The 72,089-nt window shown below is 38.3% G+C and overlaps 2 protein-coding genes and 2 long non-coding RNA genes across 5 annotated transcripts in view; 1 reads left to right on the top strand and 3 right to left on the bottom strand.

Moving 5' to 3' along the window:
- Nucleotides 1-18,192: 18,192 nt before the first annotated feature.
- On the bottom strand, nucleotides 18,193-21,664 carry LOC110886213 (organic cation/carnitine transporter 7-like). Its single transcript, XM_022133986.2, has 5 exons — nucleotides 21,396-21,664; nucleotides 19,879-20,116; nucleotides 19,234-19,690; nucleotides 18,610-18,812; nucleotides 18,193-18,509 (listed from the first exon to the last, which is right to left on the bottom strand). Exons 1-5 carry the CDS (start codon nucleotides 21,662-21,664, stop codon nucleotides 18,282-18,284), a joined length of 1,395 nt encoding a protein of 464 aa, XP_021989678.2. The 3' UTR covers nucleotides 18,193-18,281.
- A 13,613-nt stretch (nucleotides 21,665-35,277) lies between these two features.
- LOC110886210 (organic cation/carnitine transporter 7-like) lies at nucleotides 35,278-40,044 on the bottom strand. Of its 2 annotated transcripts, none has more exons than XM_022133984.2 (6): nucleotides 39,683-40,044; nucleotides 39,235-39,503; nucleotides 37,354-37,591; nucleotides 36,698-37,205; nucleotides 36,416-36,618; nucleotides 35,278-35,719 (listed from the first exon to the last, which is right to left on the bottom strand). In XM_022133984.2, exons 2-6 carry the CDS (start codon nucleotides 39,501-39,503, stop codon nucleotides 35,480-35,482), a joined length of 1,458 nt encoding a protein of 485 aa, XP_021989676.1. In that variant the 5' UTR covers nucleotides 39,683-40,044; the 3' UTR covers nucleotides 35,278-35,479. The 2 variants fall into 2 exon arrangements, with proteins under 2 accessions (XP_021989676.1, XP_021989677.1); XM_022133985.2 differs by having other exon boundaries at nucleotides 39,648-39,964.
- Nucleotides 40,045-65,991: 25,947 nt separating this feature from the next.
- Nucleotides 65,992-72,089, bottom strand: part of LOC110886207 — a 10,197-nt gene continuing 4,099 nt past the window's right edge. The window contains exon 4 of the long non-coding RNA XR_004869849.1: nucleotides 65,992-66,185. This is a non-coding gene — a long non-coding RNA (uncharacterized LOC110886207). The remainder of the gene's footprint in view (nucleotides 66,186-72,089) is intronic.
- Nucleotides 71,146-72,089, top strand: part of LOC118483193 — a 2,094-nt gene continuing 1,150 nt past the window's right edge. The window contains exons 1-2 of the long non-coding RNA XR_004869853.1: nucleotides 71,146-71,179; nucleotides 71,787-71,873. This is a non-coding gene — a long non-coding RNA (uncharacterized LOC118483193). The remainder of the gene's footprint in view (nucleotides 71,180-71,786; nucleotides 71,874-72,089) is intronic.

Here is a 72,089-nt window from a genome sequence, read left to right as displayed (position 1 = left end):
AATCACATCTTATTCACGGTTTTCGCCTTTCATGCGATTAAACCGTATTTATCCTTTGAAACTGACCGGTCTAAGCTTAGGTTAAATTAAAGACCCGTTAGGATTCTAATAGGTTATTATAAACCTTCGTTCCAGAATAGGAGACTAGTAAAAGATACTTGCATTTGCTTGTTGTGGTTATTACTTGCTCAGGTAAATACTTTTAACTTATTTCCCCTTATACGGGCTTGGGGTATGGTATATAAAATACCGCTTGGTCGGGCAATTGACCTTAACTCATTAGTAGTTGAGTATTATCAATGTGACCCGTTTAAAAATTTGGTTTTGTTTGTTTTATGCCTTTGGGAGTTTAATGACCATGTCCCGGATATCCTTGGCATCATTTTACGAAATGGCCACGACCTTGACACACGGGTGTAGGCGTACACCCGACAATGTGTCCATATTTATAAAAGTATAACCGTTGGTTTTCCCGCCGTGGTTTTGTACTATGTGGTGTGTCAATTAACCTTAAACCCGGCACGAACCGGGCGACTGAACGCATAACGAACATGTAATTCTTTTACAAGATTAGATTTGATTAATTCTCATGCATTCAAATTAATTTCATTAAACTCTTTTTTTAAAAGTGTCGGTTGAATGTATTTACCAGTGTAAACTGACGTATTTTCCCCAAAAAGATTAAATGCAGGTTCTACACGAAATAGGTTGGCCACTCCTTAGCATCGTTAGAGTCTCGCAAGCTTGGATGCCATTATCTGTTGAACAATATCTTCTTTTTATTTTGATCCACCCGTGGATCTATTTCAGCTACTATGTGATACTTGGATATTACATTTTGTTGGTTGAAATAAATCTATCTTTATGCTTCCGCTGTGTATTTAAATATTGTGTTGTTTGACTATATTGTTGCCAACTACGTCACGGTAATCCCCCACCGGGCCCACCGGTGAAACATGTGGAAATCGGGGTGTGACAGGTTGGTATCAGAGCCAACGTTGAGTGAATTAAACACTATCCCTATGTGTTTAATCTCAATGACACAATTGCACATACTCGAGTCTAGACAAGAACATAGGACGAATTCGAATTGTGGTTCTAGTTTGTCTTTTATTGTTTGTTGTTGATTTAAAATTTATTAAGCAGGAAATATGCCACTAGCAATCAGAAGAGGAGGAAGAGGCAAAGGGCCAATCACTACCCACAATGATCACGAGGCCGGACCTTCACTCATGCGAGCTCCTTCCAGCATAAGAAGTGACGAACCTCGGAGGAACAGGAGGAACCTCTTTGAGCCCGCTAGGCGGTCTACCTCACACAGTTCAACACCTTCATACCGCCACCAGTTCATCAAGCACCTCCGGATCCACAAGGCGTAGGAGAACAGGCGCACGGATGTCCACTCGCGGAGGAGATTTTCATTTTAGCACTCCTCGCCACTCGAGTGGAAGTCATTTTCCGCCACTGCCAGAAGACCCACAAATGGGTGGACCTTCGAGTCACCCTGCAGAGGTGAATTCTGCGCCAGTTGCACCACCTCCGCCACCATTTGGTTATGATAACCCGATACCTACGTACACCGGTTCCACAGCGTACAACCCATTTGAGCAGCCAGCTCACACTCACTACAACTATATGGTTGGCGACCCATACATAGAAGCGGCGGCAAACTACCACGCCCTTCACCCTGAAGTACCTTATGAAACACCTTGGGGAATGGGATACTCAACTCATGGGTATCCAATACCTGCTAGACCTCCGGCTCAGCATCTATCGCAGCAGCCACGTTTTTCCCCACCGGAGCAGGAAGAAATCCTCCACCGTTTGAACAGAGTGGAACGAGACTTTGAACAAGAACGCAAGAACAATCGTGGATTCCTCAAAGGCCTAGTAAACCTGTTAAAAAGGAAGAAGAAGCGAGATCATTAGTCTCTATATGTACTATTGTGTTTCCTATTTTAATCAAGTCCATGTGTGGACATTTATTTGTTCTAGTCCCTGCGTGGACATTTATTGTGTATTTAGTCCCTGCGTGGACTTGCCTTTCAGTCCCTGCGTGGACTTATCTTTCAGTCCCTGCGAGGACATCTATCCTAGTATTTGGTCCCTACGAGGACTTGTTTTCTGTATAACCTCTGCGTAGGTATTTCGTCTTTTAAAAGTCCCGTTTAGGGCAGTGTGTAACCTTTTATATGTATTGGAATGTTAAGTTTATAAAATTTCATCTCTGTCATTATATGCATAATTATATGAAATAAATAAATCAAAAATCATTCCTTTTAAATTAATCTGCCTACCAGTTATTAAATGAAGAATCTTAATGGGGTAACCTAGCCCGGTGTCATTATAAGACCCGGCCGAGATGGTAAGACCTGATTAAAAGATTCAGATTCTGGTTAACCTCTGTAAACATGTTAACCCTCCTGGCAGACGTGATTCATTAAAATCATATGTGTCATTTTACACAAGGATCCTTCTAAGGATTCCAAAACCTAAATTAATGATTTATAAATCATGGGTTTAAATCATCAAGTAAGATGATCACTTATCAAACATCCATTAGTGATGTAGTGCCTACGGGCTATACTCATTGTCATATAAGACAAAAGACAGTTGTAGTCTATGACTCCCTGTCAGAAAGGTAAGGAACTATGTTCAAACCTGCATGCCTTGATTCTCTGAAATCCTGGCTTATAAAATAAAATGTCCCTGTAACCAGGCTTTCATGCCACTATCAATATTGTTGTAATTAGGATAAGTTATATCAAAATCCTAAATAAAAGTGAGTAACAAATTAACCAGATATGGTCTATGTTTACCATGGTTGATGAATTACCCAATAAGGGCAATTCAATAATAAACTCCCGAATAAGACTTCTGTTATTATCTTTTGTAGCAGCTCAAGATTTCAATGGCTGACTCGGACGAAAATAACAGTCATCCAAAGGACAATGAGAATGATAACGCCCAAATTAATATAACGGGTGCTGAATTAAAAGCGTTAGTAGACAACGCTGTTAAAACTGCCTTAGAACGACAATATGAAGATTATAGCGGGTCTCGAAGTAGGACCCGATCTGCACCACACTCTAAACCAAGAACCCATTCTGAATCTCATAGCAAACCACCCTCTACCCAGCCTAAACCTGAGAAAGATGATGATCGACATTCATCAAATGAGAATAGTGTCCGCCCTAAGAAAATAGTGTTCGATGATGCACCTCGCGCCAAGGGTTGCACATATAAGTATTTTGTTTCCTGCAAGCCCCGAGATTTTACTGGGGAAAAAGGCGCTGTGGATTGCATGACCTGGCTAGACGAAATGGACACTGTTGTGGACATTAGTGGTTGTGCTGAGAGGGATGTGGTAAAGTTTGCATCCCAGTCATTTAAGGGTGAAGCCCTAGCGTGTTAGAGGTCATTGGTTCAAGCCTCTGGAAAGGTTGCTTTGTACAACATGTCATGGGAGCAATTTGTTGCTCTCATCAAAGAAAACTACTGCCCTCAACACGAGGTCGAGAAGATAGAATCTGATTTCCTATCACTGGTCATGAAGAACTTGGATTGCCAGGCATATCTTACAAGTTTCAACACCCTGTCCAGATTGGTTCCGTACCTTGTGACCCCGGAACCCAAAAGGATCGCGCGCTTCATTGGGGGTCTGGCCCTAGAAATCAAAGCTAGCGTGAAGGCCTCTCGGCCCGCTACATTTAGATCCGTAGCAGATATATCTCTGTCTCTCACACTGGATGCAGTAAGACAGAGATCATTGAGAAATGCTGACACTAAGAAAAGGAAACGTGAAGATGATAATTCACGTCGGTCAAGCAAGAAGCATCGGGGGAACCGTGACCACAAGAAGGGGTCTGAGACCAAGAAGGGTGATCAGCAGTCGGGCGATAGGCCCAAGTGCAAAGTTTGCAAGAAGCACCATTTCGGGAGGTGCAGGTATGAACAGAAATCCCAGCCGAAGGCGTGTGGGATTTGCAAGTCCTCTGAGCATAGGACCCTTGAATGTAAGAAACTAAAGGATGCAACTTGTTATAGTTGCAATGAAAAAGGGCATATCAAGACCAACTGCCCAAAGCTGGTGAAGAAGGCTGAAGAAGGGAAAAAGACCAATGCCAGGGTCTTTCAGATGAATGTTCAAGAGGCTATCCAGAACGACAACGTTATAACCGGTACGTTTCTCATTAATGATGTATTCGCAAGGGTATTATTTGATTCTGGAGCAGATAAATCCTTTGTAGACAATAAGTTTTGTGAATTGTTAAAATTACCTATTGAAGCCTTAAGGGCGAATTATGAGGTAGAGTTAGCTGATGGAACCATGGAAACCGTCTCGACTGTGTTAGATGGATGTGTCATATCCATTAGGAACCACTCATTTCCTGTATCCCTGTTACCCTTTAAGCTAGCTGGTTTCGACATAGTATTGGGTATGGATTCGTTATCGCATAACCAAGCTCAGATAGTGTGCAACAAGAAGCAAGTGGTGATCAAGACTCCGTCTGGTGAACCACTTACTATTCAAAGAGATACTCAGCATAGATTGCCTGAGCAAGTGTCTATGCTAAAGGAATCCAGATGTCTGAAGAAGGGATGTGTCATTTATATGGCACAGGTGACCATTGGTGAGGAAAGACCCAAGATTGAAGACATTCCAGTCATCTCTGATTACCCTGAAATTTTCCCGGGAGAACTACCTGGTTTGTCACCAGATAGACAAGTGGAGTTTAGAATCGAAATCATTCCAGGAGCTGCACCTGTTGCAAGGGCACCGTATAGATTGGCGCCAACAGAAATGAAAGAATTGAGAACGCAACTAGATGATCTGCTAGCCAAAGGTTTTATTAGACCTAGTTCGTCTCCATGGGGAGCACCGATCTTGTTCGTCAAAAAGAAGGATGGTTCGATGCGTCTATGCATCGATTACCGTGAGCTTAATAAGGTTACTATAAAGAATAGGTATCCCTTGCCCAGGATCAATGATCTGTTCGATCAATTGCAAGGAGCAAGCTACTTTTCCAAGATTGATTTAAGATCAGGCTACCATCAATTGAAGGTCAATGAGGAAGATGTGCACAAGACTGCATTTAGGACTCGTTATGGTCATTTCGAGTTCCTAGTGATGCCTTTTGGGCTCACTAATGCACCTGCCATATTCATGGATCTCATGAATCGCGTCTGCAAGCCGTATTTAGATAAATTTGTCATTGTCTTCATCGATGACATCCTCATATACTCAAAAAGTCAAGCTGACCACGAGAAGCATCTGCGATGTATTCTTAAACTACTTCATCAAGAAAAGCTTTACGCCAAATTCTCTAAATGTGAATTTTGGCTACGAGAAGTCCAATTCCTTGGACATGTAGTCAGTGAGCGTGGTATCCAAGTAGATCCCGCTAAGGTTGAAGCTGTCATGAATTGGCAGGAGCCCAGGACACCTACGGAGATTCGCAGTTTCCTAGGTCTGGCAGGATACTGCAGGCGCTTCATCGAAAATTTCTCAAGGATTGCAGCACCCCTAACTTCGCTGACTCGTAAGAATAGCAAGTTCAATTGGGGACCTAAGCAGCAAGAGTCATTCGATATTTTAAAGCAAAAGTTGAGTAACGCCCCAGTGTTGACATTACCTAAAGGAATTGATGAATTCGTAGTCTATTGTGATGCATCACACACAGGAATGGGTTGTGTGTTAATGCAAAAAGGCAAGGTCATTGCCTACGCTTCACGGCAACTAAAGGTGCACGAGAAGAACTACACCACCCATGACTTGGAGTTGGGTGCAGTTGTATTTGCATTAAAGCTATGGAGGCATTATTTATATGGAACTAAGTGTGTGATCTATTCTGATCACAAAAGCCTTCAGCATCTGTTCAATCAGAAAGATTTGAATATGAGGCAGCGACGTTGGATGGAAACTCTGAACGATTATGACTGTGAAATAAGATACCATCCAGGCAAGGCCAACGTAGTCGCAGATGCCTTGAGCAGAAAAGAAAAAGTGAAACCAATAAGGATTAATGCCAAGAGCATTGAAACCAAGAACAGTCTGAATGAACGATTGTTAGCTGCACAGAAGGAAGCTGTGTCAGAAGCTAACTATCCTAACGAAAAGCTAGGAGTAACTGAAGAACAGTTATCCTATGGCAAAGACAGAATTCTGAGATTAAATGGAAGGATATGGGTTCCTGTTTATGGAGGTCTTTGGGACGTTATCCTTCAGGAAGCCCACAGTTCCCGATATTCCGTTCATCCTGGAGCGGACAAGATGTACCAGGATTTGAAGGAAAACTTTTGGTGGATAGGCTTGAAGAAGTCTATAGCCACCTATGTAGCAAAGTGTTTGAATTGTGCGCAAGTAAAAGCTGAACATCAAAAGCCGTCAGGCTTGCTGCAACAGCCTGAACTTCCCGAGTGGAAGTGGGAAATGGTGACGATGGATTTCATCACCAAGTTGCCAAAGACAAGGAAGGGAAACAATACGATATGGGTAATAGTTGATAGACTGACTAAGTCAGCACATTTCCTACCCATTAAGGAGACTTATAGCTCCGATATGTTAGCCCAGTTGTTCGTAGATAAGAATGTATCCCTTCATGGCGTGCCTGTGTCTATTATCTCTGACAGAGATACCAGATACACGTCACACTTTTGGAAAAGTTTCCAACAATCTTTGGGCACGTGCTTAAACTTCAGTACGGCTTACCACCCTCAGACGGACAGACAGAGTGAGCGTACAATCCAAACGTTGGAAGACATGCTTCGTGCATGTGTGATTGATTTAGGTGGTAATTGGGATAACCACCTACCATTAGTCGAGTTCTCATATAACAACAGCTACCATACGAACATTAAAGCTGCTCCTTTCGAAGCCTTGTATGGTAGAAAGTGTAGAACACCCGTTTGTTGGGCAGAAGTTGGAGATGTCCAGATGACAGGACCTGATATAATTTTTGAAACGACGGACAAGGTTGTCCAGATTCGTGACCGTTTGAAAGCTGCCCGAGATAGGCAGAAAAGCTACGCAGATTTGAAGCGTAAACCTTTTAACTTCGAAGTAGGTGACAAGGTACTGCTTAAAGTATCACCCTGGAAGGGAGTGATGCGATTCGGAAAGAAAGGCAAATTGAGCCCGAGATACATTGGACCCTTCAAAGTAATCGAACGTGTCGGATCGTGTTGCCTATAAGTTAAGCTTACCGGAAAAGCTCAGTGGTATCCACAATGTGTTCCACATCTGCAATCTAAAGAAGTGTTTCGCTGATGAATCACTAGTTATACCGCATACAGATGTACACATCGATGAGAGCTTAAAATTTGTTGAAAAACCGGTGTCGATCGAGGATCGACAGGTTAAGAAGCTTCGAAGGAAGTATATACCGATTGTAAAGGAAAAATGGGATGCCCGTAGAGGTCCCGAGTACACGTGGGAGGTAGAGTCCACGATGAAAGAAAAGTACCCTCATTTGTTTCAATAAATCTCGAGGTCGAGATTTCTTTTAAGGGGGTGAGGATGTAACACCTAAAAAATTTGCGTCCTATAATGTATTGACACGTGTCATAAGCTTGGACGTGTTAAAGAATACTATAGAGGGACTAAAGTTGACAAACATAGAAAGTATCTGAATTCAAGGGTTCAAAACGTCAACAAGGGATAAATATACTTTACAGTAACCCTACATGATGCTCGTACCTTCAAACGAATGAATCATGGATCATACGGGACGAAATGTGGAAGAAAGTGAGAGATTACAAGCTACAGGGGATAAATGTGTCAACATGTTTAAGTTATACCTCTGAGTGACCCATTATCAAACCCGAGGCTTTGTAACGGTAAAATATGCTCACTAGAATGCACGATATAAATTTCATCACGTTTCGTTATAATATGAGAAGGTTATGACCAAATTCGTTTAAGAAGGGTTAAAAGCATCAAACATTGAAAGTTATGACTTTTCGGGTAGTAATAAACTAACCGAGGATTAATAAGTTGGGTAAAAGTCACGAGGCCCTTATACGTAAATAAGAAAGGCCCAAAATGCAAAGTTACCCCTCCGTAAATCCAAGAGCCAACTGCAATGATTGTAAAAGATTTGAAAAATATTACAGCAGGTCTCAGGCGGGCCGCGAAAAGGTTAGCAAGGGCTTTACGCGGGCCGCACTAGCAGTTGAAAGATATGGGTTCTGTCAGAAGGATTCAGACGGGCCGCGTAAAGGTTAGAGGACCCTTACGCGGGCCGCGTCAATGGCCCAGATACAGAAAATGCGGACAGAAGCACTGTTTGCTGTTTTAACCGACTTAGGAGCCATTATTATCAGCATGGGCGCCCCCTAAACGACCGCTAGGACTCAGGGACACTTGTTGGTGATCTAGGAACCATTGTAGACTTAGTTGTAATGATCCTAAGCATCCAAGTTCACTATAAAAGGCCATGAGATGCAACCATTGTAACCACACCTTCAATCTGCACTTCTGATCATTTCTGGAGCTCAAGTGTCTTCTCTAAGCATCTCTGGTTGATCATTAGACTTCAGTAAGTATGCTTAACCCTTCTTAGTTAAGTTTTTGCTTAGTTATAGCTTAGAAGTCAAACGGTCGTAATTAACGGTTGACTTAACGATTAGTCACTAATGGTCCAGTGATTAGTCGAATAAAAGGTAGTTATATCTTGGTAATTATGTGGGCATTAAACCCCTAAAAGGGCACCCTCTGATTCCCACTCTAACTAGTCCAAACGTCGGGTCAAAGTTGTTTAGAAAAAGTCAACAGAATGCTAATTTTCGATTTAATGCATAATTAACAATGTAGATGGCATGTAACCTGTTTTATCACTCATATAACTTGATAATAAGTATTATAACTGGTCTAAGCTTGTTTGATCCGACCATTTTCTGTTTTGACCCGGTTCGGAGCCGAAAGTCGCAAAACTTTGACCTTTGCTTTGACATCAGTTCTGACCCGATTTAGTATGTTTTAGATATGCCTTAGGACTCTCCTAGGACCAGGTTACATGATGGTTTAACCTCTGTGGCTGGTTCATTGTTTGTCCGAGTCATTTGCACATTTCCGTTGTATGCTTAAATGTTGACCATAATGCCCTCTTGATCTTAAAACAAGAATTTTGGATATGTGAAAGGATAGTAACCTGAGTTACTGATTTCTAAACATGTCCCTAAAATTTCATGTCAATCCGAGGTCCAGAATAGGAGTTATGCTAAATAGCGCAATTAAGAAAACTTTAATGATTAAACGGGGCAATTAGCATAAAGCCTATCTAAACCCAAATTTCGACACCAAACCAACTACGTCACGGTAATCCCCCACCGGGCCCACCGGTGAAACGTGTGGAAATCAGGGTGTGACACCCCAAATCATTAAAAACCTTATTTCCGTTAGACGTTTTACACGTGATAATTGGGTTTCTATAGAATTTGATCCGTTTGGTTTTTCTTTGAAGGACCTTCGCAATGGAAGAATTCTCTCCCGCCAAATAGCACTGGGAACTTATATCCATTCACCGCACCGCAACTGCCGCCTGCTGCCTGTTTCCTCACCACTACTTCCGCACCCTGGCATGACCGTCTCGGCCATCCATGAGCCCAAGTTTTAGATGTTTATTTTCCATGTAAAAAAGACCATAGGTCTAATTTTTGCAACTCTTGTCAACTTTCGAATAGCAAACGTTTGCCATTTTATGCTTCTAATACATACACTTTTGCACCATTTGACATTATCCACTGTGATTTGTGGACCTCACCAGTTCCGAGCAAAACTGGCTATAAATATTACATGGTTCTAATTGATAATTCTTCATACTTTGTTTGGGTTTATCCTTTAAATTTTAAATCTGAGACATTTCCCACATTTGTGAAATTTCACCCTCTTATCCACACACAATTTAACCGTCTTATCAAAACTTTTCAGTGTGATTTGGGAGGCGAATTCGATAACAATGCCTTTAAAACTTTTGCTCAACAACACGGTCTACTTTTTTGTTTCTCTTGTCCCCAAACCTCGTCCCAAAACGGTCGTGCAGAACGTATGATTCGTCGCTTAAACGACATCATACGTGCCCTCCTTATTCACGCCAACCTTCCTCCCTCCTTTTGGGTGGAAGCCCTTCACACTGCCACCTATCTCCAGAACATCCTACCTACAAAACGCTTAAACTTTTTTACCCCAACTTTTTCCCTTTACCTTCGCCACCCCACATATGACCACTTACGAGTGTTCGGGTGTGCATGCTACACAAACACGTCGACTACCCAACCCCACAAACTTCATACTCGGGCCATTCGTTACATCTTCCTTGGTTACCCACCGGACTTTCGTGGATACCGTTGCTTCGATCCCACCACGGGTAAGGTCCATATTTCTCGTCACGTTACATTCGACGAGTCTACCTTCCCATACACCATTCCCTCTTCAGCCACCTCTTACCACTTTCTAGACGACCAACTAACCCCGACCTTTACTTTTTCGCCCAACCCAATCATCCCCACCACACAACAGCCCGACCCCCACAACCACCTAAACCGACCCAGCCCATCACCTACTCTCGTCGACCCCGTCCGCAAACCCAGACCCCAACCTATGCGGCTGCCCATTCGCAGCCCATTCGTCCTTCGGCCCCACCCGGATTTCCGCCTTTACAGCCCACTTTATCCTCGGCCCAGCCAAATCCAGCCCAACCCATTGCCCCTCTATAACCAGCCCACACCGTCCCCTCATCCGTTCCCTCCCACCCACCTTCTCAGTCCACTAACGTCCACCCGATGACGACTCGGTCAAAAACCGGTTCGCTAAAACCCAAAACACCACTGAACCTTCACACGTCCACCATCTCACCTATACCCACTACCTATGCAAAAGCCTTCTCAGATCCTAATTGGACACACGCCATGCAGGCAGAGTTTAATGCATTGCAAGAAAATGAAACATGGGATTTGGTTCAACGTCCGACCGACAGACCCATCATTCGTCGTATGTGGCTTTTTCGCCAAAAGTATAAGTCGGACGGGTCCTTGGAACGATATAAGGCGCGTTTGGTGGTTAACGGTAAGTCTCAGACTGTTGGGATTGATTGTGAAGACACGTTTAGTCCGGTTGTCAAACCGGCTACTATACGTACGGTTTTATCCTTGGCCGTCTCGCGTTCTTGGCCAATCCATCAGGTGGATGTTAAGAATGCTTTTCTACATGGGAATTTGCAGGAGACGGTATTTATGCATCAGCCACCGGGTTTTGTGGACAGACGGTGTCCGAATTTTGTGTGTCGTCTGAAGAAGTCTTTATACGGCTTGAAACAGGCCCCTCGCGCTTGGTACACTCGTTTTGCTACTTACATTCTTTCACAGGGGTTTCGGAGCAGTGTATGCGATACTTCCTTGTTCATTTACAACAAGGGCCCTCACGTTGCGTATTTATTACTTTACGTGGACGACATTATTCTCACCGCATCCACGGATGCTCTTTTACAGGATATTATTACCTCACTCTCACGAGAGTTTGCCATGACTGACTTGGGACGGCTGCATCATTTTTTGGGCATTAAAGTAACACATCAAAACAACGGTTTGGTTCTCTCCCAGTCACAGTATGCAAAGGAAATTATTGACCGCGCTAACATGTCTTCGTATAAGCCCTGTGTTACCCCTGTGGACTTGTCGTGTAAGCTTAGCGCTACTGACGGGGCTCTTTTCCACGACCCAACTTTATATAGGAGCTTAGCCGGTGCTCTACAATATTTGACATTTACCAGGCCCGATATCTCATACGCAGTTCAACAATTATGTTTGTTCATGCATGAGCCGCGTGATCCGCATTTTAATTTTATGAAACGTATCATCCGTTACTTACAGGGCACGATTTCGTATGGGATTCGGATAATCAAATCGGCAGTACATTCTCTTGTAGCATACTCTGATGTAGATTGGGGTGGTTGTCCTGATTCACGCCGTTCCACCAGTGGTTATTGTGTCTTCTTGGGTGACAATCTTCTTTCGTGGTCTTCTAAACGTCAGCCCATTGTATATCGTTCGAGTGCTGAGGCTGAGTATCGCGGAGTAGCTAATGCGGTCGCTGAAGCTACATGGTTACATAACTTGCTTCTCGAGCTTCATGTTCCATTGCAGCGCGCATCGGTGGTCTATTGTGACAACGTCTCTGCCTTTTATCTCTCGAATAATCCCGTTCAACATCAACGCACGAAACATGTTGAGATTGATATACATTTTGTGCGTGAAAAGGTTCGTGTCGGGCATATACGGGTTCTTCATGTTCCGTCTTCATCTCAGTACGCCGACATCTTCACTAAAGGATTATCTTGAGAGTTGTTCCAGTCATTCCGCTCCAGCTTAACCGTCTGCTCCGCGCCCGATCAAACTGCGGGAGAATCTTAGCATTATAGTATATTTAGAATTGATTTGTATAGATTATGAGATAGAGTTTGTTTCCATACTTATCTTGTATTCATTCCCTATATAATGGGATTGTATTGAATTCTTAAGATCATCGATTAATAATACCATAGACCACTTTTACTTTGAAAACTCAACAACAAACAGAGGTGAGAGCCAGCACACCAAACTAAAAAGGCAATTGGAGACAACAAAATGTGATCTAGACAGATTCATACTTGTTATTGAAGACATTGTGAAATCACAAGAAACTGTTATCAAAGAAAATCTTGAAAGAAGTAGGATTATCCGCAAGATAAAATATAACAAACCAATATTTCAAGAATTGTGGGGTTTTGTTTCACACCAAGCCATGAAGATTGTCTTAGCTGAAGTTCATCAGTTGAGAGGCTTTGTGCTAACTCTGGCCAATTATGGTTGTCAGATGTGGTCATGTTTTGGGTTACCGTGTGCTTACGAACTTGCATTGTATGCCTGTGCAGGTACATATGTTCCACTATTTTCAGTTGATATTACATCATTTTAAATCTTTTAATATATTCTATATGCAATTTATTTGGATGTAAGGTAGGTTATTCCATTATATTGCATTGATCCTTTTTGGACAAGGCTTGATTTGTCCAAATAACCCGAAGACTCACCTGAAGCACGCCGTCAAGCGTCCTCGTATTATCATGATTCATGGAAAAGGGACCCACAAATGAAACATTAGCTATATGCTAATACAACTTCTTCTATTGATTTTCTTTAAAAACCATTTTATCTTCTAATACATGTTGATTTCTTCTAATATTGTATTATATAGATATAGATGTATTAGAGTATGTGAACACTATGGTAGCCAGCCTGCACCAAGCAGAGAAAAGTTAAGATTGAGTTTGACTTGACCCAAGGCTAAAGATTAACCGAGGTTTTAGGTTACAGTAGCGCCTCGACTTGTTATTTTCGTTTCATTAATACTCGATTCGAGAGAAATAGGTTCAGATCATACTAGAATGTAATTTGTTTCTGAATTTAGTAGAAGGGATATTTGTTACTTGTTATTTTTATAGTTTCTCCATAGTTTATACCATAATGCCCTCTTGATCTTAAAACAAGAATTTTGGATATGTGAAAGGATAGTAACCTGAGTTACTGATTTCTAAACATGTCCCTAAAATTTCATGTCAATCCGAGGTCCAGAATAGGAGTTATGCTAAATAGCGCAATTAAGAAAACTTTAATGATTAAACGGGGCAATTAGCATAAAGCCTATCTAAACCCAAATTTCGACACCAAACCAACTACGTCACGGTAATCCCCCACCGGGCCCACCGGTGAAACGTGTGGAAATCAGGGTGTGACACCCCAAATCATTAAAAACCTTATTTCCGTTAGACGTTTTACACGTGATAATTGGGTTTCTATAGAATTTGATCCGTTTGGTTTTTCTTTGAAGGACCTTCGCAATGGAAGAATTCTCTCCCGCCAAATAGCACTGGGAACTTATATCCATTCACCGCACCGCAACTGCCGCCTGCTGCCTGTTTCCTCACCACTACTTCCGCACCCTGGCATGACCGTCTCGGCCATCCATGAGCCCAAGTTTTAGATGTTTATTTTCCATGTAAAAAAGACCATAGGTCTAATTTTTGCAACTCTTGTCAACTTTCGAATAGCAAACGTTTGCCATTTTATGCTTCTAATACATACACTTTTGCACCATTTGACATTATCCACTGTGATTTGTGGACCTCACCAGTTCCGAGCAAAACTGGCTATAAATATTACATGGTTCTAATTGATAATTCTTCATACTTTGTTTGGGTTTATCCTTTAAATTTTAAATCTGAGACATTTCCCACATTTGTGAAATTTCACCCTCTTATCCACACACAATTTAACCGTCTTATCAAAACTTTTCAGTGTGATTTGGGAGGCGAATTCGATAACAATGCCTTTAAAACTTTTGCTCAACAACACGGTCTACTTTTTTGTTTCTCTTGTCCCCAAACCTCGTCCCAAAACGGTCGTGCAGAACGTATGATTCGTCGCTTAAACGACATCATACGTGCCCTCCTTATTCACGCCAACCTTCCTCCCTCCTTTTGGGTGGAAGCCCTTCACACTGCCACCTATCTCCAGAACATCCTACCTACAAAACGCTTAAACTTTTTTACCCCAACTTTTTCCCTTTACCTTCGCCACCCCACATATGACCACTTACGAGTGTTCGGGTGTGCATGCTACACAAACACGTCGACTACCCAACCCCACAAACTTCATACTCGGGCCATTCGTTACATCTTCCTTGGTTACCCACCGGACTTTCGTGGATACCGTTGCTTCGATCCCACCACGGGTAAGGTCCATATTTCTCGTCACGTTACATTCGACGAGTCTACCTTCCCATACACCATTCCCTCTTCAGCCACCTCTTACCACTTTCTAGACGACCAACTAACCCCGGCCTTTACTTTTTCGCCCAACCCAATCATCCCCACCACACAACAGCCCGACCCCCCACAACCACCTAAACCGACCCAGCCCATCACCTACTCTCGTCGACCCCGTCCGCAAACCCAGACCCCAACCTATGCGGCTGCCCATTCGCAGCCCATTCGTCCTTCGGCCCCACCCGGATTTCCGCCTTTACAGCCCACTTTATCCTCGGCCCAGCCAAATCCAGCCCAACCCATTGCCCCTCTATAACCAGCCCACACCGTCCCCTCATCCGTTCCCTCCCACCCACCTTCTCAGTCCACTAACGTCCACCCGATGACGACTCGGTCAAAAACCGGTTCGCTAAAACCCAAAACACCACTGAACCTTCACACGTCCACCATCTCACCTATACCCACTACCTATGCAAAAGCCTTCTCAGATCCTAATTGGACACACGCCATGCAGGCAGAGTTTAATGCATTGCAAGAAAATGAAACATGGGATTTGGTTCAACGTCCGACCGACAGACCCATCATTCGTCGTATGTGGCTTTTTCGCCAAAAGTATAAGTCGGACGGGTCCTTGGAACGATATAAGGCGCGTTTGGTGGTTAACGGTAAGTCTCAGACTGTTGGGATTGATTGTGAAGACACGTTTAGTCCGGTTGTCAAACCGGCTACTATACGTACGGTTTTATCCTTGGCCGTCTCGCGTTCTTGGCCAATCCATCAGGTGGATGTTAAGAATGCTTTTCTACATGGGAATTTGCAGGAGACGGTATTTATGCATCAGCCACCGGGTTTTGTGGACAGACGGTGTCCGAATTTTGTGTGTCGTCTGAAGAAGTCTTTATACGGCTTGAAACAGGCCCCTCGCGCTTGGTACACTCGTTTTGCTACTTACATTCTTTCACAGGGGTTTCGGAGCAGTGTATGCGATACTTCCTTGTTCATTTACAACAAGGGCCCTCACGTTGCGTATTTATTACTTTACGTGGACGACATTATTCTCACCGCATCCACGGATGCTCTTTTACAGGATATTATTACCTCACTCTCACGAGAGTTTGCCATGACTGACTTGGGACGGCTGCATCATTTTTTGGGCATTAAAGTAACACATCAAAACAACGGTTTGGTTCTCTCCCAGTCACAGTATGCAAAGGAAATTATTGACCGCGCTAACATGTCTTCGTATAAGCCCTGTGTTACCCCTGTGGACTTGTCGTGTAAGCTTAGCGCTACTGACGGGGCTCTTTTCCACGACCCAACTTTATATAGGAGCTTAGCCGGTGCTCTACAATATTTGACATTTACCAGGCCCGATATCTCATACGCAGTTCAACAATTATGTTTGTTCATGCATGAGCCGCGTGATCCGCATTTTAATTTTATGAAACGTATCATCCGTTACTTACAGGGCACGATTTCGTATGGGATTCGGATAATCAAATCGCCAGTACATTCTCTTGTAGCATACTCTGATGTAGATTGGGGTGGTTGTCCTGATTCACGCCGTTCCACCAGTGGTTATTGTGTCTTCTTGGGTGACAATCTTCTTTCGTGGTCTTCTAAACGTCAGCCCATTGTATATCGTTCGAGTGCTGAGGCTGAGTATCGCGGAGTAGCTAATGCGGTCGCTGAAGCTACATGGTTACATAACTTGCTTCTCGAGCTTCATGTTCCATTGCAGCGCGCATCGGTGGTCTATTGTGACAACGTCTCTGCCTTTTATCTCTCGAATAATCCCGTTCAACATCAACGCACGAAACATGTTGAGATTGATATACATTTTGTGCGTGAAAAGGTTCGTGTCGGGCATATACGGGTTCTTCATGTTCCGTCTTCATCTCAGTACGCCGACATCTTCACTAAAGGATTATCTTGAGAGTTGTTCCAGTCATTCCGCTCCAGCTTAACCGTCTGCTCCGCGCCCGATCAAACTGCGGGAGAATCTTAGCATTATAGTATATTTAGAATTGATTTGTATAGATTATGAGATAGAGTTTGTTTCCATACTTATCTTGTATTCATTCCCTATATAATGGGATTGTATTGTATTCTTAAGATCATCAATTAATAATACCATAGACCACTTTTACTTTGAAAACTCAACAACAAACAGAGGTGAGAGCCAGCACACCAAACTAAAAAGGCAATTGGAGACAACAAAATGTGATCTAGACAGATTCATACTTGTTATTGAAGACATTGTGAAATCACAAGAAACTGTTATCAAAGAAAATCTTGAAAGAAGTAGGATTATCCGCAAGATAAAATATAACAAACCAATATTTCAAGAATTGTGGGGTTTTGTTTCACACCAAGCCATGAAGATTGTCTTAGCTGAAGTTCATCAGTTGAGAGGCTTTGTGCTAACTCTGGCCAATTATGGTTGTCAGATGTGGTCATGTTTTGGGTTACCGTGTGCTTACGAACTTGCATTGTATGCCTGTGCAGGTACATATGTTCCACTATTTTCAGTTGATATTACATCATTTTAAATCTTTTAATATATTCTATATGCAATTTATTTGGATGTAAGGTAGGTTATTCCATTATATTGCATTGATCCTTTTTGGACAAGGCTTGATTTGTCCAAATAACCCGAAGACTCACCTGAAGCACGCCGTCAAGCGTCCTCGTATTATCATGATTCATGGAAAAGGGACCCACAAATGAAACATTAGCTATATGCTAATACAACTTCTTCTATTGATTTTCTTTAAAAACCATTTTATCTTCTAATACATGTTGATTTCTTCTAATATTGTATTATATAGATATAGATGTATTAGAGTATGTGAACACTATGGTAGCCAGCCTGCACCAAGCAGAGAAAAGTTAAGATTGAGTTTGACTTGACCCAAGGCTAAAGATTAACTGAGGTTTTAGGTTACAGTGGCGCCTCGACTTGTAATTTTCGTTTCATTAATACTCGATTCGAGAGAAATAGGTTCAGATCATACTAGAATGTAATTTGTTTCCGAATTTAGTAGAAGGGATATTTGTTACTTGTTATTTTTATAGTTTCTCCATAGTTTATACCATCAAATTAGTTATGAAAAACAATTCTTCTTGTAGATCATTTTAGCAATTTCGGTTTTCAAGTTTGATAAACAAACATGTGCTGAGTGTCTTTTCAACGCGGAACCGATTTTATTTTAAGAAGAAAACTACAGGAACCATTGTGCTTTAACTGTTACATAAGATAGTTATGTAACACTTATGTAACAATATAATCAACTTTCTTTGTCTCTCGCATTATCTAGATAGTACTATTAAGTACAAGTGTTTATGCGGTTCTAAAGCTAAAATTTATTTAATCAAAATTGGTTATTGCATGTAACGAGACATTTATTCTACTTGAACAAGTGTTTATTCGATTCTCAAGTTAATAATCAAAATTGGTTATCGCATGTAATGACACATTTATGCTACTTGAACAGTGTCTGATAATTCCTTCCCTTTGGTCTCAAATGGCAGAATCAAAACACTCACAGCTGACAAAAATATTGTAGCCTCAAACAGAATCACCGGAACCGTTTGGTGGCAACCGGCTTGCATCCCAACTGCTATCAGAGGGCACACCATACCTCCAGTTCTGCCTATAGCTGTTGCTATTCCAACTCCTCTTGTTCTTAAGTTTGTAGGATACACCTATCAAATGACAATGATCATAGGATATGTCAAACTGAACATTTTATGATTTTGATTGGATTAAGGAGGTATTAACATTAACATAGGACATAGGACATACCTCTGGGGCATAGATACAGACAATAATGAAGCTTGCCGAAATAAACATTCGAGCTCCAAACAAAGAGCCTGTGGTTATCACTTCATTCTGATGGACGACTATCGGCAGTAATAGAAGGAACCCTGATACGAGCATGATTTCCATGGAGATCTTACGACCTACTCGGTCCAATATATAAGCTGCTAAAGCAAGCCCCGGAAGCTCTGCAAAACACACCACATCATGTAATCAAAGTCGGTTAACGAATACCATAGTTATTAAAAGTCATCGCCTCTTGCGCCTAAGCCCATTCTCCAGGTGATGGTTCAGGCACAGATTCCTAGATTCCAGAGAGTTTCCTGCAAGATTCTAGCTAGATTTCTACTTTTATTTAACAAAAACTACTTTTCTACACTAATACACTAACATTTTTGAACTTTTGATACTACTTAAGTGATATTAAATGTTATATAATATATAGCTTTAGTTTATTTTATTTGAAGAATACTATTTCATTTCTAATACATAAAATATTTTTAATTATTTTTGTTAGAACTTTATTTGCACCTTGCGCCTAGGGCCCATGCGAGGCCTATGCGCCTTGACGAATACATTTACGTAAAATAAAATTTGGATCCAGGGTACCTGCCAAGCTAGTGATGAATACATTTACATACAGACTCGAATCGTTGATATCTGTTTCTGAGTGTGACTTGGCCGAGCCCGAGTCACAATCAAGTTTTGAGGTGCTTAATTGTGAAGTCAATAATATAATGCCATAATAAGCAAACGTGTTGGCAAAGTACAAGAACCATAAGAGAAGCGTTGTTCTGAGCAACTTGGATGATAAAAGCATGAATACAGACGACGAGCTTCTTTGAGAACTTCCGGTGTTATGATCAGAAATAAGTATACCAACTGGGAGTTCTTTTCGGTTGAGTGTAGCTCCTTTCTCTAGAATTTGCCGGGCCTCAGTTATCTTTCCTTGTGTACAAAGGTATCTTGTAGACTCGGGCACAAGAGCATATGTCACAAGTGATATGATAGATGGAATTGCGGATACACCAAGGAGCCACCTCCAACCATATCTAGGCATGATCCACTGCAATAGAATCATATTATAAACCATATGGTGAGCTTGAACTTATAAGATGATTCTTAGAGGTGACAAATGATTTCTTGTGTAAAGATGGGTCGAGTTGGCCCATTAGAGACAAAAGATAACCCACATTAGTTGAAAAAAATGAGACCTCTAAGAATCTACATGAACATATGGTTGAAGGACTTTACCCATGCGAGTGAAGCCTCCATTATTGTTCCAACTGTCCAAAAAGTTGAAAAAACAATCATCCAAGCTCCTCTATTTGGAGAGGGAACAAACTCAAGAAACCATGACGAAAACACATGCCCGCAACCTATACCAATACCAACAAGGCATCGAAGAATCAACAAACAAATATAATTTGGCGCGAAAGCACTTGAAATACCGGCTATTGTTGTTAACATAGCGGAACCAAGAAATCCCTTCCTGAAATGCCAAAACAAAAAGGACCAAGAAGAGGTTAACTGGGTAAGTAATGCTAATGATTAAAGAGTTTATGTTTGAACTTGAGGAGTTTATGTTTGAACTTAAGATCTACTCAAACACGTTCAACTATGAAGTTCTTTCTCATCCACAGCTGGCCCAAAACGCGTTAGTGTACTTGAGGCTAAAAATTCTTATAAACTCAACATCTTGTGTATCAACCGGTTGATATTGGATAGTTCAATTAAGGTAAAAAAATCATGAGAAAATGGAATACATACAAAACTATGTATATCAATGCTTTTTGGGCCATTGGCTATGGATGAAAGAAGAACTCAACACATAAGTCTACTTGATTAGGAGTAGGGGCGGTAATTCTTGACATGACACGAAAAAAAATGTTTTGGGTCAATTAACACAACCCGTTTTATAAAATAAGTCGTGTCCGGGTTGACGCATTTTTAAAAACAGTTCGGGTTGACCCATTAACCCATTGAAGTATTGTTTAAAAAAGCCTTTTATAAATTTATTCTTGTTTTGTTCCACTATCCATTTTTTTAACGATACACTTGCAATTTCCAATCCATTTTCAAGATTTTCAATATTTTCCCATTAAATATAAAACTCTCTCATTTACAACAACAGCAACAACAACACCATACCCACGCAAACCTTACCTCTACCCCTGGAAATAGAGAGGCCGCTTCCAGAGAGACGCCCGGCTCCAAAACAAACAACAGTCCAAAAAACAAGACTAAAAAAGTATAGAAATATAAGCTACAAATATTACTCATTTAGTCTGCCGACTCTAAACTATTTCCATTTTGTTCTTGAAAAAATATGGTTGGTCATACTAATGTTACTTTTGTCACATCGTATTATCTACATGTCACACTCATACGCACCCATTAAACACATTACCAACAACCCGCTCACAACTCGTTTAACATGTTTGACTCATTTAAAAAAACAGGTTAAACGGATTGTGTTCGGGTTGACCGAATTTATGTGTTTGCGGATCAGGGTTAAAATCTTTGACACAAAAAATAATACTAGTCATGTTTATGTTGCACATTTCAACCCGTGAACCCGCAAATTGGGAGCAATACATGATAGTTAATTGTAAGTTTCCACTCACGCAACCAAAAACAAATTTCTGAATCCCTAACGGGCAAAAGTGCAAAACGCGTATTGGTTGATACGAGTGGTTGGATGTTAAATTACAATCTTGGTAAAGAAAAAAACAAAAAAAAAATGTGTATATATTGATAAAGGAACCTACTTTCTTCCATAAGTATCAGAAACTGCCCCCCAAGAATATGCACCAACAAGCATTCCAGCAAATGCAACAGTTGATATCAAACTTTCTTCATTTGAAGAAAGATCCCACTCAGGCTTCATGGCTGGTCCCACAAATGACAAAAGCATCATTTCCATTGCTTCTGCAACCCAACCCAGCCCAGAATATGCAAGCACAATATATTGGAATTTTCCAAACCCAATTGAACACAATGCTTCATCCAATGTGTACCCATTCCTTTGATCTTCCATCTGATCAACAATCATACAAATTGCAATTTCGATGATTAAAACAAAATTAGATATTGAAATCTGATTTTATAATTGCTAAACAAATGATCAGATGATTGATTTCTCTACCTTTTGTCTTATTTTTTTTCAAAATGAAGTTTTTTTTTCTTTGAAATGATATTATTTGCTTCGAAATATGCGAGTGAAATATGTAACTGAAGAAAGTCGTTAACGATTATTACCAGTTATAGGGAGAAAACTTCAGAGCGGTCCTGAGAATACGGATGTATCACATTGACTAGATAGAATGGCCCATAATATGTAATAGGTAATAAATGGGCCTAGAATTAATAACTTTAATGACCTAAAAAGTATAAACTTATGTATCATTGGGCTCTTAAATCACCAACTTAAAAATGTTTTGGAAATTGAAATCTGAAAAGTTATGTTGTTTTTGTTAGGCCATCCGTAGTCATAACGCCCTTTTGTGGGCGTTATGCGACACGTGGCGCGCCACGTGTGCGGGTGAGCATTATGGGGCGTTATGCATTTAAGCCCGTAGTCATAAAGCCCCTGCTTAATCATTACTCAATTATTAATTTCTAATTTTTTATAATTATTTTCTAACTTTATAAAATTAAAATTCATTTCATTAAATTAAAAAACATTACACTAAAATAAAAAAAAAAACATTACACTTAAAAAAAAACATTACAGTAACATAAAAAAAAAGCGGTTCCACAAAAAAAAAGTTGGACGAAAAAAATAAAACCAGCCTATAAAACCAAAACATAAAACCAGCCCGAAACCCATAAATTAAAAACCCTAAAATTCTTCTTCTTCCTTGTCTTCCTTCTTCTTCTTCTTCAATATATACCTGCAACACAAAATAAAAACAGAGCATTAAATAACCAGAAAATAAAAAAAAATCAAAAAACGACACACATCACGCCGCTATAATTCTCGCGCCACTCCCCCATTCCTCCTTGATAGCGCCTCACGTTTTGGTATTGCCGGCGTTTCGGCGGCGCGATGAACGGGGAAAGCGCCCCACTACGTATACTCTTAGGGGTGTGATAAATACACCCAACATATCTATACATATAATAAAAGAAACCACTTTGAGGACACTTGTCATCATATTAGGTCATGTATTATGGATAATTATAATTTATTTTAATCTCTTCTAATTAATTATAGATAATCCTCCTAACTAAATATTTATTTAGTTTAATTATTATTTTTTTTGAACGGCCAACAAACTCAATCCCGAGCACTCTTGGGGCACCAACTGGACAAACGGAGTACTCCGAGAGTAACCCGAGTCCACCACCAATTCCGGGGAAAACCCGGTAACCCACCCGCCCGTAGGCACGACAGTGAAATTACCGGTAAAACCCGTTTGGCTCAAGGATCCAACCCAGATTTCCCTGGGTCTCCTATCATTGCCCACCAGTGCCTCACTCTGCACCAAGTGGGAGTCGAACCTGCATCTCTCAAGAGAAAAGCAAGTCGTCCACCACTTGATCTAGAGATCATTTTTACTTTTATATTTATCTATTTACTTCAAATTCAAACTTAGTTATCTAATTTGATATTAAAGTAAATTACGATTTTGGCCCCTGTAGTTATATCACTTTTACCCTTTTAGCCCAAAAAGAAATTTTTTAACATCTGAGCCCTCAACGTCTTTTTTTCTAACCCTTTTGGACCCTAACGTCTTTTTACTATACAAAATTACATTTATTCGACCCGTGTAATAGATGAGGTTTTTTAAGATATAACTTTTTATTATTTGATACTTAAAATTAGATTTATTCAATTCATACAATACACGGGGTCTTTTTAATGATATATATTTTTTATTACTTAGTAAAGGAAATTACATTTATTCAACCCGTGTGATACACATATTTTTAAAGATGTAACTTTTTTATTATTTGGTATATAAAATTATATTTATTCAACCCGTGTAATAAATGAGGTTTCTTAAAGATGTATTATTTTATTATTTGGTAAACAATATTACATTTATTCAACTCGTGTAAAACAAGCGGTTTTAAAGATATAACTTTTTTATTTGGTATATAATTTTATATTTATTCAACCCGTACAATATGGTTCTTATAAATATATTTTTAAAGATATATTGTTTTATTATTTAGTATATAAAATTCATTTATTCAACCCGTGTAATACACGGGGTTATAACCTAGTGGATTAATATATCAAACTAGTCAAACTTAGACCCTCCGTAGTGGGACGTTTTTTAAAAAAAAATTCAAAAAAAAAAACGCCCAAAAACGCCCGGAACCCATTACATAGGGCGTTTTTTTTTAAATAAAAATTCAAAAAAAGCCCCCTTGGCGTGGTTTGAAGCATGTCTTGCCCCCTTCTCCTTATCCAATCATCTTTCATCTCCCTTTTTGTTATCCAATAAGATTTTTAGGTGTTTTTTCTTTATTTTATTTAATGCCCCAATAATGCTCCATCCCCACTACACCCATTTTAGAAAACGCCCAATAATGCCCCTTTGTTGACTGGACCGCCACATGGCGTAAAATGCCCTAGGGTGGGGGCATTATCTTCCCCTTCCACTACACATGGTCTTAGTAATGATTAAGTAATAATCATTTTATAATACTTTAGTTACTTTTTTATATTTTGTTATACTATTATTAGTATTAATATCAATATTAATAAATAAATAATCAAGACACTTTATTATAAACACGAAAGTGAAAAAGTTCATCATAAATAAATAAATAACGAGTCTCTACTAAAATAGTAAACGTGCAAAAAAAAATTAAACGATCAAATGCAACAACAAAAAAGTGACATGGTTAGTGTTAGGGGCCAAAACTGTTATAAAATACAATCTTAAGGTCTGATTACAAGGTTTCATCCTCTCACCCCAAATCCTTTTCAGTTTCCTGCGACATGGCCAACCAATCAACGAATTCATCGGCGACGACAGAAGATCACCCGACGGTGTTACGTTCTAATTCGCTCAGAAGGTTTGGTAATGCCTTTCTAGAACACATATTGTTCCTACTGAGAAGGTATAAAATTTAATAGCATCATCATATCATTAATATCTATTTTACTCGTTGCAATTAACACTGCTAACCATCACTAGTGCTCTAGTGGTGGCCACAGATATTTAAGTTCCACCTATGGTGGGTCCGGGTGAGTTTTCCTCTCCAGGTCTCAAGTTCGAGTCTGGGTGATAGGGGTTTCTCATTGAGGGGTTTAAATTAGGGATCTATTGTGCGAGGGGGCTCTCTAGCGCGGACCCGGTTAAGACAACGTGTGCTAGACCTCCCGACATTCACGAATAATTCACACCTTTCAAAAAAAAAAACTGCTAATTTCATTACTATTAAAACACATAATTAATCTAAAATTAATACACCTAATGATCTGATTAAAAAACATCATCTTCATTTATACTTTCTTTATGAATTAGGATCCTCAAGCCCAAAAATAAAATCACATTTAATTTTTGAACCACTGATTTTTTCCTTTTTAGTTTGATTCATAGAGTTCTTTTTTTTCTCATTTTTATTAAATGTTGTTACTGTTACTGTTAGTAATTAATATTATGATTTATAAAATTAAAGTTGTGGATATTTTTTTTGTAAATTCAAATGGTTAGTTTCAAAACTGTTAAATATTTGAAATTTAACTTTCGTTTTCAAAACCTTTGATTTGGTTATATATGAACTTTTGAAAATATTATGTATTAAATACACCCTGGTCATAGAATTAATAGTTGAGTTAGAGAAATTATTAGTTTATGAAAACTTGAAAACTTAACTTGTCGGAAAAAAGTAAAAAAAAAGTTGGTGTATTTAACACAACCCTTTTGGTATTCCCTTGTTAAGGGTGTTGCTAATTACATTCAGGTTGGGTTGGGACTTGGCTTTAGGTCCCTTAGAGATGCAAATCTAGCGATGTTAGCAAAATGGTGGTGGAGGTTTAAAACGGAAAAAAGAGGATTATGGAGGAGAGTCGTGTGGGCCATCCATCATAACTCAAGGGCACGGAGTGATATCCCAGCAAAAATTTCCGAACCCGGGCCGTGGAAAGATATTGTTAGTATTTGGCAGGCCCTAGATAACACCGAAGTGGACCTGAATCGAGCTATTTCAGTTGTCCTCGCTAATGGGGTAATACAACTGCATTCTGGATGGATAGCTGGGTCGGGCCGGACCCGTTATATAAATGCTTTCCGGCCTTATTTAGACTTGAAAACGAAAAAAATTGTACGGTAGCTGACCGGGTGATATGGACAGTTTCGGGGTAACATTTAACTGGAACTGGTCGAGGTCGGAACTTAGCAACACAGAGCAACTTGATCTGCAACAAATCAGAGTCGTTATCAGGGCGGTTAGGTTGAGATCAAGCTGCGATAAATGGAGATGGAATTATCATGAATCTGGTATGTTTAAAGTTTCAGGTCTTAGAAATCCTTAGTTCGCATAATAGAGTTCAGCCCAATAGAGTGTTTGATTGGAATAACTGGGTACCGAAGAAGGTGGCAATCGTGGCATGGAGAGCGGAGATGGAACGATTACCAACTAAATGTGCACTATTGAATCGGAACATCATGGTTCAAAATCGACTGTGTACGTTATGCGGCGAGTATGAAGAGACTAGTGAACATCTATTCGTGGCGTGTCATTTTGCCAAAGTCATCTGGCAAAACATAGCGGACTAGTGTAAGATACATCCAATCATTGCCTTTGACATCAAAGACTTATTAGTCTTGCATGGATTCAGTCCGGGATTGAGGAAAAGGAAAAAAGCATTATACGCTCTCGTACTTGTAGCAATTTGGTGTATTTGGAGAATGAGAAATGAGGTTACATTTGGGCAAGCAATTCCAAGCACTACAAAAGTTCTGGATGAGGTGAAATTAATGGCTTTTTTGTAGGTAAAAAATCGGTCAAAGGAGGTGACACTAACATGGGAAAACTGGAGTCGGTTTAATATTTTTGGCTAAGACCTATGTAAACTCATTTGTTTGTTTTGGTGAATTTTGTAATTATGGTGTGTAGCATCTTGCTATGATGAATAAAATTTTCTGTCGGTCGTTAAAAAAACATTCAGGTTGGGTTCTAGAGTGAACATTATTGTATTTGTGAATTGAGTGAACAAATCCTGACATTGATTTACATCGTCAAATTGTAAAATTCACAAGTGTATTTTCATCATCAAATCATGGCCATTGATTTATACTTATATATTGATAATCAAGGGTTAGGGTTAATTCAGTAGTGTTCACAATCAATGGGATCATTCACAAATGAACCTGACACACTCTACTACACCCTACTCTATAACTATCTATTATTAAATGCAACCATTATTAATTAAGCATTAACTATTTAAACTCTTTTTATTTAATTTTTTGTACCCAATCATTATATATTCTTATTTTCTAGAATATAAAAATAGTTTTTTTATTTATTAAACTTATCATTTTTTATATTTCTTTATATATCTTCCTATACTAATAAATGAAAATCTTTTATACACGTGTCACTCTCTGGTGCCTCTTCACTTCTAATAATAATATAATATTAATTAATATAGTTAGAGATAAACGTATAAATTCAAATTTAATTAATAATTATCTACAACTAATATAAATGTATCAAATAATATAATATATAACTATTAATAAAAGATTCCAAATACATCAATCTATACATATAATAAAAGAAACCATGTTAGGGACACTTGTCATTATATTAGGCCTTCTCTTATAGATAATTGTTATTTTAGTTTAATCTTTTTAATTAATAATTAATTATAGATAATCATCCTATTAAATATTATTTACTTTAATATCTTATGGATAATTACTATTAATTTAATCTCTTCTAACTAATTATAGATAACTCTCCTACTAAATATTATTTAGTTTAATCTCTTCTAATTAATTATAGATAACTCTCCTACTAAATATTATTTTGTTTAATCTCTTCTACTTAATTATAGATAATTATTATTTATTTTAAATTTAATGCATACTTCTCATTTATAATATTAACTAGGTTAGAACCTATGTATTACACGGGTTGAATAAAATAAAAATACTTAGTAACTACATACGTTTTTTGTAATAAGATATTATTAATTTTTGTAATTAAAATTTTAAATTTGAATCCGGAAGTAATATATTAGTAAACTTAATACATAAATCGAAAGTTAATAACAAACCCGACCGTGAAATGAAACCGATGACAATTTTGATCGGTTTCACGGTTTTAAATTGAATTGTGAACATCCTTAGTAATAACTAATAAGGTCAATTTATGTTTTTTTATAATAAGTTATTAAAATAACTTTTGAAAATATTGTAAAACCACAAAGTTTGAAATATATATATATATATATATATATATATATATATATATATATATATGTTTGATGAAGATATAACTTAATTAGTTTTATTATATATCTAGAGTTTGAACCTGGGTTATAAACCTGGTTAAATCAGTATTTAGAGAGAACAAGTATACTTTATATACTTTAATATTTCATTTCTTAACTATTTCTTTTATTTTCTCTTCTTATTACTAACTATTTAATATTTTATTGATTCAACTACGTGTCCCCATAGGTATATAATCTGAAAGAGAGTGAAATAAAAGGGGAAATAAATCTTCGACTCACTAAATTATTTTATTATTTAGTATATAAATTTATTTATTCAACCCGTGTAATACACGGGGTTATAACCTAGTATTATATAAATTAATAATTTAAATGAATGTGGGGAAATCAAGATAATGTACGTAAGTAAATTTAGATTAGGAAATTTATTTGTGTGATATATTATTTATCTACTATAAATAAGCAACATTTCAATGCATAGAAGTGTTGTACTCTATGCATAGGGTGGTTTAAAAAAAAATACAATATTATACTTTTAGTCATAAAGTTAATTGATATTTTACTTTTAGTCCAAAAGTTTTCATGTTTCCAATTTAATCTTATAATTTTCTTTAACTTTCAACTTTGGTCCCCTAATTTTTCATATTTCACAAAAAATTCGTTTTACCTTTTGTTCTAAATTTTCCGAGTTAACATGACGCAACGTTCGTGTGTGGTTCAATGTTTTTCACATTTTGTTTTACGTTTCGTTCTATATTTTACAAGTTAACATGGTGCAACATGCGTGTGTGGTTCAACGTTTTTATGTCATCTATTTTTTCCCGTTTGACATGCTCGTCGCAACGTGCGGGTCTTTAATCGACTTAGTTATTATTTTCCATGTTTTACGTCTCGGTCTCATTTCTCCGCATTAACACGCTGTGACTTCAGTGTTGATGGTCACTAACGGTGGTGTAGTATTGGTGCTATTTGTCATGGCTTTACGACCCCACCACAACGTGCATGTACGGTGGGTGGGGGTGAGGGGTGGGGGTGTTAATACTAGTTATTATTAATTTATATGCTTTTAGTTTTTTTTTATATTTAAAAGTTCCAAGATCACATTAATTTATTTATTTTTCCTTTTTATAACAACTTTTACAAAATTCTAGGTGCAGTGTTGCAACGTATTTATTTTAATCTATGTTCTATATAAGTTTTATTAAAAATTTTACTATTAATTACACGGGTTATAAATTTGTTTATTACAACTTTTACAAAATTCTAGGTGCAGTGTTTGAGGATTAAAATTATATAATTTAATAATATTTATGCACAAATTTACACAACTAAATTGTTTTCAACCATGCAACTTGAGGGGCAATGGAGGTAGCAAATCATGGAACTTTATTTTTAGTCGTGACTTCATCTAAATCTTAATAAATGGTCAATGCAATTTCATAATTAACCACTTTGATGTTATGGTTTTTATATATCAGAAAAAATAAAATATACTTATAAAAAGTTACAAAAATATGTAAAAGTTATATATAACGAAAATATAACCAGAATCAAATCAAATCAAGTCATAACAAAGCCAAGCTATGTAAAAAAAATAGTGAGTGAATTTCAAGTTTTGTCCTTTATCTTTAGGTCACTTTGCAAGTTTTGTCCTTTATGTTTAAATTTGACGAGTTTTGTCCTTTATGTTTAAAAATCAAGCACGTTTTACCCTTTATGTTTAAAAATCAAACACGTTTTGTCCTTTATGTTTAAAAAATCAAACACGTTTTGTCCTTAAAAATCAAGCATAAAGGACAAAACATGCTTGATTTTTAAACGTAAAGGACAAAACTCGTCAAATTTAAACATAAAGGACAAAACTTGCAAAGTGGCCTAAAGATAAAGGACAAAACTTGAAATTCACTCAAAAATAGTAGTAGCATAAAGAAAACGTGTATCTACATTGGCTTAACAACTCTATAATAGATTGGAGAGTAAGATAAGAACATAATTGTTATATCATGGACAACTTATTAAAAATGATTAGATATTATAAGAATGTTTGGTGAGCTAAAAATTAGAAATGTGCAAAATAGTTTAGAAAAGGCCAATAAAATCACATAACTAAGGAAATGAAATGGTTACCATAGTAAATATAGTATGATTATCATATATTTGCGATATTTGATTAAAAAAAGTAAATATGACACCTACCTCGGGCGTGTATTATTAAGTTATATAATTTTATTCTCAAACCCGTATAATACACGGGTCTATAATCTAGTTTAGAATAAAGATCAGAAACTCGTACGACTTAAGAGTGTTTTTAACAGTTAAATTGCGACTTATTACAAATAATAATAATAATAATAATAACGAAAAATTCAAAAAAAAAATATAAATAAAATGTTGTGATTTTTAACGAAAAGCTAAAAAATAAATAAAGAATTTTTTTGTATGTTTTTTAAGCTTTTAAAGTAGTTTTGGTTGTGTTCATATTGTTTCTCATGATTCTTGCAATAAAGGGAAAGGTAAAAAATTGTATAAAAATTTAAATAAAAAATAAAAACTTAATAAACGTAAAAATAAAAATAAATAAAGCAAAAAAACAGTTATAAATTTATTTTTTTAAGAATAATAAAAAAGAAAAAATAAAACATTAAAAAACTAAAAATGTAAAAATAAAACGAACAATTAGTCCAACACCTCTTATATTGTTTAACGAGATAAACATTTAAAAACATAACACCAATAACTATTTCAAAGGATTTCCAAAACAAGAATTAAGGCAAGTCGGTGTGGGGGTCGGTTTGGGCTCGACTTGCCCCGTCGCCGCCCCAACACCATTTCGCCCCCCCCCCCCCATCGTCCTCTCCGTCTGCCTTAAGACGTTTCAGCCGCCCCACTAGGAGACAAAAAATGTGTACGTTATGGCTTGTGGACCGTTGCAAAAAAAAAAAAAAAAAATCACTCGAATGCCTAAAATCAAAACTAACGGCTATTATTCAAAAAAAAAACCCCCAAAACCAACAAACTTTTTATATAAATACAACATTTTTACCCCATTTTTTACCCACATCAACTCCATCTCTCTCTCAACTTTTAATAAACTCTTCTACTTTTTTATAAAACATTCTTCTACTTTTTACAATGGATCCATACAACCCGAATAACCCAAATCCAAACCCGAACGTTTTTTCGGTGCCCGGGTACTATCCTACAATGGAACCGAACGCTTTCTCGTAATTTTCCGTCAACGCTTTTGCGGGTTTTCAACAATCTTCGAACGCTTTTTCGAATATGCAACAAGTGTAATCGTTATAAAGCTTGATGATGCGAAACCCGTTCAACATGCAACCTGTTCAATCTTCTCAACCACCACAACCCGTTCAATCTTCTCAACCACCACAACCCGTTGAAGACGATATTGAAGTCGTTCCAGAGACGCAACCGCAATCTTCTAAATTTAAAAAAGGAAAGCAAGTAGCGGTTGACCAAAATCAACCTTCGAAATCGAACAAAAAACCGTGGACGAGGATCGAGGAGGAAGCCTTAGGGAAGATGTATGTTAGCACATCCACACCCCGTTGTCGGTATGTAAAGTTAAATTTTATTTTTTTTTAAACATATAGTTTTTAATAGAAATTCTAAATTTTTTTTAATATATACTTTTGTTAAATATAGGTAACAACCAAACCAGCAAGGGGTTTTGGAAAGCGGTATTATCAAAGTTCCTTGCAATAATGGAACAAGGACAATATCTAGATGTCGACTCGATATCTTCGAAGTGGCGAAAGATGAATCCGGTCATGAACCGGATTGCGGCGATTTATAATGATTTATATACAAGTAATCGCCGTAGTGGGATGAGCGACGAGGATGTTTTCAAAGCGGCGATGGATAAATACCAATCGAACCATAGAACCGTTTTCCCACACATTCGGGCTTGGGAAGTTTTACGAACGTCTAACAAGTGGGCGCCGGTTCCAAATGAGGTTGAGATGGCTAAACGACAAAAAACTCGGAGACCGGTAGTTTTAGTGCCGGGGGCTCGGACGCAAGATGTCAAATTAATTTAAACGACGACGCCGAATTTGACGAAGAAGAGTACGCCGTACGAGAGGAGGAACGTCCCCTGGGCCGGGGCAAATCAAAAAAGAAGGCGGCTACAAAGAAAAAAAACGAAAAGGGAGGCGATTCGAAGATGGAGGCGTTTATGGCCTAATTCAAAGCGTACGCGGGGTTCACGGCCCAAAAGGCAAAGGCGAAGGAACGCGTGACGGAAGAAAAGGTTCGGGTGAACAATGAAAAAAACCAACTAAAAAAATGGGACATAATGACGGCGGACGTTGAAAATTATCCCGAAGAAAAACGAGCTACTTTAAAAAAATGCAAGAAAGAATCATGAAAAAGTATGAAAGTTCTTAGGATTTTTATTTTTGTAGTTTATTTTTTTTAACTTATGTAATGTTTGGTTTTTTAATATTAATGAATTTATTTTTAGGTAGAGGATCCTGTAAAAAGTGCTCAAAGTGTAAAAAGTGTGAGAAGTGTATTATAACACTATATATAATACTATATAACATCATATAAACATCGTATAACAATATGTAACACCATATAATACCATATAACACTATGTAACACTATATATCATTATATAATAAATATAACACTATAGGTTGTCTGATAGCATGTCTATGATAGATGTATAGTGTTATATTTGTTATATAATGACATATAGTGTTACATAGTGTTATATGGTATTATATGGTGTTACATATTGTTATACGGTGTTTATATGGTGTTATATAGTATTATATATAGTGTTATAATACCCTTCTCACACTTCTTACACTTTGAGCACTTTTTACAGGATCTTTACCCTTTATTTTTATATCTTATTTAATAAATTTTAAAAAAGTAGATGAAGTTAAAAAAATAAATAAATAAAGTTGGTGGGGTAGGCTCATCCTCCATTTCCAGTGTTTCTACCTTGGAGGGGCATCCTCCAAGGACTATAACGTGACGCCTACGTGGCGGATCATCCTCCAAGGGATGACCCCCTACCATACCGCATAGCCTAAAAATCCATCATTAAGTTTTCCAATGGATGACCCTCTATCATACCGCATTTCTCTCGTATTGAACTTTATAGGTATGGCATTTTAGACCCTCTAGTTATTAAAATGTATTTTAGTCATTTTAGTAAGACTTAACAAACAATTTAACAAGGTTTGCCCTTAATACTCAACATTATGACAAATTAAAATGTTAATACCTGATTTTGCAACAAAAAACTATTAGTACCTGACATTGAAACTTGTCAGAAACCACAAGGACTAACGGTGTAATTTTTTCTTAAAAATTTAAGATAAGAATAAAAGAAACTACTAGATACATTTTCTAAGAATTTAAGATGAGAATAAAAGAAACTACTAGATACATTTTCAGTCCAAACTCATTCAACAAAAAGATAAAGTAATGTTCAAATCAGGTGACAAGCCCCATTCTTGATTCCCAAAATCAAATCTTGATAACTTGTAGACCATATCCCCATCCATCAATTTACAGTTACATCACTATCTTGGTAAATTAACTTTTGTAAGGTTAGGCGGGCCAACCACGTTATTTTTATCACGGAACAAATGGTCACGCGTTGAACTTCCATTTTCCCACCCCCACAAGAAACTATAACGCGTTATAGTATAATGAAAACATGATTTCGTTATTTTTTCCACGTCGTGATGGTTTTATTTGTAAGGGTAATTGTTGGTTGGAGGGAAATTGTTGGGTGTGGTGGTGAGTGATGACCACCCCCACTAAAAAGGTTGTGAGTGATGGAAAAATGGTTGCTGACATGGCAGAACATGATTGGATATTATGAGTGATGGAAAAATGGTCACTAGTGACCACCCCCCTCCCCTAAGCATAATTACTACATAATTTATTCATAGAAGTAAAAGATACACAAAACCATAGCGTATCGACTCGCATACCATTTACTTATATCGTTAGTATTTTTTTATAAATTGTATATTTATTTCTGCTCATCATACTACCATTTGTATGCTATAAACATAGAGTGTGGTAAAAGAATATGCCTCTTGTATCATCATATTACCATTTGTGTGCTCTAAACATTGAATGTGGTCGCCTTTTGTATAAAAAAAATGTCAAAATCCAAACTAACAAGTACACGATTCTATTTCTATGTATACATTCAATCTAGCCAAAACGTGCACGGTCACGTATGTTTAATTATACGAACTAAAGATGTAAGCACACGTATTCTCCACCGACTTATAATAAGTTGTGTTTATTCGCATGATAAGTGCACAAAGATCACACCAATAACCATGTGGAACATCCAAATATCACAACATACAATATAAAATATAAAATATAATAAAATAAACACAAAATAACTCATTGTGTTTAATTAATAGCCCAAATGAGCCCAGAATCAGTTCCAGATTTAATATAGCTGGGCTTGGTTCGAACCATACTAGAAAGTCATGGTGCACAGAAACCCCGAACCCGGGTATCATAAAAACTAGGTTTTTTAAACCTGAACTCGAACCTGACCCTAGGGCTAGGGTCCAGGTATGGTATTTTAGATGCGTACCCCAACCTGAACCCGGGTTTTTTATACCCACTTTATGCTCAAGTTTTTTGTATACCCGGGTTTTAGGAATACCATATCCGGGTTTTACGAATACCCTACCCGTTGCTCTGCAGCTGCCGTGTTCCAAAGCATTTTTAACGGCTATAATGTCGTTTTATAGTCGTTGGGCATTGATATTGGGTAGTTTTGAATCCCCCAAGTCTCCTACAATTGGTATAAATACTAGTTTGATGTTTGGGTTAAGTCACAACACTTGAAATACACCAAAAAAACCTTAACATCTATGTTTTTATTTATGTGTATTTTAAATCTATGTTTCTATTCCTATGTTTTATAAGAAAAAAATAATGAAGTCATAAACCCGACCTATATACCCGGGTACACAGGGAATGATTTTCCTGGCCAATACCCAGAAAACCAATATCCGATGATACATGTATCAGGGTATCTAAAAAAACCCGATTATTCGCACTTCTACTAGAATGTAGTTATGTTTCTTAAATTTATAGAAGGATTTTTTTCTTATTATTTTTAGTCTCCATAATATATACCATCAAACTAGTCATGAAAACTTTTCTTCTTCTTTCGGTCTTGTGGTCTTTGCAGTCAATTATAATGTAAGCTAACAATAATTGTTTTAGTTTGAGAAAAAATAAAACATGACATATGAGTATCATTCAATACATAACCAATTTTAAATAAAAAACCACAAGAACCATTGCGCTATACATAAGATAGTTACGAAACCATATAATCAACTATCTTTCGCGCTCTCATTATTGAACTATCGTTCACTCTCACTATACACGCGACATTTATTGTACTTGAACAGGTAGATCTAAAGTGTCCGGCAATTTTTTCCCTTTGGTCTCAACCGGAAGAATCACCACACTCAGAGCCGCCAGAAGTATCGTAGCCTCAAACAGAATCACAGGAACCGTTTGGTGGCAACCGCTTCCCATTCCAACTGCTATCAACGGACAAACCATACCTCCAACTCTGCCTATTGCTGTCGCTATTCCAACCCCTGTCGTTCTTAAGTTCGTAGGATACACCTATCGAATAACAATAATTAGGGGAGAGCAGAAAACTGAAAAAACCGAACCGAAACCGAAAAAACCGACTTAACCCAACCGAATAACCAAAAAGATCATTCTTTTAATGTTTTTTTATATATTTATATGTTGATATATGAATTATTATTGAATATTAAATATTTTTTTAATGTTTTTTTATATATTTATATGTTGATATATGAATTATTATTGAATATTAAATATTTATAATAAGAACATTAGCATGTTATGTTATCTTTGAAATGATTTATCCATTGCTTACATGAAATAACAAAATTTAACGCATTAAATAAGTGATTTTCAAAGTGTTATAAAAGAAAATGTCATATATACAAATAGTTTAGAAGGTTAGATTTATTTGAACAATGTAAATTTAAAAGGTTAAATATATTAACATAAATGTAATTATCAAAAAAAGAATCTTAAATCTTGGATTATCCTTTTTATTTTTTAATCTTAGGAAATTTGGTTCCAAAAACCGAAAAACCGAACTGTTATTAAAACCGAAAATACCGAAACCGAACGGTTTTCAAAAACCGAAAAACCCCATAACCCAAAAACCAAACCGAACCGAACCGTGCACACCCCTAACAGTAATCATAGGATACCTCAAACTGAAAAATGTATGATTTAAATTGGATTAAGAAGATATTAACATAATAACATAGGACATACCTCTGGGGCATAGATACAGACAATAATGAAGCTTGCCGAAATAAACATCCGAGAGCCAAACAGAGCGCCTGTGGTTATCATTTCATTCTGATGGGTGATTATCGGCAGTAATAAAACGAACCCTGAAACGAGCATGATTTCCATGGAGATCTTACGACCTACTCGGTCCAATATATAAGCTGCTAAAGCAAGCCCCGGAAGTTCTGCAAAACACACCACATCATGTAATCAAAGTCGGTTAACGAATACATTTACATACAAACAAATTTGGATCCAGGATACCTGCCAAGCTAGTGATGAATACATTTGTATACAGGCTCGGATCCTTGATATTTTCCGAGCGTAACGAGGGGGTGTCGCATTCACTTTGCGGCGCACTTAATTGTGAAGTCAATAATATAATACCGTAATAAGCAAACGTGTTGGCAAAGTACAAGAACCATAAGAGAAGCGTTGTTCTGATCAACTTTGGTGATAAAAGCATGAGTACGGAGGATGAGCTTCTTTGAGAACTGCTTGTTTTACCGTTAGAGAGTAATGCGGTACTTTCCGATGGCTCGTTGTCGTAGGTCATAATCTTTATATGATCGGAAACAAGTAGGCCAGCTGGAAGTTCTTTCTGGTTGGCTGCAGCTCCGTTCTCGAGAATTTGTCGGACCTCGGCTAATCTTCCTTGTGTAGTTAGGTATCGTGGAGACTCCGGCACTAGACCGTAAAAAAGTAGCGCCATGATAGATGGAATTGCGGATACTCCAAGGAGCCACCTCCAACCATATGTAGGCATGATCCACTGCAATATAACCAAATTATAAACCGTAGTGGTTTGTCAGGTGAGGTCCACCCGTTAAGAGATAAAAGATAACCCGAATCAGATGGGTCGAAACTCGAAATGGTGATCTCTAACAATCATATTCGAATATATAGTTTAAGGCCTTTACCCATGCAAGTGAAGCCTCGGTTATTGTTCCAACTGTCCAAAAAGTTGAAAAAACAATCATCCAAGCACCTCTGTTTGGAGTGGGAACAAACTCAAGAAACCATGATGAATACACATGCCCACAGCCTATACCAATACCAACAAGGAAGCGGAGAATCAACAATAATGTATAATTTGGCACGATCGCACTCAAAAGCCCAGCTGAGGTTGTTAATATAGCCGATCCAAGAAATCCCTTCCTGAAATACCGAAAGAACCAAAAAGAGGTTAAGTAATACATCTTCAAAGACTGTATGTTATGTTTGAACCTAAAACCTGGACACCAGACAGTTTGACCATGTGTATACATTATTTAAAAAAAAGTAAAAAACAAGAGTATTTATGTAATATTCGGCCCGTCAAAAAAATCAATATTGTCAGCGTTGCCTACTAGATGCAAAACCCTTTTGGTTCCCCGAGTGGAGACTTCCCAGAAGGCTACGCAGTTAATATCGTCACCGATGTCGGTTATCGGTCCCCTGGTGAGATATAAGTGCAAAATATCGGTACCAATATTATCGTCGATATTGACCGATATATCACCGGTTTTCCCGATATCGGTACTTTTCTTCTTAGTTCTACCATTCGTCTTTCTTCTTATTGCTGCTATTAGTGTTTTAAGTCTTAATTGTTAATTGTTAGTGTTTTAAGTCTTAATGTTAGTGTTAGTGTTTTGCAAGTTGCAAAAGGTTAATTTGTTAATGGTAGGAGAGTATACTGAATTATTAGTGTTAAATTGCTATATATATAAATTCATCATGATATTAAAATTACGGATCTCCCACTGCGATTACCGATATCTCAAATATCGGTCCTTGACCAGTATCCATTTTTTACCGCATTAACTGCTTAGCCAGAAGGTAAACCTTATTTGGATTGTTCCCACCTAAACACACACTCAACTAAGGAGTTCTCTCATCCATAGCCAGTGTGTCCAAAACGCTTGTCCACTGTGTATGTCAGATTTGCCTAGGGGTGTTACGGTGATACCTTAGGCGAATCTCACATCTTTCCGTTTTGTCTACATGACTTGGTTTACAAAAGCGCGAGGCGCCCTAAGGCACAGGCCTCAGCGCTTCAGCCTATGTCCGTACGCAAGGCACACGTATTACAAGAAGCGCACATCAGGCGTGATTTTTTGGCAAAAAGTTGACCCTAAGGCGCGCGCCTCATGCATTTCCAACGTTTTTGTGCATCAGATTGTTATACAAGTAAATGCTTTTCAGGTTGTAAATGTATGTAATTTCAATACTAAAACATGTATAAAGCTTATTTGAGTCCCTGTGTTTTAGTGGTTTTAACCACTTGAGTCCAAAATCAAAAAGTTTAACGTCCTGAGTCCCTAGCCATTAATTTTATAACGTTTTGAGTCCAATTTTGTTCATTTTATAATGGTTTGAGTCCAATTTTGTTAAAAAAGTTGGACTCAAAAGGTTAAAATTTGGACTCAAAAGGACTCAAGTGGTTATAAAAAAAAGCGTCTAGCGACTCGGGGCGTTAAACATTTTGATTTTAGACTCAAATGGTTAAAACCACTAAAACACAAGGACTCAAAAAGTAATTTACTCTATAATTATTTGTGCCTCGGTACGAAAAGCTGTATGCTTTTGCGCTTCGGTTTTAGACCTTGTCGGTTTTCTACGCTTCTCACTTTTTAAAACCAAACTACGCCAGATTTACCGTGTATCCCACATCGTTATGTTCTACATGAGCTAGTCGTGTGCATAACAAACAATCTTGGCCGACACAAGTGGCCTATGTTACATACAACTTAACTAAACCATAAGAAAATAAATAAATAAAAACTATAGAAACAAGTGGATATACTAACAAAGGAACTTACTTTCTTCCATAGGTATCAGATACCAGCCCCCATGAATAAGCACCAACAAGCATCCCAGCAAAAGCAACAGTTGATATCATACTTTCTTGATTAGCAGAAAGCCCCCACTCAGGCTGAATAGCCGGTCCCACAAACGACAACAGCATCATCTCCATTGCTTCTGCTACCCACCCCAACCCAGAATATGCAAGCACAACATATTGGAATCTCCCAAACCCAATTGCACCCAGTGCATCATCCAATGTGTAACCAAACCCTTGATCTCCCATCTACCCAACAACAATCCAAACAACCAACCAAACAAATTAATAAATAAATCTCAACAATACATACATACATACATACATACCCAATAATATTATTAACTGTTAAACCGATTATAATAATAATAAAACATAATTAGAAAGTAAAACCTGAATATTTGATCGATTAATCGATTATGGATTACCGTTGTGTTTGGATTCGCTTTTTTGACATGAAATTTCCAGAGCAAGATTGTGTGGATTGTAAACGGGTTTAAGAAGAAGAAGATGTGATTGAAATCTTCCAAAGTGTTGACGATAATTATGTATGAATGAATTGAAGAATGCAACAAACAGAGAGAGAAATTGGGGGGTTTATAAAAGAAATATCAAGCCGAGTGTTGTGTTGGCGAGACAAATAGCGTAATGAATTTTTCTTGCGCACGTTTTTTGGCGTTTTTTTTTTCTTTTTTCTTTTTGATCGGCCAATCAAAAGGGCACAAGTAAGGGAGGCGTGGCTAAATTAGAAGAAAAGTATATTATGAAGCTTGGCCCTTGGGCCTCCAATGTTCTATGAGGCTCTCAACATTTTTTGTTTTTATTTTTTATTTTTTTAGGGATTGATTGTGGTTGTCTTTGTTTCTTCCTCTTGATAAGAACTCTCTCAACTCTAGCTTTTTCGAATTTTTTATTCGGATTGATTCTTGATAAGAACTCTCGCTTTTTTGAAATGTTTTATTGGGATTGATGCTACTAGACGGACTAGCAACGTATGTCGATTTCTTTGTTACAGAGAAACTGTCCTACATGTTAGAACCAGGGGTGTAACGAACCAAGTTGCTCGAGCATAAAAGTAAGTTTGTTTAGTAAAAGAGGAGGAGCTTCATTAATCGAGCTCAATTAGTGCTTGCGAGCCTATTATTTATATAATTTTTATTTAATATAGTAAATATACATATTTATATAATAATATTTGGAGTAAATTGTCAAAATCGTCCATGAGGTTTGGGCATGTTTATCGGTTTCATCCAAATAACTTTTTTGTACCATATTGCCCTTCATTTTTGTGATTTTTTTGCCATTTTTATCCAAACATCTAATTCGGGTTATTTTTTCTGTCAAATATTTGGATTGAAATGGCAAAAAAAATTTCAAACCTCTGGGAGGATTTTACCAAAAAAGGAGGTTTGGATGAAAATGACATTAAAAAAAGTACAGGGTAATACGGTACAAAAAAAATGTTTCTAATGAAATTGTTATACATGACCAAAACTCAGGATTTTAAAAATTTACTCTAATATTTATTATTAACGCAATTGGGATAAAAATAAAAATAATTATAATTAATATTAACTATTAATTTTTAAATAATAAGCGAACCAAACTCAAACTCATTTACACTTCTAGTTAGACCTAAGCAAACAAATTTCTTTCTATGAAAAGAGTTTGGGAGAAACATTTGATCTGTCTCCCCGCCAGAAGGCGGTGATTGAGTGCTTGAAAGGCTCCCATTGCGCAAGACTTTTTGACTGTTATCCCGATCGAGGGGCTGGGGCAATGCATGTCGGCTGTTGAGTATAGGGCTATCCTCAAATACCGGCTGATGATCCCTATGTATCCAGAAGACGAAACCTGCCCAATCTGCCGTAAAGCCTGCATGGATAAATACGGGGAGCATGCTATTCATTGTAAGGAGCTCCCTGGTTTCAAATATCGGCATAACTGGGTGAGAGATGTTTTGGGGGACATCTTGAGGAGAGCGGGGATTTCTGCGAAGAAGGAGGCCCCTGTGAATTTCCTTACAGACCCCATGGAAGGGAGATCTACACTGAGACCAGCGGATCTGCTCGTCTTTGGCTGGGCAGGAGGGAAACATGCTTGTGTGGATCTCACAGGAGTCTCCCCCTTAGCTGGTTTAAGGGAAAGCGGGTTTGTAGCAGGACAAGCTATAAGAAAAGCAGAATCAAAAAAGGTGGATAAACACGCTAAAGCATGTGCTGATAACCAACATGCATTTGTCCCCTTCGCCTTCGACACCTTTGGCTCCCTAGCTCCAGAAGCTATCCGTTTGTTGACTAGGGTCCAAAAGGTTGTCCATAACAGTTGCTCATCAACAGGGGGGCAGGGGTTTGTCTTTAATAGACTAGGGTTTGCTATTCAGAAAGGGGTAGCGGCGCAGCTTGTTGCTCGCTTACCTACGCTATTGATGTAAAGTGCACTTATTTTTAATAAAAATTTTTAAATCATATCACCAAAAAAAAAAGAGTTTAATTTCATAATCGATATTAGGCCCTAAAAAAACTGACTCGGCCCTAAATTGTCAAGATGTCAAGTTAAAAAAATTAGATAGTAACTTTTTTTTCTTTTTTCAGGTTAAAAAACGAAACCAAGATTATGGATTCTCACTTCATTTATAGAGTAAATTACAAGTTTTGTCCTTTATATTTACACTAAATTGCAGGCGCTGTCCTTTAATACAAAAGTTGACAAGTTTTGTACTTAATGTTTCAAAATCTTGCACGTTATGTCCTTTAGACCAAACCCAGTTAGATTTTTTTGTTAAATCATTTTACACAAGGGTAATTTGGTCATTTAACACAGTTTTTTTAATATTATTTAATAAAAGAAAGCAGAATGATATTTACAACCCTCCCCCACTTTCTCTACCCCTCCCCCCTCTCTCTAAACTCTCTCTCACATTCAGACTTCACCCACCTCCCACAAAGACTGTTAGATTCTGAATCGGAGACTACAGACGAATCGCTCGTTGAAAACATCACCCATAAGATTCATCGCGATAATTCTTCTTCGTCGTCGTCAGATTCTGAATCGGAGAAGAAACGAAGTTTGATGATGATGATGTTAAGAAGCATCATGATGCTCCGTCGTTATCTTTTTCTCTGAAATCAAAGAGTAACCGGTTGTTCGGTAGGGAGAAACCTGTTCATCAGGTTTTTGGCGGTGAAAAAGGTAAGGAGCAGTTGTTTTAGTTGGTTATTCTTTAAATTGAACTTGCTGTTTAGATCTCATTCTGCCTATCACAGTTCATCACCCACACTCCCACAGCCACCCTGTTCAGATCTGATTCCGCCCACCACAACAGTCCGATCATCAAAAAATCTGCACCCACCACCGCCGTCTCTATCACCGCTGATCTTGAAGCCACCACCACCGTCATTGTTGCCGTAGACTTTTGCAGATTCTTCCAAATCTTTTATAAGGATAACTTGATTTTTATTCAATTTCTTTGACAGAAAACAAATAGGTAGAGAGAGAGGAGAGAGGAAGATAACTGAGAGATAGATAGTTTAGAGAGAGAGAAATTAAAAGGTTTTATTTTTTATATTTTACATAAATTGTCCCTTGTTATAGTTTATTTACTCAATAGTCCCTGAGAATATAAAATGACAAGACTACCCTCATGTGCAAGGCACATGACTAGATTTAACAAAAAATTCTAACTGGGTTTGGCCTAAAGGACATAACGTGCAAGATTTTGAAAGGTAAAGGACACCGCCTGTCCACTTTTCCGCTAAAGGACAGCGCCTGAAATTTGATGAAAACATAAAGGACAAAACTTGTAATTTACTCTTATTTATATTAACAAACTAGAAGATTCACCCGCGTGCGTTGTGCCGCGACCAACGAAATTGACAGGTTGTTAATCAGATTCACCTTTACAATGTGTTAAAGATGTTTTTGTCGGTTAAGTCTCTATTACTATCTTATACAAATAAGTAATTCACAAAATAAGCTCAATACAATTAATGGTATCATAATTACCACGTTACATGACTTGTATCCATATAAATAAACTATTGTATTAAGCTCCCCGCGTTGCGGCGGGGGCGTAAAACCGTGACAAATAACACCAATGCCACACTATAGCCAACGACCACCAACATTGAAGTTGCGGCGTCTTAACGTGGAAAAATTAGACCAACATATAAAACATAGAAAATAATAACTAACTCGATCTAGGACTCGCGCGTTGTGACAAACTTATTAAACGGGAAAAAATAGACGACGTAAACACACTGAACCACACACGTGCGTTACCCCATGTTAACTCGCAAAATTTAGAACGAAGCGTATAACAAAACGTAAAATCGTTGAACCACACACACACATTGTGCCGTGTTAAGTCACAAAATTTAGATCTAAACGTAAAATGAAAAATTTTGCAAAATATGAAAAACATAGGGGATCAAAGTTGAAAGTAAAAAAGGTTGTGAGGTTAAATTGGAAAAACTAAAAACTTTTAGGTTAAAACTATAAAATCAAGTAGTTTTGGGTTTAAAGTGAAACATCATTTAAAAAAAAAAACCAAAACATGAGGTACAACACCCAATGCCTCAACTTGTTGTAAATTTATATTATGTAAATATCAATTTACAATCACCTAGACTAACCATATAAACAACTAAAGCATAAAGCATCATTTAAACAAGATGTGTAACTCCTAGCTACATACTTATGTTACAAAATAATATGTAAATAAATAAATCACACATGACAGGCTAAGGAAAAAGTACAAACACAATATATATGAAAATACAACAAAACAAAAAAAAACCTCAATGACCAACAAATAAACAATACAAGAAAACCAAAAATACACCTAAAGCATAAAGTACAAATCAACCATGCATAACCATATTACAAAATGATAATGATAATGATAATATATAATTTAGATAGTAACTTTTTTTCTTTTTTCATGTTAAAAAACGAAACCGAGATGATGGATTCTCACTTTATTTATATATTTTTAAATGTTCAACCTAATCAATTATGAGTTTCATTCATGTCACATAGTTGAATTACACGTGGATCATTCACAATCACTGGGTTCTTAGTTAGAACGTGACTCAAAAAATTGTGGGGACAAACTGGGCCACACCAAAAATCGACCGAAGTCGAGCGTTTCTCGGTCACCACATATATAAAAAAGGAGTATTGTTAAATGCACTGCTTTATGTAGGGATTGAAAACGATTTTTCATGTAAATTAATTAATTTCAAGAATCAAATCCGTTCAAAATATTAATTTACTTTTACATTTTTTTACAACTTTTATTATCTATCTACTAGACTACTGTAATAAAAGAAACCAAATTTTGAACACGTGTCATTCATTAAAAAGTATTCCTTAGATATATACTTATCTTATATTAATTAAATGAATAATAAATTAATATTAAATATTATCATATTTTAATAAAATATTATCCTCAAATTTAAATTGTTAATTTAATATATTTTTAAAACAAATACCATAAATTAATATTAAATGTTATCCTAATTTATTAAAAATATAACTTTTTTTATTATTTAGTATACAAAATATTATCAGCAACTATGTCGCAACCCTCATCCCCTAATTACCCGGGAACGGGCGGTCGCGGCCAGTTTCAGTGGTATCGATGTTTATCATTTTGGCAACGGAAATTACATCAGGGTTGTAGTTAGGATATATTTTATCAGAGTAAAATACCACGCTTTTATAACATTAAACACATGGGAAAATCCCAAGTTTCAAATACACACATTTTCATAGGGATAAACCCTATTTTATTTAAATAAAAACATCTCTTTATTTTAGTAACTTTTATAGCCACTTTTCCAAGCCTTTAGTGCTGTCCAGCTGGCTTCTATTTGGCTTTCACATTTTGTTACCTGAAACGCGTTTAAAAATATTTTGTCAGTGGGAAATACTGGTGAGTGAATCCTTGTTTAATCAAGACATGTAAAAACCGTTGTACAGTATTGAGGGCGGTCGCGCAATTACATTTGTTTCCATCTACTTTAATTACCACCCACGGTATTGTCAACCCGACTTGTGGTCATGTTACTACTCACGATGTAGTAACAAATTTTGTATACAAAATCCGAACATACCGACGATAATTGTAGAATACAAATACTCAATCACTGTTTAATATATTGTTAATCATATTAGGTTTTGTAAAAACAGTTTGCAAAAAGGAGATTACTTACATTGTTGTCTTAGGGTTTTCCTTAAGGATTTCCTGGTGATTATCTATTAATTACACAAATGCACACGCGTTAGTATAATAACCCAATATTTACATTAGTAATACCCTCTCCGAGACGGCATTCCAACGACTACGTCAGGCAGAACCACGACAGCCGTTACGGAACCCTAGATCAATCGGGCAGCGTATCTAATACGTAACCGGGGTTATGATATTTACAACGAGGCAGGGCTTCGTTAATTAGGGGGTATAATGCCCGAAATTATAATAGCTATGCAGAATATTGAGAGAGAGATTGAAAAGTTTTGAACGATTTCAACTGAAACAGATCGGCCCTATTTATAGTGCTGATACAGCACTTCCTCGCGCCCCGCGACGGACGAAGACAGGGTCTTCGCGGTCCGCGACGTAGGTCGGGTAGGCCCTAGCCTTGACTGGTCACACGCATAGGCTCGACACGACACTGCCACGTGGCAGCTCAGGGTGTTGCCTCGTCGATGAGCGCTCGCGGCCTGTGTAAGCCTTTGAAGGCTCTGTCGCGGCCCGCCAGGGACTAATAAAAATTGTTTTTAATTAATTTTAATAAAAATAAAGGTATTCGGGGCCTGTTTTCGTATACGGGGTGCATTTTAGGACGTATTGGGACATTTTAAATATTTTTAGGGTGTCGGAATTATTTTGGAGGGTTGTTATATTCTTCCCACCTTGTTTTAGAACTTGTCCTCGAGGTCTACTGGAACAGGTGTGGATATTTCCTTTGCATTTCTGATTCAAGCTCCCATGTGTACTCGGGTCCTCTCTTCGAATCCCATTTCACTTTGACCAAACCTAATCTCTTATGTTTGAGATTCTTGACTTTCCTGCCTTCGACCTGTAGAGGTCTTTCTACAAATTTTAACTGCTCATTTACCTCTATATCCCTAAGAGGTACTACCAGTGATTCATCAGTTAAGCATTTTTTGAGATTTGATACATGAAATACATCATGTATTCCTGCCATTTCCTCTGGCAGTTGTAGCTGATAGGCTACAGGTCCTATTTTTCTGATAATTTCAAAAGGTCCAACATACCTGAGGCTTAGCTTTCCCCTTTTTATGAATCTGACTACTCCTTTCCAAGGAGAAACTTTCAATAACACCTTGTCACCTACCTGAAATTCCAACGGCTTTCGTCTGTTATCAGCGTAACTTTTCTGTCGATCACGTGCTGCTTTCAATCGTTCCTTGACTTGAATGATCTTTTTGGTTGTTTCTTGCACTATCTCAGGCCCGGATAGTTGCTTTTCTCCAATTTCTGCCCAACAGACTGGAGTTCGGCACTTTCGTTCATAAAGTGCTTCGAATGGTGCAGCATTGATACTTGTGTGATAGCTGTTATTGTAAGAATATTCGATTAAGGGTTGGTGATCGTCCCAATTTCCTCCGAAATCAATTACACAAGCTCTAAGCATATCTTCCATTGTCTGAATTGTCCTTTCGCTTTGTCCGTCCGTTTGAGGATGATAAGCGGTGCTTAGATTCAACTTGGTTCCCATTACTTTTTGGAAACTTGTCAAAAATGAGAGGTAAAACAGCTATCCCTATCAGAAACAATTGATAAAGGAATTCCATGTAATGAAACTATTTCATTTACATACAATTTAGCTAACTGTTTCATACTGAAAGTTTCCTTCAATGGTAGGAAATGAGCTGACTTAGTTAACCTGTCTATAATCACCCAGATTGTATCATCACCTTTCCTTGTTTTGGGTAATTTGGTAACAAAATCCATTGTTATCAATTCCCATTTCCATACTGGCATTTCTAACTGCTGCAATAAACCTGAGGGTTTCTGATGTTCAGCTTTGACTTGGGAACAGGTTAAACATTTAGAAACATAAGTTTCTATATCCTTTTTCATTCCTATCCACCAAATTTTTTTTTCTTTAGTCCTGATACATCTTATCACTTCCAGGATGCATCGTATACTTAGACTTATGAGCTTCTTCTAATATACGGTGGCGTAGGTTTCCTAATTTGGGTATCCACATTCTTTTCTTCTGGAATTTCCAAATCCCAGTTGTTCCTTGTTCTAGTTCCTTAATCATTCCTTTCAAATTCTCAGTATCATCCTTGATTACTGATTCTTGTGCTTTTCTAATCTGTTCATTTAAATCTACTTATAGATTTAATTTAAGAGAACGTACTCTTTTTGGCTTTTCATGATACTTTCGACTTAAAGCATCAGCCACTACATTTGCCTTTCCTGCATGATACTGGATATTACAATCGTAATCACTAAGTATCTCCATCCAGCGTCTTTGCCTCATATTCAACTCCTTTTGAAAACATACCTTAAACTCTTATGATCGGTGAAAATGGTAAACTTACTGTCGTAAAGGTAATGTCTCCAAATTTTAAGGGCAAAAATTATGGCTCCTAATTCTAAATCATGGGTTGAATAATTCTCTTCATGATTCTTAAGTTGTCTAGAGGCATAAGCTATAACCTTTTGACGTTGCATCAATACACATCCATAACCTAATTTAGAAGCGTCATAATAGACTACAAAATCTTCAGTTCCTTCTGGTAACGCTAATATGGGTGCATTGGTTAGTCTTTGCTTAAGGATTCTAAAGGCTTCTTCTTGTTTTGGTCCCCATTCAAACTTAATGGATTTACAGGTTAGCTTAGTTAAGGGAATGACTATCTAGAAAAATCTCGAATAAATCTTCTATAATAACCGGCCAATCCTAGGAAACTTCTAACTTCGGTTGGTGACTCAGGGGTTTTCCATTTAGTAATTACCTCGATCTTGGTGGGATCCATATGAATTCCTTCATGATTAACTAAATCTCCAAGAAACTGTACATGTTCTAACCAAAACTCGCACTTTGAAAACTTTGCATAAAGCTTTTCTTTTCTCAATAAACTTAGAAGTGCATGCAGATGCGCTGCGTGTTCCTCTTTACTTTTAGAGTAAATGAGAATATCATCTATAAAGACAATTATGAATTTATCCAAATATGGCTTACATATCCGGTTCATCATGTCCATAAATGCGGCTGGGGCATTGGTTAAACCAAATGGCATGACAGTGAATTCATAATGGCCATACCTTGTTCTAAAGGCGGTCTTAGGAATGTCCTCTTCCTGTACCTTTAATTGATGATATCCTGAGCGTAAATCGATCTTTGAGAAAAATCGAGCTCTTTGCAATTGACCGAATAGATCATCGATTGTTGGTAATGGATACCGATTTTTAATCGTGACCTTGTTCAATTCACGGTAATCAATGCACATACGCATCGATCCATCTTTCTTCTTAACAAATAAAATCGGCGCTCCCCACGGTGATGAACTAGGTTGTATGAATCCTTTTTCCAACAATTCGTCTAATTGTTTCTTCAGTTCCTGCATTTCTGCGGGTGGCAAATGGTAAGGTGCTTTGGCAATTGGTGCTGTCCCTGGTAGTAACTGAAATCTGAATTTAACTTCCCTGTCTGGCGGTAGTCCTGGTAATTCTTCTGGAAACTGGGATACTATTGGAATATCTTTCAATTCTTTTCCTTTTAGTGTTAGTGATTATAGAAACCAAATACACTAATGATCTTTTTCTTATATAACTCGTTGTTTTCATCACAGAGATGAATTTTGTGGATCTAGAGAGCTTATCTCCTTTAATTATGATCTTTTCACCCTTTGGTGAATTTACTTGGATCGACTTTTGATCACATAAAATACTGGCTTTATTGGCTACTAACCAATCTATTCCTAATACAACATCAAATCCTGCCAGATTCATTGGGTAAAGGTTTGCAATAAACTTTTGATCTAAAAATTCTATTCTCGTTCCCTGCTAGATTTCAGAAATCTTAATGGTTTCCCCATTTGCTGTCACTACTAGACATTCTTGTGGGAGTTTAGTTAATGGTTGGTTGAGAAGTTTGCAAAATGAAGTATTAATAAAACTTTGGTTCGCACCAGAGTCAAATAATACCTTAGCAAAAATATCATTAACTAAAAACGTACCGACTATCACGTCCGGAATCATCTTGGCTTCTTCTGTAGTCAGAACAAATGCTCTAGCATTTTTAGTATTCTTGGTGTTCGTAGCTGGAGCTAGTTTCGGACAGTTTGGCTTAATATGGCTTTGTTCTCCACAGTTGTAGCATATCCTGTTGTTAGGTTTCTTCCTGCAGTCTTCTTCCTTGTGTCTAGATATTTTGCAAAAATTGCAATATATAGAGCATCTTCCAGAATGCTTCCTTTTGCAATATTTGCAGTAGGGTGCAGAAGTAGAACTTACATTTTTCCCACGGTTGGAATTACCGTAGCGAAATTCATGAGTAAGCCTTTGAGCTAGGTTTCTGTCACACCCCAACCGATGGCAGAATCATCGGAGCGCGGCACTGAGCGAAACAGATTGTCCAGAAGTTTCCATAACAACTATATTTACCAAATATTTAAAGCGACACATCCCATACCATGTCATAAATGATAATACAATTATTACAGAAAAGATCTAGTCAAATTGTTCTGTTCCGACAACTCAGATTTTTTTTATTACAGACAATTATTTATTGTTGACCTAGGTCTTTCCTAGCCTCGATTTCACAGCAAAGTAAGCAAATTAGCATCCTAAGCACCTGTCACATACGTTAAAGTAAGAGTCAATACACATAGTGTAAAGGTGAGCATACAAGTTTAATAGATATAATAGAGTTCGAAATCGATTACGCATAACCAGCAGGTACACAGTGTGAAATGAGGCATGTTAGTTATCAACATGAACCTATCGATACCAATGACTGCGGGTTGACTGCCCAAGGCAGTTCGCGATACACACTCACCACTGTGAGCCATGTAACTAGTTGTCCTTAACAACCCCTGAGTGAACAGGTGCTGAGTCCAAACTATAGTACTATCGTTGCTAAGGCAGGTAGACAGCATTCCATGTGTAAACATAACAAACAAGCATTCATTAAGTCACGTATATCATGCGGTAACGGTTAGCGTTAAAGGTATTGCGTAGTGTGTTCGATGTGATTTAGAATAAGTAACGTATCTAACACCCAAAAATGCATAAAGCAAAAAGGGATCGAGTATACTCACAGCGATTGATGGATTGAAGGGAGCGCTAGAGAGTAGGGTTAGCCTGATTAGAACGATAGCATAACGATGAGTGATGCGCAAAACGATGCAAAGTATAAGTGGGTCGGACAGTAGTTCGATCGGATGGTAGTTCGATCGGACAGCTGGTCGTGCGAGTGACAGTCCGCTCGGATGGTAATCCGATCGGATGACCTTTCAAGTGGATTGTTTCTTCCTTTAAGAAGGATGTGTTTGTGTATGATGGCTTGACTTTTGAAGTTTTCGTTGTAGCATTTTGAAAACATAGAAGTATCCCTACCTTTCAGGTCAGTTGATCGGACGAACGTTCGATCGGACGATAACCCGATTGGTTAGACACTTTTAGTGAGAACAAGTTCGCCACAGAGTGTCATTCGATCGGATGGCACCCCAATGATTCTGAACATGTTGAAAACTATTTAAGTGTTGAAGTCTGATCATTACATGGTCGAGTGGTAGTCCGATCGGATGGTAATCCGATCGGTCAGCCCTTCGTTCAATGTTCATCCTTCAAGGTTTTGAAAACAAAAGTTAAGTGTAGGACCAAGGTGTAGATCGATTGGGTGACAACCCGTTCGGGTGACAGTCCGATTGGACGGTAGTCCGATCGGACGACATTCCGTCCTGGTTGTTCCGTTCGTCTTACACTTGGTTATTTTAATAGTTTGTCGTTTTATCGAGATGTCTTGATAACATGTTAAGCAACAGAAACCTCGTCAATACTTGGTACTCCTGATCGGACAGGAACCACCCAAATCCGATCAGCTAACTATTCGAGACGGTGTTCCATGTTTAACCCGAAATCGGTAAACCTCGTGGATAGAATCCAGATCTTGGACCAACACAACCACAAGAATGAGTAGGAAGCCGGTGCAAGCTCCGATTCTATCGGTTTTGAGTGCATTGAGTGTAAAAGAGTTGAAAGAAAGTTGAAAAACCTTCTCTCAATCCTTTTTACCGTGAATATGTTTAGATCTATAGAAGATCTTTGTTTGTTTATGTGGAAATCGGTTAGATCTAAGTTGTTCTTGAAGGATTGAAGCCAAAACAATGAAGTTCCTAAGAACACCCTGATGACATCATCCTAGAACACCTCAAATCTAGTGATTTCACGGTTAAAAGTTAAGATTCAAAAGATAGAAAGGTGGAGAATCATGTGTAGATCAAAGATGTACAAGGTTTAGGTTGAGATCTTACCGGAATTGAGAGAAATCGGAGAAAAAGTAAGGTTGAAGCGCTGGTCGGACGTCAGAGAGCAAAAGTGGAAAGTTTGATGGTGACATGGGGTATTTATAGGGTTACCCAAAGTGGAAAGGGGGCTGGTCGATCGGGTGGCAGCCCGGTCGACTGGCTGATCGATCGAGCTGTGGCTCGATCGGACCGCTGGTCGATCGGCTGTTCGCCTGGTCGATCAGTCACTTGGTTCGAGTGTTCGGTGCGATGAGTTTTGCCGTTTCGATTGCGATTGCGAGCGTTGCGATGCGATAGAGTTTCCTATTCAAATTACTTTTAATCCCAACTACTATATCTAACATACAATCATCGTATTTCACTTGCGTTTAGCGTTTGCGATTCGATTGCGATTGAGTTTTGATTGCGTTTCGATTGATCACCACAACATAACATAATTAAACATGCACAAGTAACACATAAGGCACATACACACATAAAACAATATTCAGAACGTGTAATTCGAGTTGTGAGCGCGATTGCGATAAGCAATTAAATACGCGATAAACATCGAATATATCTCGATTATTAATAGATACTCCACATAATACAACTAACGTTACGCATAAAATAGACTAACTACGAGTCAAAGAAGTCAAAACAGGAATTGAGCAAGGAGTGACTGATCTCAATTAGCAATCTTGTCTCCCTTTGACTTCAATCTTGACTTTGACTTTGACTTTCGAAACACGGGGTGTTACACCCTCCCCTACTTAAGGGAATTTCGTCCCGAAATTAGGCTGAAGCCGTATCAAACAACTGCGGGTACTTCCCCTTCATTTCGCTTTCGAGTTCCCAAGTGAACTCTGCGCCTCGTTTGCCTTCCCATCAGACTTTCACTATAGGAATGCGTGAGCGTCTGAGCTGCTTGGTTTGGCGATCCATGATCTCGACAGGCTTCTCCACGAAGTGTAGTGTTTCGTTTATTTGGAGGTCATCAAGAGATACAATTAAATCATGCTCAGCTAGGCACTTGCGGAGGTTCGAAACATGGAAAGTCGGGTGGACGTTACTCAGTTCCTCCGGTAGTTCGAGTCTGTAGGCGACTTTTCCGATCCTTTACAGAATCTTAAAAGGTCCAACATATCGAGGCGCTAGTTTCCCTCTCTTCCCGAATCTGACAACACCCTTCCAAGGTGATACCTTTAGGAGTACGTAGTCGCCAACGTTAAATTCAAGGGGCTTGTGTCGTCTATCGGCGTAACTTTTCTGACGACTCAGAGCTTTCAGGAGTTTGTCTCGAATTTGGAGAATTTTGTCTGTCGTTTCTTGCAATAGCTCAGGACCGGTTAATTGCGAGTGCCCGATCTCGTGCCATACAATAGGCGATCGACATCTTCTACCGTATAAAGCCTCAAACGGTGCCATTTGAATGCTTGAATGATAACTGTTGTTATACGAGAATTCGACTAACGGCAGGTAAGTGTCCCAATTACCACCGAAATCTATGACACACGAACGGAGCATGTCTTCAAGGGTACTGTAACAACTGTCACTAAAATCGATTATTAGGACGATAATTAGACAATAATAAAACCCTAATTAAGACACCCAAGTAATTCTGCATTAGCCCTAGAATTTTCAGAACAATCGGAATCAGGATCAGGGCCCCTAAAACTCAAGGGGGGCAAACCCTAGTTGGATGTTTATCTAAATAAAACGTTGTTGAAGGCTGATTGGCCAAAATTCTGAATCAGCAAGCCTAGTCCCGTGCATGGCAAGTCTAGGACATTTAGGTATCCCTTACGGACCGTAAGGGATCAGGCTTACGGTCCGTAAGCAAGGCCAAATTTTGGCTATAAATAGCCGACCTTGGGACTCGATCTGGGAAGTTAAAACGACGTCCAAATACTCTGTGTGCGTCGAATTAAGGCAGAAACACTACAATAAACACACACGATCACGATGTGCTGCTACAATCAGGGTAATAACTCGATCGCTATTACGATTCAACGTCCGATCGATTATAACTATCCAACGATTGTCCGAGTGCTGCTCAAATTGAGCTTATACTTTGATTATTCGTCGTGATTTCGACTTGAATATTTGAGTGCTGTTCGAATTCGGACTATGCTCTGTTATTCGTTGTGAATCCGATTGAATTATTAAGTATCACACTTGTTAATCGATGTGAGGGTTTAATCTCGTGAATTGACGTAACTGCTGAATTAGTTACTAACCCGTTTGTGTGTGCATTATTGTTAAATTAGGAATAATCAAGGCTAATCAGTAGGCTTATATCTTGCTCGATAAATCTGCAATGTGAGTCATTCTCTTTTTCTCAAACTGTTTTACAATACCTCAAAGTATTTTCAAAATGTTATAATTACAGGGATTAAGTCGTGGTTATCTTGACCGCTGGTTAGTGGGGTATTGTGCACATTACTAATTTCTCACAGTTAGGCAATAAGCCCTAACAGTGGTTAGGCTAATAAGACCTAACAGTGACAAAACGTCACTAATTGGGTGACTGGACCCAATAGTGGTATGACCATCGTCACACGGGTGGCAAGACCAGATATTAATTAAGATACTGCCATAGTAATCGCTCTTATGCTGTAATTTATAACTATGTGTCATTTTTATCAAAATGAATGATTCACTCAGTATTTCCCCGATGACAAAACCTTTTTACAACATGTTTCAGGTGATCTACTAAATTAAGTACACGTGCTACGGAGCACTATCAAGCTTGAAGTGGTGGCTCAAATGAATAAATAAACATGTTTGTAAAATAAAATGAAATTATGATATTTACGGGGTTATCCCGAAGTATAAATAAATAATACTCGAGCATTTTTCAAATTTAAAATGATCCTGTTAAGACTTCCGCTGTAAAAATAAATACCACGGGATTTTCTGTCCCGCGGCTCCTGGACCGGGTCAAACCGGGTACGGGGGCCGTGACAGAAAAAGGTGGTATCAGAGCCACTGATAAAGCCACTGATTTAAGCTTACTATTGATTTTAGCCTATTAAAGTAATTGAAAAATACTTAGGAATTTCTAATTGTTATTTGATGATTATGTGTTTTATTATCTGACTAATTATATACAGCATAGGGCAGATCTTTATATGCTAGTCAACATAGCAATTAATACAAATTTTAAATAAATTAGACCAAAGTTTTAGTACCTTTATTATCCATAGTCTAGAAGCCTTATTCAGTAAGTAAATAAACTTACCAATAAAACCTAGGGTATTTTAAGTTTTAGTTGTTTTGGTAGTTAAACAGTATAAAATGATAGTTCAAAGTTTTCTATCAAAATTGTTATAACTTCTGACTTAGTAATTGTGTTATGTTAAACAGCATGAGTGACTTGTCTAACGCCCTTCAGAACTTAAATCTCTATCCAGTAAGAATAGAAGTTTCCAGAGATTTCAATAGATATATAGCAGAAAGGGAAGAACCTATAGAATTCAACGCTGTACCTCTCGAAAAACCCACCCCTAAGAAAATAGAAATCGGGGAAAGCTCTAGGCAAATTGAGGGGTTACCCTCCCAGGAAGAATTAGATTTTTCATTGACAGATTATAACTCTATCAAGTCTGTTAATGCAAAACAACTAGTAATAGATGTAGAACCAGCTATTCCAAAACCTTCAATCCACTCGCAACCTTTAGGAATAGACGAATGGTTGACTAATGAAATACAGATTCAAAACTATCCTTATAAGCTTTTTCCTCAGTACGATCCAGAACCAAATCCACCAATAAATAAACGAGAATATAGCTAGACTCTGCCACTTTGACTAAAGAATTAATGAATATTGGGAATAGGATCCAAGAGATTGAGAAACAGATCTTCTGGAAATACGATCAGAGGAAACACCATTACTAGAATATCATTTGACAAAAAGATAGGAGATTTATAAAAATGATTGTATAATAGTAATAGTAAAATTAGTATGTGTAAAATAAGTAATGGGACGGTTGTATATAGAAGCATAATACCATGAAAATTTTAGAAAATTTACAACTTTTGGCTGTTTACGTAATTATGTGCAATTAAGGGTGACATTGAAATTACTTCTGGTATACTAATTATTTATCTATAAATTAGTTATCCGATGGAAAACACTAACAATGAACCTGTTAACGAGGTCAATCAATCCGAGCAACAATCAGGGGACCAATATATGATTAGGCAGGATATAGAAAATATTGTTGCTCAAGGGATAGCTAACACTATTCCAACAATGATAGCTCAAGGGATAGCCAACGCTATTCCAGCAATCGTTGCTGCTGTTAAAAATCCAATAGAACCACAGCAAATCATTCCTAGCAAACGTATTTCTGAAGATAACTTCAGTAATAGCGTAAACGGAGGCAATAATCATGTTAATCACGATGAGGAACTACGACAAGCTCCGCTCTCTAAGAAAAAGAAAGCTGCAACGCCTGGTTGCGCTTACAAGGAGTTCCTTGCCTGTAAACCTGTAGAGTTCGCAGGCAATGAAGGGGCAACTGCGGCACTGCGTTGGTTGGAGAAAACCGAGGCAGTAATCAGAATAAGTAAATGTGTTAAGGAAGATAAGGTTATGTATGCTTCGCACCTTTTCAAGGAAGAAGCGTTAGAATGGTGGAATACAGTGTTACAAGCTAAAGGAAATAACGTGGCCTATGCCATGAGTTGGGAAGAATTTAAGCAAATAATAGAAAGAAAATTCTGTCCCGAATATGAAAAAGAACAAATGGCAAATAAGTTTTTAAGTCACCGAATGGTGGATGTAGATTGTCGAGGGTATACTTCAAAATTCTTTGAGTATGCCAGAATTGTACCTACTTTGGCTTCGCCAGAACCGGTACTTATCTCTCGCTATATCTGGGGTTTGATTAGCGAAATTCATGACATTGTCAAAGCTGCGAGACCCCGCACAATTGACGATGCGGTAGAATTAGCTAACACTCTAACTGACGGATTGGTACACACTCGGGAAGAAAATAGGAGGAAGGATTTAGCCCAGAAAATTTCCCAAGAATTTCCTATGGGTAATAGTAACAATTTCAAGAAAAGAGAAAACGGGCGATTTTCCACTATCCCATTTTGCAATACCTGCAAGGGAAAGCATTTTGGAAAATGCAGAGGATGCTGCAATTACTGCAAAATTCCAGGACATCGAGAAGAGGATTGCAGGAAAAAGAAGGCAATAACCTGCTACAATTGTGGAGAAACCGGACATTTCAGAACGAACTGCCCGAAATTAGGCAACCCAGCAAACGAAAAGACGAAACCTGCAGAAGGGAATACCAAGAAAAACACAAGAGCTTTTCAATTAACTACTCAGGAAGCTGAACTAATTCCTGACATCATAGTTGGTACGTTTTAGTTCACAAACGTTTATGCAAGTATTATTTAACTCTGGTGCAAACCAAAGTTTTATAAATACTTCATTCTGCCAAACCTTTACATTACCCTTAACCAACCTTAGGCAGATTTTTCCAGTTGAAACGACAGATGGGAATTCCATTAGAATAAATAAGATCTTTGCGAGACGCAAAGATAGAATTAGGACATAAACTGTCTGCAAAACTTGTTACTAATAAAATTAGCCGGGTTCGATGTTATATTAGGAATAGATTAATTAATAGCCAACCATACTTGAATTCTCTATGATAAAAGTTCCATAGAAATTCAGACTCCCACAGGAGAATTAGTAATAATTACCAGAGATAAGCCACAAAAGCCATTAAAATTCATTTCAGTAATGAAAGTGGCTAGCCATTCAAGAAAACAAGAAACAGTGTATATGATTTCTGTAATCATTAACACTAAAAGTAAGGAAACTTCAGAACATCCCTATAGTTTCAGAATACCCAGATGTTTTTCCAGAAGAATTACCTGGGTTACCACCGGATAGGAAAAGTAGAGTTTAGAATTCATCTAATTCCAGGTACTACACCAATAGCTAAGGCACCTTATCAATTAGCACCTACTAAAATGCTAGAATTGAAAAAGCAATTAGATGAATTACTAAGCAAAGGATTTATACAACCTAGTTCATCCCCTTGGGATGCACCAGTATTGTTTGTGAAAAGAAAGATGGGTCGATGAGAATGTGTATCGATTTTAGGGAATTGAATAAGGTTACAATTAAGAATCGACACCCGTTACCTAAGATTGATGATCTTTGTGATCAATTACAAGGAGCTAGGTATTTCTCTAAGATAGACTTAAGATCTAGGATATCACCAGCTGAAAGTGCAAGAGGAGGACATACCTAAAATAGCTTTCAGAACTAGGTATGGTCATTATGAGTTTACAGTCATGCCCTTCGGATTAACAAATGCTCCAGCCGCATTTTTGGACATGATGAATAGAATCTGTAACCCATACTTGGACAAATTTGTAATCGTGTTCATTGACGATATACTTATTTATTCCAAAAGTCAGGAAGAACATTGTAAACACCTGCATGCACTCTTAACCTTGTTAAGAAAAGAAAAGCTTTATGCCAAATTCCCAAAATGTGAATTCTGGTTGCAGGAAGTACAATTTTTAGGTCATATGGTAAATCATGAAAATGTTCACTTAGATTCTGCTAAGATAACAGCAAATTACTAAATGGAAAATTCCGCAATCCCTAAATGGAAATTAGGAATTTTTGTAGATTTAACCAGATGCTAAAGGTAGTTTATTAAGGACATTTCTCAGATAGATATATTCTTAACTAAGCTAAAACAATTAAGTTTAAATAAGAATCTAAACCAGAAGAAGCCTTTAGAATCTTAAAGTATAATTTAACAAATGTCCCAATTCTAGCCTTACCAGAAGGAACAGAAGATTTTAAAAGTATATGGTGATGCTTCAAATCTAAAATTTAAAGGTAGGATAATGCAACGCAAAGAGGTAATTGTGTGTGCATCAAGGCAATTAGAAAAGCCTGAAGAAAGTTTACCACTCAAGATTTAGAATTAGAAGCCATAAGTTTACCCTTAAGATTAGGAAACATTATCTGTAGGGAAGTAAGTTTACTATCCATATAAGCCATAAGAATTTAAGATACATAATTAAGCAACAAGAATTAAACATGAGGAAAAGGAAATCCTAAGTAAATACAACTGTAATATTTAGTATCACGAAGGAAAGGTTGAAGACGGTTAGAAGAGTTATACAAATAATAAACGAAAGTCGTTGGAGTTCGAGTTGGAGACAAAGAGGCTATTGAAAGTATCTCCTTGGAAAAGAGTTATTAGAGTTGGTAAGAAAGGAAAGCTAAGTCTAAGGTACGTAGGACCATTCCAGTAATTCAACGAATAGGACCAGTAGCTTATCAACTACCAGAAGAGTTAGCAGGAGTACATGATGTGTTTCATGTATCCAATCTCAAGAAATATTTAGCAAGACGAATCCCTGCTAGTACCTCTTCAAGAAATAGAGGTAAACGAAAAATTAAAGTTCGTAGAGAAACCACTACAGAGCAAAGATAGAAAAGTCAAAACACAAGCAACTAATACTGATCAAGGTCAAATAGAATTTGAAGAGAGGACCAGAACATATCTGAGAACTGGAATAAGAAATGAAGCGAAAATACCTCATTTATTCCAGTAAATCTCGAGGACGAGATTTTTCTCAAGGTGGGGAGGATGTAACAACTGTCACTAAAATCGATTATTAGGACGATAATTAGACAATAAGAAAACCCTAATTAAGACACCCAAGTAATTCTGCATTAGCCCTAGAATTTTCAGAACAATCGTAATCAGGATCAGGGCCCCTAAAACTCAAGGGGGGCAAACCCTAGTTGGATGTTTATCTAAATAAAACGTTGTTGAAGGCTGATTGGCCAAAATTCTGAATCAGCAAGCCTAGTCCCGTGCATGGCAAGTCTAGGACATTTAGGTATCCCTTACGGACCGTAAGGGATCAGGCTTACGGTCCGTAAGCAAGGCCAAATTTTGGCTATAAATAGCCGACCTTGGGACTCGATCTGGGAAGTTAAAACGACGTCCAAATACTCTGTGTGTGTCGAATTAAGGCAGAAACACTACAATAAACACACACGATCACGAGGTGCTGCTACAATCAGGGTAATAACTCGATCGCTATTACGATTCAACGTACGATCGATTATAACTATCCAACGATTGTCCGAGTGCTGCTCAAATTGAGCTTATACTTTGATTATTTGTCGTGATTTCGACTTGAATATTTGAGTGCTGTTCGAATTCGGACTATGCTCTGTTATTCGTTGTGAATCCGATTGAATTATTAAGTATCACACTTGTTAATCGATGTGAGGGTTTAATCTCGTGAATTGACGTAACTGCTGAATTAGTTACTAACCCGTTTGTGTGTGTGCATTATTGTTAAATTAGGAATAATCAAGGCTAATCAGTAGGCTTATATCTTGCTCGATAAATCTGCAATGTGAGTCATTCTCTTTTTCTCAAACTGTTTTACAATACCTCAAAGTATTTTCAAAATGTTATAATTACAGGGATTAAGTCGTGGTTATCTTGACCGCTGGTTAGTGGGGTATTGTGCACATTACTAATTTCTCACAGTTAGGCAATAAGCCCTAACAGTGGTTAGGCTAATAAGACCTAACAGTGACAAAACGTCACTAATTGGGTGACTGGACCCAATAGTGGTATGACCATCGTCACACGGGTGGCAAGACCAGATATTAATTAAGATACTGCCATAGTAATCGCTCTTATGCTGTAATTTATAACTATGTGTCATTTTTATCAAAATGAATGATTCACTCAGTATTTCCCCGCTGACAAAACCTTTTTACAACATGTTTCAGGTGATCTACTAAATTAAGTACACGTTCTATGGAGCACTATCAAGCTTAAAGTGGTGGCTCAAATGAATAAATAAACATGTTTGTAAAATAAAATGAAATTATGATATTTACGGGGTTATCCCTAAGTATAAATAAATAATGCTCGAGCATTTTTCAAATTTAAAACGATCCTGTTAAGACTTCCACTGTAAAAATAAATACCACGGGATTTTCTGTCCCGCGGCTCCTGGACCGGGTCAAACTGGGTACGGGGGCCGTGACAGGTACGAATCGTTCTTTCCGTCTGACCGTCGGTTTGAGGATGGAATGTGGTACTCAGATTAAGCGTAGTACCGAGAGCTGCTTGAAACGTTTCCCACAGTCGCGAGGTAAACCGAGCATCACAGTCAGAGATGATGTCGCGAGGCGTCCCATGATCACAAATGATCTCATCGGTGTAGATTCGGGCTAATCGTTCTACCTTGTAGTCTTCTCGTATTGGTAGAAAATGAGCAGATTTGGTCAAACGGTCGACGACAACCCAGATGCTATCGTGACCTGCGGTTGTTCGTGGGAGTTTGGTTATGAAGTCCATAGCTATGCTTTCCTACTTCCACATAGGGATCGGGGGTTGTTCAAGCAAGCCAGAGGGTCTTTGATGTTCTGCCTTGACCTTCGAGCAAGTCAGGCACTTTCCAACGTAGAGAGCGATATCCCTCTTCATGCCCGGCCACCAGTACTTGTAGCGAAGGTCCTGGTACATTTTATCGGCACCGGGATGAATAGAATACCGATATTTGTGGGCTTCGTCCATCAAAATCTGTCGCAAATCGTTCCGCTTAGGGATCCAAATTCGGTCCAGATAGTGGAATATCCCATTCGACTTATTAACAAGATGGGCTCCATCGTGGTGTATCCTTTCCTTCTCCAAAGTACGTTCGGTAAAACACGCATGCTGGGCTTCGCGAATGAGGGTTTCGAGATGATGCTGGGCTGGAACATTGGGAATATTGTGCAGATAGCTCCATCTGCTTAGTGCGTCGGCAACAACATTTACTTTGCCTGGGTGATAACGAATCTCACAGTCGTAATCGTTGAGAAGTTCTACCCATCGGCGTTGACGCATATTAAGTTCCTTCTGGTCAAAGATATGTTGCAGGCTCCTATGATCGGTGAAGATCGTACACTTGGTACCATACAGGTAGTGTCGCCAAATCTTTACCGCAAAAACAACTGCGCCTAGCTCGAGGTCATGGGTTGTATAGTTCTTCTCGTGGATCTTGAGCTGATGAGACGTGTAGGCGATAACCTTGTCTCGTTGCATAAGAACGCAACCAAGACCAAGGTTCGAAGCATCGCAATAGACTATAAAGTCGTCGTTTTCGTCGGGTAAAATGAGGACATGAGCATTGCAAAGCATATACTTGAGGGTTTGGAAGGCAGACTCCTGTTCGGTTCCCCAAACAAAGGATCTGTCTTTGTGCGTAAGGACGGTAAGCGGCACAGCGATGTTAGAGAATCCTTCGATAAATCGATGATAATAGCCCGCTAGTCCGAGAAAAGAACGAACTTCAGACGGGTTCTTTGTTGTAACCCAACTTTTAACTGCTTCAATCTTCGCGGGATCGACATGAATACCTTGACTATTGACAATGTGACCGAGGAATTGAACCTCCTCTAGCCAAAATTCACACTTGGAGAACTTAGCATAGAGTCGATTCCCCCGGAGTAATTCGAGAACCAAACGTAGATGCTGCGCATGTTCGGCTTTCGATTTGGAATAGATCAGGATATCATCGATGAACACGATGACGAAGCGGTCAAGAAATGGTTTACACACCCGATTCATCAGATCCATGAAAACCGCGGGTGCGTTGGTTAAACCAAAAGGCATAACAACGAACTCATAGTGGCCGTAACGAGTGCAGAAAGCGGTTTTGGGTATATTCTCCTCTTGAATGCATAGCTGGTGATAGCCTGAGCATAGATCGATCTTCGAGAAACATGTAGCACCTTGTAGCTGGTCAAACAAATCATCAATTCGAGGCAGGGGATAGCGATTCTTGATTGTCAACTTATTCAATTCCCGATAGTCGATGCACATCCGAAATGACCCATCCTTCTTTTTGACGAAAAGGACTGGTGCACCCCATGGAAAGGTGCTCGGGCGAATAAAGCCTTTATCAAGTAATTCCTGGAGCTGACTCGAGAGTTCGCGCATTTCGGACGGAGCGAGTCGATTAGGAGCTTTAGCAACAGGTTGGCTCCAGGAATGAGGTCGATACGAAAGTCGATATCACGACTTGGCAGAAGTCCGGGAAGATCCTCGGGAAAAACGTTAGGAAATTCACGAACTACAGGAACATCGGTTACACCTGGCCTTCCTTTCTTTTCCTTCTCCGCTACTACAATGTTAGCCAAGAAAGCTCTGTATTCCTTGTGGAGATACTTGCTAGCTTGGACACATGACATGAGCTTGAGACCTTCCGAAGGAGTTTCACCATAAACACACAATATATCACCGTTAGCGAGTGCGAATTGAATCATCTTATCAAAGCACACAACTTCAGCATGGTTTTCACGAAGAAAGTCCGTGCCTACTATGATGTCAAAACTTCCGATCCGCATCGGAATAAGGTTAATCGGAAAGGTATGATTGCTGAGTTCCAGAGTACAATCACGAAGAACATAATTAACAGCGACGGTTCTTCCAGTGGCGACTTCGACATCGAACGTCGAGGAGAGATGGGAGCGCTTATGATTAAGGAGCTTTTCGAACTCAAACGATACAAAACAGTTATCGGCTCCAGTATCAAACAAACACGATGCATAAATACCATTCACAAGGAACGTACCATTGACCACGTTGTTGTCGGTTTGTCCTTGGCGCGCGTTGATGTTGAAGGTTCTGGCACGGGCGGCTTGTTGGTGTTGTTGTTGAAGCTGTTGCTGCTGCTGTTGCTGAGGCTGTTGCTGCTGGGGCTCTTGTTTTACAACCCTGTTCGGGCACATGTTCGCGAAGTGGTTGGGATCACCACACGCGAAGCAGATTCTGGCGTTGACTGCGGGTGCCTGAGTCGCTTGTTGGCCTTGAGGGGCTGGGAGCGGAGCTTGATGAGCAGTGGCTTGGGCTGGGGCTTGACGGGGGCCAGTACGACAGTTTGCAGTAAAGTGGCCATACATATTGCGGTGCGCGCAAAAACGGCAAGCTAGACCCACCGGGTGATGATAGGAGCATGTCGAGCAGGCAGGGTGAGGGCCGGTGTATGCACGCTTTGTGGGCGGTGCATAGGTGATTGGAGCTGGAGCTGATCGGTGCCTGAGCTGGTACCGCTTGAAGTGGAGCAGCGGTAGTGACAACACAGTTCTTGTTGCTGGAGCTGCTGTTGTTGTTCTTCCTCTTGCGATGAGAGGACTTTGATAACTGTGATGCGACGGTGGTGTCGGCAGTTGGTGCGGCGGTGGCTTGGTGCAGGTTCTTCGAAGCCTTATCCTAGAAACCAACTTTTACTTGCTTGTCGTTGATTTCAGCGGCAAGCAAGTAAGTTTCTTCGATCGTTGCTGGTTTTGAAGCTTGCACAAAATCTGCAACACAATCCAGCAGAGCATGGATGTACTTCTTGATTGTTATGTCGGCGGTCTTGACTTGATCGGGACAGATGATACTGAGCTGCTTGAAGCGAGCAGTGAGGGCAGCGTTGTCACCGTCTTTCTGCTTGATGTGCCAGAATTCATCCTCCAGCTTTTGGCGCTCATGGGGAGGGCAGAACTCATCGAGCATAACGTTCTTCAACTCGTCCCATGACAGACCATAGGCTGCATCATTTCCGCGCTTGTTCCTCTCGGCAGTCCACCAGTCTAGAGCGCGGGATTGGAAGACGCCGGTCGCATTCAGTGTGCGGAGATTGTCAGGACATCCACTCTGATGTAAAGTGACTTCGATCTAGTCGAACCATTGAAACAAAGCCGTAGGGCCTTCTTCTCCGGTGAACTCTTTCGGTCCGCATGCCTTAAACTGCTTGAAGCTGAAAGCAGTTTTGGGGGTTTCAGCTTTGGATTCCTCAGAAGATTTTCTCATGTTCTCGTACAGTTCACTGACAACTTGGGGTACAACCTTTGCCATTTGCTTAGTAATCATGGAAACGAGGCGTTTGTCTGCTTGTTTTCGGTGGGCATCTCGGGTAGCGTGAGATCCATATGACGACATTGTCTGCAACAAACATCACCACAGGACTCAACACAATATATTCGAATCTCACCTCACATGCTTAATACTACTAAAGCTCAGGAACACGTTTACGTAACATAGAGACACATAATCACAGATTCTCATAAGCACATAGAAGCACAAAATCACGGAAGCACATAAGCACGTAAGGCACAGAAGCACATAAGCATATAATCACGGGAAGCAGTCAGTATACAGAAACCTATCATTCCAAGTTCGCAAGCGTTCGAGAATAGCGATTGCGAATAATATAGCGGATAGTATAGTATAAGCGTATAACCTAGCATAAGGTCATCCACAATTAGCGATTTGGCAGCGTTTTGAGATAAAGGTGCAGTGCGAGTCGTGTGTGTCGATCAGAACGAATGCGAAAAGCGAATAAATCATCAAAATCGTAACACATGAACAGATAAAAGCACATAAAATACATAAAAATTCTCATAAAATTGACAATTACCAGATTCGGCGGTAGCGATCTCAGAATCAAAACAAAAAAGAAAAATCGAGCATTAGATTGTCTGCGGCTAATTAGACGTCGACTAACCAAGGCGGTTCAACTACTCACAAAGACTCTTGGTACACCGTTGAATTTCGGGACTGTGCTCTCGCCTCGATTCTGGGCGATTGGCACGCGTCCTTCTAGCCATATTGTGACTTCAAGTCGTTGGAGTCTGTCGAGACCTTGGTGAGAGTTTTGTTAAGCAAAAATAGGGCGGAGTAAGTCGTCAGGGTTCGGGTTTCACCCCTAACTTAACAACTTGTTCCTGTTTTTGATAAAATGGAGACGAAAATCTGCGTAAAAGTGTGGGTTTCACTCCTGATTCAACGCAAATTCTCGTGTTTATAGATAGAAATGTAGGTTGAACAAGCAATTTAGTCGAGAGTTTGTGGTTTTCACACCTAATCTCGACCTAGTTACCAGTTCATTTTCGAATAATTTGTGTTGTAGTGATAGTGTAGCATGCGTGAGAATAGCGAGAAATAGTAAGCAAGCTCGTACATAACCCTTACAGGGTATGCACAAGTCGGTCTGTTGGTACCTAACTATAGACTAGGTCATTTCTAAGACATCGACCCGGACTAGGTCGAGTCTTGCCTAATTCCCTATAGTTATGGCTCTGATACCAATCTGTCACACCCCAACCGATAGCGGAATCATCGGGGCGCGGCACTGAGCGAAACAGATTGTCCAGAAGTTTCCATAACAACTATATTTACCAAATATTTAAAGCGATACGCCCCATACCATGTCATAAACGATAATACAATTATTACAGAAAAGATCTAGTCAAATTGTTCTGTTCCGACAACTCAGATTTTTTTTATTACAGACAATTGTTTATTGTTGACCTAGGTCTTTCCTAGCCTCGATTTCACAGCAAAGTAAGCAAATAAGCATCCTAAGCACCTGTCACATACGTTAAAGTAAGAGTCAATACACATAGTGTAAAGGTGAGCATACAAGTTTAATTTATATAATAGAGTTCGAAATCGATTACGCATAACCAGCAGGTACACAGTGTGAAATGAGGCATGTTAGTTATCAACATGAACCTATCGATACCAATGACTGCGGGTTGACTGCCCAAGGCAGTTCGCGATACACACTCACCACTGTGAGCCATGTAACTAATTGTCCTTAACAACCCCTGAGTGAACAGGTGCTGAGTCCAAACTATAGTACTATCGTTGCTAAGGCAGGTAGACAGCATTCCATGTGTAAACATAACAAACAAGCATTCATTAAGTCATGTATAGCATGCGGTAACGGTTAACGTTAAAGGTATTGCGTAGTGTGTTCGATGTGATTTAGAATAAGTAACGTATGTAACACCCAAAAGTGCATAAAGCAAAAAGGGATCGAGTATACTCACAGCGATTGATGGATTGAAGGGAGCGCTAGAGAGTAGGGTTAGCCTGATTAGAACGATAGCATAACGATGAGTGATGCGCAAAACGATGCAAAGTATAAGTGGGTCGGACAGCAGTTCGATCGGATGGTAGTCCGATCGGACAACTGGTCGTGCGAGTGACAGTCTGCTCGGATGGTAATCCGATCGGATGACCTTTCGAGTGGATTGTTTCTTCCTTTAAGAAGGATGTGTTTGTGTATGATGGCTTGACTTTTGAAATTTTCGTTGTAGCATTTTGAAAACATAGAAGTATCCCTACCTTTCAGGTCGGTTGATCGAACGAACGTTCGATCGGACGATAACCCGATTGCTTAGACACTTTTAGTGAGAACAAGTTCGCCACAGAGTGTCATTCGATCGGATGGTAGTCCGATCGGACGACACCCCATTGATACTGAACATGTTGAAAATTGTTTAAGTGTTGAAGTCTGATCATTACATGGTCGAGTGGTAGTCCGATCGGATGGTAGTCCGATTAGATGGTAATCCGATCGGTCAGCCCTTCGTTCAATGTTCATCCTTCAAGGTTTTGAAAACAAAAGTTAAGTGTGGGACCAAGGTGTAGATCGATTGGGTGACGACCCGTTCAGGTGACAGTCCGATCGGACGGTAGTCTAGCTGCCTTGACTACATGCCTAATCTCACTGTTTAATCCCCAGATGTAACGGGAGATTAATACTGGTTCAGGTGATGCAAGGGTTGGCACTATTCTAGCATATTCAAAGAATGTAGTAGTATAACCCTTACTATCCACTCCAGTCATCCTAAGGTTTAGTAATTTATTTGCTATCTGTTCTTTTTCATTGGGAGGGCAGAATTTCCTTTCCACCATGTTTTTAAATTCCTCCCATTCCATATTGTAAACCCTGTCACTTCCCTTAGACTGGAGGATAGTATTCCACCATTCTAGGGCTGAGTTCTTAAACAGATTGGAGGCAAACATTATCTTATCCTCTTCCGCGCACTTGCTTATTTTTAAGACAGCCTCAGTCTTTTCTATCCAGCGTATGGTTGCAAAGGCCCCTTCATTGCCCGAGAATTCCATTGGTTTACAAGACCAGAATTCCGTATAAGAACAACCATAAGACATGGTTCTTCTTCTTTTGGGAATGGGCACTTGAAGTATGGGTCCATTGTTTATGTTGTGTTCAGGTTCAGTGGGTCGTTTACTGCCATGATCACTTTTGTTTTCCGCTTCCTTAATCGTTTTAATAATATATGGCATTGCGTCTATAATCCCTTGTGCCACTATATGTTGGATGGCACTGTTATCCACTTGGTTTCCATTGTTATTGTTATTCGGGTTATTGTTATTCTGGTTTTCCTGGTTTACTTCGTAGTCCATCTGAATTTTAAACATTTACCATGCATTAATATCACAAGATAGTATTTAACACAATCAATCACATAACACGCATATTGATCAAAATCGTCGAACATTGCGACTTACTCTATTTTATACTATGCATCCATATATATTACAGTACAACTGAAATTGAAATTACACTACTATTAGGCATCCATAGCTATTGTCTAGATTTTTTTTTCAAACATACACACATATTATATATATTGTTATTATTATTATTACTATTATTATTATTATTATTATTATTGTTATCACCGTTACTGATATGGGTTCATCCAGAACTCCATATTACGCTCGTCATACTTCTAGACGAGTCGTTCTCCGATCTGCCTCATCCTCTCACTACCTTCTAAGATCTACTCACCAAAGGTTTGGAGTTCTTGCACATTCTCTGCACTCATTGGGGGTGCAGGGGCTGGTACTGGGTTCGGGAACTGGGTCATGGGTTCTTGGTAAGGATAAGGGTTTTCTAGAATTTCCCTGATGTATTGGTCGTTATCATAGTAGGGATCTAGAGGGTCCAAGTCTGGGTAAGCTGCTAGGTTTGGCATGGGTTCGTCTTCTGGTATTAGGTAGCGTTGTTAGTAATCCCTATGATCGTCAAACCACGGGTCATAGTCTGGGTCTAAGGGATTGGGTGCTGGTACTCTAGGTATCTCAATGTAAATATATAAAAATGACTAAATTATGCATTGGGAGGGGGTGTGCTAACACTCGAACCCGGAAAATGCAAATATATAAAATGACTAAAATATGCATTGGGAGGGGGTGTGCTAACACTCGAACCCGGAGAATGCAAACATATAAAATGACTAAATTATGCATTGGGAGGGGTGTGTTAACACTCGAACCCGGAGAATGCAAACATATAAAATGACTAAATTATGCATTGGGAGGGGGTGTGCTAACACTTGAATCCGGAGAATGCAAACATATAAAATGACTAAGATATGCATTGGGGGGGGGGGTGTACTTACACTCGAACCCGGAAATTGCAAATATGTCCCTTAATGGGTTGTTTTTGTAAAACGTCAAACTTAAGGAAAAAGTCGGAATATAAAAATGAAGCGAGGTCTTAATGCATACCGGGAGGGTTGCAATAATAACGACTTCGGTAAAACACCCGGTTGATGGGTAAGAATTAAATACATGCGTAAACCGAGAAACAATAGCTCGGATGAAAAGTTAAAAGACTCGGGTTTCGAGTCATAGCTAAAAGATGACAAGATAATGTAAACAGAAATTTCGAATAAATTATATTCAACTATTTTAAAGTTGAACGGGTCAAATATAATATCATGCCGGACGGCATGAGTAAACGCAAGCGGGATAATGGTAACATCAAATGCAAAAGAGTAATGAGTCCGGTAGTGGGACATAACCAAATAAGAATATATGCAAACCGAATAACAAAAAGCAAAAGAAAAACTGACGCATAAATGACGTGAGAAGTCATAAAGTCGGGAAATTGACTGAAAGAAAACAATTGTAGCCACGGAACTACAATTAAGGTTAACGAAACCTAAGCTTGAAACCAAATGATTCTTCAAACAAAAACAAGGTGCCTTGACACCAGACATGTATTTTAAGAATGACATGAGTAAGGAATGATCTACGGGATCAATATAGCCTTGGGGTTATAAACAATGGAAAGGTCTACGAGGATAAAACGACCCACGGGTCACGAATAGAAAGAAATTATAAGGACTTCGCCTTAAAGAGGTGAAAGTCTAATCAAAATGGCCCATAAGGCTAAGTGATGAAACCTACGGGTTAATTAGATAAAGCGAGGGAATCAGTTGAGAATCCCCGCATAAAACTAAGACTGTAAAAGAATAAATTATGGACTGTCAATATGCTGGTATGGATAATCGACAAAAGTTAAGAGAAGATCCTAAACTAAAACTTCGATTTTAGTAAGAAATAACGTTTTTACGAATATGAATTTTGATAGACGAATATGTAATAGGCATGAAAGATATAAGTCTTGACACTGATAAGTGCAAGACGATACAGTTGAAAAAAAAAAGGTTAGAATAGACCTAAACATGACGTGACGCGATCACGGTCAAGAGAAGTAATGTGAAGTAATCATATTATGACCCGAGTGATGGGTACAAAGTAACTGGACTAATAAGTCTAGTTAGTGAGACCGGTTAAGGTCAGCAATTCAAGTCAAGAAATTTGGTTTCTCGAAAACGGTGGATTCGGTATAACTGAACCGAATAAATAAATTTGAAAAAAAAAAATTGTTGCTAAAAGTGAAAGATTTCACTAAAGACCTTTAAACGGGTCAAAATAACGGATTCATAAGAATTCGATAGTATATGAAAGCGATGGATATCGCTAAGTTAACTAAACTAGTGGAAATAACGAGATTACGGTATTTCAAGTTGCACTATGTCGTATGAGTTATGTAGACAATTAGTAACCAAAAAGACGTTACCATACTTTTTTTTGGTAATACAAACTATTGGATAAAAGTATAAGTAATGTTTAAAAAAAAATTTCTCGGATCGAATACATTGAGTTAAACTCAATGAATTATGTAAGAAAAGGTTTCGAGGACGAAACCTCTTTAAGGGGGGTAGACTTGTAACACCCCAAAAACGGGTTTGGTAATCAAACCATGTTAATACTAAAAGACGGCTAAAGAACCGTTAGTGGTAAAAATTGAGCCAGAAAATATTAGGATTTATATAACTAAATCTAATATTTAATAAAAAGAGAAAAAGAATGCGTTTGGGAAATAAAGTTTATAGAAGGCCCGAGTTAACGGGACTTAAAATGAAACGGGTTATAACTACCCCAAACCCACTAAGTTAACTTGGAACATTTAAAGTTAGTTATGAGAATTGGTTAATTACTAGTAAGTAATATATAAGGGTTTAACAAAAGCTAAAACTAGAGGGACCTAAGATGTTAAAAGGGAAACTTGAGATTTAAAGTTGGAAATTTGACATAACACACACACTAGGTGTGTGTATGTCGATCGACCAGGAGAAGAGAACAAGGGGTGCAAACCCTAGTTCATCAAAATCTTCAAATTGAAGGATCCAATCAAGTCCAAACCGAAAATCAAGCATAGATTAATGATCCCCATTGCAAGGAGATCATAAGGTATGTAAAACTTGACAAAAATTCTCTACTTGAAATTCTCATGAATTTGGAGAACTTGAAATCTGATGATGCATGTATGAATCGTAGATGAATAAGGAACAATAAAATGTCTAGGAGTAAACCCTAGATAAGTACATGTTGAAATCATGCTAAATTCTTGTGGGTTAAGTAGAACTTGATAAACACTAGGAAATTTGGGGTTGTTCTAGTGTAATTTAACATATGCAAAGTTATTTCAGAACTTTAAGGGCAAATGTTTGTGTTAAATAAATTGAATGATGAAAATTCGGGTTGTATGACGAGTCATGAGATTGTCAATGAATTATTTATAGGAGACGCCCATAAGGTATTCGATGTAATGCCTAAGTGAAATTGGGTATCTACTAGTTCGTAAATAGAACTTGGTTTGGATAAGTAATTTGATAAAATGCCTAAACTAGCTAATGAATGTGAATGTGCATTTTAGATATTAAGGGATGTTTGACTTTCAAAAGTCAAACTGACCCATAATACAATAAATGGTAATTTTGATATAAAATGCGTAAGGTGGAATAATCGTATTAAGTTATGATTAAACTAACCACCTTGAAACGATGATTTAAAATAGTTGGCGCTTAACAAGCTAGGTGAAGCTTGGGGAGAAAGCGGGTCAAACAAATCAAGAAGGAAAGGAAAAGTGTAGCTTGGATACGAGGTAAGTGAAACTTACACCCTTGTGTATGACACTTGTTTATTTTATAAACTATAAATGCGAAAGATGTAATACCCCAAAATAAGGGTTCCGACACGACCGATACAAGTCGGAACAAGTATAAATGATAAAAACCATAATTTATGGTAAACGGGGCAAATGGGTGAATTTGGAAATCTAAAACCATGCCTTTATTCTAATTTATGTAAATGTTTGGTC

Source organism: Helianthus annuus, chromosome 10 (genome assembly GCF_002127325.2).
Source record: "Helianthus annuus cultivar XRQ/B chromosome 10, HanXRQr2.0-SUNRISE, whole genome shotgun sequence".
NCBI classification, from domain to species: Eukaryota; Viridiplantae; Streptophyta; class Magnoliopsida; order Asterales; family Asteraceae; genus Helianthus; species Helianthus annuus.
This window is presented reverse-complemented; position numbering and strand designations above follow the sequence as displayed.

Coding starts and splice junctions, on each gene's coding strand:
- LOC110886213 (XM_022133986.2), bottom strand. CDS start 21,664: ATGGAAGATCAAAGGAATGGGTACACATTGGATGAAGCATTGTGTTCA. Junction 20,117..21,395: donor TCTGATACTTATGGAAGAAA/GTAGGTTCCTTT, acceptor TTGGCATTTCAG/GAAGGGATTTCTTGGTTCCG. Junction 19,691..19,878: donor TGGAGGCTTCACTCGCATGG/GTAAAGTCCTTC, acceptor ATTCTATTGCAG/TGGATCATGCCTAGATATGG.
- LOC110886210 (XM_022133984.2), bottom strand. CDS start 39,503: ATGGGAGATCAAGGGTTTGGTTACACATTGGATGATGCACTGGGTGCA. Junction 37,206..37,353: donor CCGAGGCTTCACTTGCATGG/GTAAAGGCCTTA, acceptor GTTATATTGCAG/TGGATCATGCCTACATATGG. Junction 35,720..36,415: donor TCTGTATCTATGCCCCAGAG/GTATGTCCTATG, acceptor GTTATTCGATAG/GTGTATCCTACGAACTTAAG.